The sequence below is a fragment of the Lytechinus pictus genome, chromosome 14, assembly GCF_037042905.1.
Source record: "Lytechinus pictus isolate F3 Inbred chromosome 14, Lp3.0, whole genome shotgun sequence".
NCBI classification, from domain to species: Eukaryota; Metazoa; Echinodermata; class Echinoidea; order Temnopleuroida; family Toxopneustidae; genus Lytechinus; species Lytechinus pictus.
The window spans coordinates 3,969,300-4,041,388 of record NC_087258.1 but is presented as its reverse complement, the minus strand read 5'-3'; the positions used below and the strand labels follow the sequence as shown (position 1 = coordinate 4,041,388).

The 72,089-nt window shown below is 37.2% G+C and overlaps 1 long non-coding RNA gene across 1 annotated transcript; it reads right to left on the bottom strand.

Moving 5' to 3' along the window:
- Positions 1-40,780: 40,780 nt before the first annotated feature.
- LOC135156630 (uncharacterized) lies at positions 40,781-70,106 on the bottom strand. The gene is made up of 6 exons (XR_010295686.1): positions 69,849-70,106; positions 65,947-66,052; positions 60,122-60,227; positions 54,299-54,404; positions 51,625-51,778; positions 40,781-44,224 (listed from the first exon to the last, which is right to left on the bottom strand). It is a non-coding gene; the product is annotated as an uncharacterized LOC135156630 (long non-coding RNA).
- Positions 70,107-72,089: the final 1,983 nt, after the last annotated feature.

Genomic DNA, 72,089 nt, shown 5'->3' with positions numbered 1-72,089 from the left:
TGACCCCCTCATTTGAACAAAAAATACAGAAAGTGTTCTGCAGGAGTTCTTTATAAAGATAAAACATTATGTTGCCTTGGTAATGCTTGAATTAAATTTAAAAAACAAATGTTGCAAAGATCCCGTTGCCATGGCAACAGCATATTTCCCTCTAGAAAGGTAAAAATATTGATAAAAATGTAGAATACGATCATCATACCATTTTCAATATTTTTAAGGAACTAATAAAAATATATGTTTGTGACTGCATTTATAAATATAACATCTTAAGCCATTGCCATGGCAACCAAATAACATCTAATTAAAAAAAATCAATGACAGGGATGACAGGGTTATGGATAGGTGAAAAATCCAATGAAAATAACTTTTATGCATAAGTTTTGACTTACTCAATTAATTTAGGGGAAACAGTATACAGTGAGTGTTCTTCATGAACTAATTAGAATGATAAACATTGATGTTACCTTAGTAACACTTGAATTCAACGATAAATATCAATGTTGCAAATGACCTGTTGCCATAGCAACGGCTCATTTACGCAAAAAAGTTCTAGTTTTGATTAGAAAAAGGACTTTGGACTCTGATTTTTCTTTCATTTCCCCTAATTTAATGGTAAGAATTGATATGTTTGGTGTTAACATACAAACAATATCTGAAGCCATTGTCATGGCAACCAAATTAATCTAATTTGAAAAAAAAAAATAACATGGTTGACAACACAATGGACAGGTGGAAAATACAATTAGAATTGACTTAATCTGTATGCTTAACTTTTGACCCCTCATTTGAACAAAAAGTACTTAAAATGTTCTGCAGGAGTTCTTTAAAAAGATATGAACTTATGTTGCCTTGGTAACACTTGGATTAAATTCTTTTTAAAATGTTACAAAGGGCTCGTTGCTTATTTCCCTCTAGAAAGGTAAAAATATTGATACGAATTTAGAATACAGGCATGTATGATCATCTTTCCATTTTCAATAATTTTAAGGTACTAATCGAGATATATATGTGACTAAATTTATAAATATAACATCTTAAGCCATTGCCATGGCAACCAGATAACATCTAATTAAAAAAAAAAACATGGATGACAAGGATATGGACAGGTGAAAAATACAATGAAAATTCACTTGATGTGCATCACTGTATGCATCAGGATTGACCTCAATTAATCTAGGGGAAACAATACAATGAGTGTTCTGCATGAACTATTTATCATTCTAAGAATGATAAACATTGAAGTTGCCTTGGTAATAATTGAATTCGATAAACATCAACGTTGCAAATGACCAGTTGCCATAGCAACTACTCATTTCCCCAAGAAAAGTACCAGTTTTGATCAGAAAATCTGTAGAATCTGATTTTTTCCTTTCATTTCCCCTAATTTTAGGGTAAGAATGAATATGTTTCCTGTTAACATTCAAATTATAGCTTAAGCCATTTTCATGGCAACCAAATAACATCTAATTTGAAAAAAATAACATGGTTGACATGATAATGGACAGGTGGAAAATGCAATCCATTAACTCAAGGTTTGACCCAGTCAATTAATTTTGAACAAAGATTACAGTGGTTCGCATTAGTTCATTAGAAGGATAAAATTTGAGGTTGCCTTGGTAATGCTTGAATTTAATGATAAATATCACTGTTACATATAGCCCGTTGCCATGGCAATGACTCCTTTTTTCCCGAATAAAGTACCAAATTTGATCGAAAAACAGTTTAGAATCTGCATTTTGTCATAAATTTCCCCTAATTTTAGAGTGCAAAGCATTATGTTTGCTGTTGATATACAAATAACTTGTGCCATTGCCATGACACCCAAATTACATCTAATTCCAGTGGCTTAATGTGGTTTCTATGCAATGGTTTTAAGGGTGAAGTAGTATATTGTGACTAGTTACAAGGACAGCCAGTGGTCTGATGTGTCCAAGACCCTGAGACAGCTTCCAAAAATGGAGTTTGAAATGGCTGTTGATATATAAATGGACATAGCTTATTTCATATCCGTCTGGGATATATGATTTGGTGTCTAGACCATGGTTTCAATGGTCAAGTAATACACTATGACAAGTTACACGGACAGTCAGTTGTCCAGTATATTTAAAAAATCCAAGATGGCTTTGAAAATAGAGTCTAAAATTGTTGTTGCTGCATTAAAAAAACGTAGATTGTTTAATAGCCTGGAATAAGTTTATGCCATGGTGAAATGTGTCAAACTATACATTAGGACATGTTACAAGAACACTCAGTGGTCAAGTATGTCAAAAATCCAAGGTGGCTTCAAAAAATGGATTATAGAATAGCCCTGTTACTAAAGAATTGACATATTTCGTGTAATATCTGCCAATGGCATATTATTTTGATATCTAAACCATGGTTTTAAAAGTCAGTAAATACATCATGACATGGAACAAGTTACAAGGACAGTGAGTAATCCAATATGTCTAAACATCTAAGATGGCTTCAAACAATCGGGGTTTAATTGGAGTCTGTTGCTTAAAAATTGACATAGTTCATTGAAAGTCAACCAAGGAAAAATGATTTTGGTATTCAAACTTTGGTTTAAAGTTTCGAAAAATACGTTTAGACTTGTTACAATGATATCCAGTTGTCCAAATTGCCTAAAAATCCAAGAGGGTGACCAAAATGGAATCTAAAATGACTTCTATCACTCAAAAATTATCAGAGTTCATACAACCTGTGAGAAACATCTTTGGTGTCTACACTGTGGTATGAAGGGTCCACTATTACATTAGGACAAGTAACAAGGATGGTTAGTTTTCAATTTTGTCCAAAATTCAAGGTAGATTCTCACAAGTGGATATCATATCCACTTCAACGTAGCAGTCGTCATTTTTTAACCCATTCATTGATGCCATCTTGGATTTTCAGGCAAAATGGACATCTATACATCATTGTAACCAGTCCCAACGTATCATTTGATCCTTGAAATTCTAATGTAGACACCAAAATAACATCCCCAGGAGTATTTTTTAATGTACTATATGTCCACTTTTAAGTAACATTAAAACCCCCATTTTTCAAACAATCTTTGAATTTTTGGACACAATATTGACACCTGACTGTCCATTCAACTTGACACAATGTACAGTATTAGTTGACCCCTGAAACACTAGTGTAGACACCAAAATCATACCCCCAATGTGCATTATTAATGAATTATATGTCCATTTCGAAGTAACAACAGTCAATTTAGACCCCATTTTGGAGGCCATCTTGGATTTTTTAACATACCAGTCCATTGGTTGTCCTTGTAACTTGTTCTAATGCATTAAACCATGGTTTTATGATGATGGTTTAGACATGAAAATCATATTCCCAAGACAGATATTGAACAAACTATGTCCTAATTTATTATTTCACTTTTGAAACTATGGTTTAGACACCAAAATCATATCTCACAGGTGAATATAAAAGGAGTTATTCCACTTTTAAGTATCAGCAGCCATTTTAGAATAGTTTTTGGAAGCCATATTGGATTTTCGAATACACCTGACTGTCATTGTAACTTGTACTAATATTGTTAGACTCTTGAAACCAATGATTTACTCTTGAAACCAATGATTTAGACACCAAAATATTATCCTCCAGGCCAATATGAAATGAGCTATGTCCGCTTTAGGTATAAGCAACCATTTTAGATTCAATTTTTTGAAGCCATCTTGGATTTTGGACATTCCAGACCACTGGCTTTCCCTGTAACTTGGTCCAATGTACTACTTGATCCTTAAAACCAATGAATAGAAACCAAATTAAAGCCATTTTATCAAGTAATGGATGAATTGTGGATTTTTAGCCTATGGCACCCACTGAGGGCACCATCTTGGAATACCCTTGCTTAAATTATTTTTAACCTTTCAACCAGTAAAGGTATTTTTTATTTTATTTGACGAGTCTACTTTTCATGTAAAATAACCAGTGAATAGATTACACTTGGCGATGAATAGATTCATATGTTACTTTAAAAATTATCACAGTATTACAAAATTTTCTTCTTCAAAATCAGCAGTGCAATTTTGAGGGGGCCAGATATGACATATCAAGCAAAATTTACTTTAAAATGTTCTCACCGGGCCAGCGACAGAGCAAAAATTTCCAAATTTTTCCTTTTTGGTATATTATTCGTAAAATAATCATATTTTATCCATCTCTCTTTCACTTTCTCTGTATTCTTTCTTGATAATGATTTTTTTCTTTTTTGGGAGGGGGGGGGGGGGGGAGACGGGTTGCAAATTCCCGGGAATTTTCTTGATGGAAACTTTCCATTGGAATAAACGTGACTTTTGTGGGATTTTTTTTTTAATTTTCGGCAATTTTCATGAATTTTTAAAGAAATTATTGGAATTTTCACAAAGTAACGATTTTCTGACATTTGTATGCAGGAATTAAAAGGTGTATCCTGGCAGATGATGCCTAATAGTGCTTTGCTATCATATTTCAAGCCAAGTATGCTAAACAGTCGAACAAGGAAGGATTTCATGATTTCATGATCTCCATGTAAAAGTTGATTTACTGTATTTACCTTGATTAGGATATCAAGACCATGTCTACTCCTCAAATAGACTTAAGATTTTGATTCATCAACCCCTATAATCCCCTTAGATATTGATATGATGAACAGCTTTAAAACACAAATCACCCCAAAACGCTTTCTTCAAAATGGCCGCCTGCGAATACTTTGAACGTAATTGTCCAGCATCAAAATTAGAGTTTCGGGAATTTATTTGAGCCCAAAAAAGTCTGATGTGATTTTTGTAGGTCTTATTTCGATGCCATGTATAATGAAATAAGATGGTGCTTATCATGTAGCATATTTATGTTCAGCAACCTCCTATAAGGGAAAAGGAAATAAATAAACATATTTTTATCAAAATTTGTACTTTTCTGGAGCCATTTGTAACATTGATATTCATCATTATGTTCAAGCATTACCAAAACAAAAGTAATTTTTGTCATCCTAATGAAATCATGCATAATAACTTTTGTTCAAAATTAAAAGAGTAGGTCAAACCTTACGCATATTCAGTTAATTTTATTGTATTTTCCTTCGGTCCATTATCTTGTCAGCTATGTTTTTTTTGTAAATGAAATGTTATGTTATTGCCATTTCAACGCCTTAAAATGTTATTTATACATTTAACAACAAACATGTACGTGTATGTTTGACACCCTAACCTTAGTGGAAATGAATGAAAAATAAGATTCTACTAGGTATTTTTTTTTTATCAAAGATGGTATTTTCTGGGGGAAAAACGATCCGTTACACATTTGCAAAAAAATGATATTAAATTCAACCATTACCAAGGCAGCATCAGTTTTTATCATGCTATTGTACTCATGCAGAACACTTACTGTAATTTTTGTTCAAAACTTAAAGGAGACTGAAACCTTTGGAACAAGATAGCTTGTGTGAAAACAGAAAAATCTAAGAAACAGATCAATGAAAGTTTGAGAAAAATCGGACAAATAATGAGAAAGTTATGAGCTTTTGAATATTGCGATCACTAATGCTATGGAGATCCTCACATTGGCAATGCGACAAAGATGCGTGATGTCACTCTTGAACAACTCTCCCCATTACTTTAGTATATATTTCACTTAAATTGCCTCTTTTATTACATCTATCAGTAGAACATGTATTCTTTCTATAGGAGGGCATGTAATACAGATTTTTAAAGAATACATCATGGATAAAGAGTTTGTATCACCATACGAAAAAGCAAAAAGACACATTTTCAGGGTCCATCAAAGGGAAAGTTGTTCATGTGTGACATCACACATCCTTGTAGCGTTGCCAATGGGAGGATCTCCATAGCATTAGAGATTGCAATATTCAAATGCTCATAACTTTCTTATTATTTGTCTGATTTTTCTCAAACTTTCTTTGTTCTTATTCTTTGATTTTTCTGTTTCGACACAAGCCTACTTGTTCCAAAGGTTTCATTCCCCTTTAATGACTGGTCAAACATTATGTAGCTTTTAAAAGTAAACCTTTATTTTACATCCCACCTGACCATTATCATTTCAACAGTAATTTTTTTTTGTATTTATAAATTACATCTTGATTGGTTGCCAAGGCAATGGCTGAAGATGTTATCTACATATTAACCGCAAACATATATTTTCTAACACCCTTAACTTAAGGGAAATGAAAGAAAAATAAGATTTTATCATGTTTTTATTTATCAAAGCTGCTGATACTTTTCTGGGGGAAATGAGCTGTTGCCATGGCAACAGAACATTTGAATTATTAATATTTATCATTTAATTCAAGAATTACCAAGGCAACATCAATTTATTATTCTAATGAACTCATGCAGAATACTTAAAGAATTTTTTGTTTAAAATTAAATGACTAGCCAAACCTTTCGCATATTGAGTTATATTTGTATTTTCCACCTGTCCATGATCTTGTCATCCAAATTATTATTTTTGTGTGAATTAGATATTATTTGGTTGCCATGGCAATAGCTTTAGATTTTATTTAAACAATTTGCATCAAACATATCTATGTTTAACACACTAAGATTGGGGGAAATGCAAGAAAAACCAGATTCTATAGTCCTTTTTTAATAAAAACTGGTACTAAATGATCCGTTGCTATGGCAACAGGCAATTTGCAACATTGATATTTATTGTTGAATTCAAGTATTACCAAGGCAACATCAATCTGTATCATTCCAATTAGTTCATGCAGAACACTCACTGTATTATTTCCCCTAAATTAATTGAGTAGGTCAAACCTTATGCATTTACATAAGTTAATTTTCATTGTACTTTTCACCTATCCATAACCTTGTCATCCCTGCTGTTGTTTTTTAAATTAGATGTTATCTGGTTGCCATGGCAATGGCTTAAGATGTTATATTTATAAATGTAGTCACAATCATATTTTGATTAGTTCCTTAAAAATATTGAAAATGGAATGATGATCATACATGTATTCTATATTTTTATCAATATTTTTACCTTTCTAGAGGGAAATAAACTGTTGCCATGGCAACGGGATCTTTGCAACATTCGTTTTTTTTTATTTAATTCAAGCATTACCAAGGCAACATAATGTTTTATCTTTATAAAGAACTCCTGCAGAACACATTCTGTATTTTTTGTTCAAATGAGGGGGTCAAAACTTAAGCATACAGATTAAGTCATTTCCAGTTGTATTTTCCACCTGTCCATTGTCTAGTTTACCATGTTATTTTTGTAAATTAGATGTTATTTGGTTGCCATGGCAATGGCTTGAGATGTAGTTTATACATTGAGCAACCAAAATATCGTTGTTTAACACTGTAAAATTAGGGGAAATTAAAGATAAATCCTATTCTACAACGTTTTTTTAATCAGTTTTTTTATTTTTCTAAATTTTATATATATTCATTTGGGAACTTGAAAATTATCATTTTGGTCATCTATGTCATGTTTATTTACCATTTACATGGGAATGTATGTCATTTTTGATAAATTAATCCGTTGCCATGGCAACGGCCGAAAATGGCATTTTAAAATTTACCTCCCACCTTTAAAATAAATCTTACGGCATATACTAATACTTGTGAAAGTTTCATGCTTTAGTCAAAATTTGCACAATTGTTGTGATTTTTGGAGCTAATCCGCTCTACTATAAGCACAATAAAGCTAGTAACATTCTGTTTTACAAAAATGTAGACATCTATATGCAGGATTTTTTTTTTAGATGGCACCAAGCAAAATGAAAACATGCCAAACAAAATTAATAAAGAAGGGTAATTCTTCTGCATCCATATGCGGACGATGTGTATTTATAAGCAATTTAAGCATGTGGTAAGGATAGCAGATAAATGACTATTCTGAACTTTATATTTGACTGTATATATAAAACATATTTGAAGGAGTTCATAATTATATCACTGTAAGAGCACAGACTAGTTCAAGCAACATGGTTTCTTTATGTAATACACTGCTCTAAAAATTAAACCAGATTTGAAAATCCTATCAAAATTAAAACTAAACTTATGTTGAAGTCAAAGTCACAAGAAAGTTAAAACTGGCATCAGTTACCCAGCTGGAAACTAAAGAAAAAGTTAAGTGAGAGCCTTAAAAGGCCATGAGGCAGAGCCAATTCCTTCATACTTTTCACAAGTGTAGACAGAGTTTCATCATCAGAATCGCAGTCACAGTTCTCAGAAGATGTTTTAGTTTGGTTACTTCAACAATTCAAAACCAGGGCACACTGTTAAAATCCAGTCACTACCAATTCAACTGTCATGTCACGAAATCAGATCACATCTGCGGTGCTCAGGGAATTATCAATGACCCACCTGACAAGCATGTTGGCTCCTGGATCCAACCTAAGTATGTAGAATGAAATAATATACAAATCAACTGTTTGTTTTCAAAGTGTTTTGTCAATCCAATATCGAATTTGTAGAATTGATAGCAGACTCAATATTTTAAATTGCCTTTTCCAAACAAAAACCTGACCAGTCAGTATGGTACTACAAGATTATTAAGAATATATTTTATACACTCTATTTACCACTGATATTTACAGCAAATATTCCAATTAAATGTTTTCAATTTATAAGAAAGTTTCAGCTGAAAATATGATCACATGTCAAATTTCAATGCTCTAGGGCAGTACACAATGCATTTGTCAGAATGGGAATAATGTTCTTTTACAACTTAGAAATACATTTATATCTGCTAAATGCTAACATATTCCCAAATTAATATTTTCTGGTTACTATAACTTTGCGTCAATATATTTTTATAACTTCATTATTTACTAGATTTGCAATTGAAATTAATTTTGGAAGTGAGTGCAAATGAATGGATGGCTGATACTGACAAGATGTCATGTTGGATTATAAAACTATGAAAATTCTCACCTGGAATTTTATTGTTAAATAGCGAGTGTACTGGTTCCAGGACTTCTCTCATTGTTCTCTGAAACATTGCTTACTGTATATACTGCATCTGAAAAGAAATGAAAATATCTTCATCATGATTATGATCAGAACCGAGGTGCAGTTTATTTATGTAGATTCTTTCATTTTCATGTCATAGAGATAAGGGCGAGGGAGTGGCCACCAAACAACAAATCATAAAGCTCTATCTACATTAGATGTAGACTGACTCTTGACTCGAGATGATTTATTTAAAACAGAAATCTCCAGTAATCCTCATTTTAACTAAGGACTCAACTTATTTGCACAAATGGGTTGGCCACTAACTTAACTGAATTAATTCATGATCTCAGCATTCTCACTGTCATTTATAGAAAGCCCCCCCCCTCCCCTGGGGAGGGGGGTATCTTTCCATTACATATGTTTGAAAGTACTACTGAATTTAGATGATGAGTTAACTAACACTACAGTAAGGAAGACAATATAATCTTTGTATTCATTTCAGATTTTTTTGTGGAAATTCATTGCAAATACTATGAAGACAAGTTAGAACATAACGAGTTAACATTGGACTCTTTTGGAGTCCAATGGCAATGCAATTCGTGTAAATTTATCTAGATCTAGGCCTAAACTAATGCCCCTATAGATTATTTTACCAAATCCTCAGCCTTCATTAAATCTATTTAGTCTTGATTAATGTTGGAAAAATATTCTAACCCTTATAGTTTGACTAAACTTAACATTCAAGTTCAATTGAGGACAAAAAATGACACGCAATACTCCATTCAATTTTCACTGACACGAAAATAAATATGTGGGGCAATGTATGGAAAGATTGGACGTTATTTTTTGGATTTTTGCGATCAGTGACGTTTAAAAGGGTTGAAATTACTCGAAATGACTTAAAGAGCTGCATTACATTTATTTCCTTTCCTACATTTACAAAAAACTCACCATTTCATGGTCTTCGGCTGTTCCAAACTGTAAAAATTTGCCTTCCGTCACTTCGTGAAAAAACTCTTGAGTGATAAAGCGTATTCGTTTATTTTCACGAATTGACGGCTGCTTATCCGTCACTTCGTAAAAACAAGAAATCCTTAATCTGGGTATTTTCGTGTGTGCACTGTTGTCATAGCAACGTAATTAGACATTTTTGTGATCTGAAACTTGTTGAGGTTCGAGATATGAATTAAAGATCTCCAAAAATGCAAAAAACTCAAAATTGAAAAAAAATGCGATTTTTCTCGTATCCGTCACTTCGTGAAAACAGGGACGAATTTTATCCATCCAGGATTAAAATCCTTCCGATTATCCCATAGATAAATGGCGCTAGCTAGCGACAGACAGCCTCGATATACCGGGCCCTGAGCTCTCCTCTATTCTAGAGGGATCTCGGCACGATTCTCTCCAACCAGGATTAAAATCCATCCGATTATCCCATAGATAAATGCCGCCAGATAGCGACAGACACCCTCAAAATACCTGGCCGCGAGCTCTCGTCTATTTTAGAGGGATCTCGGCACAATTTTCTCCATCCAGGATTAAAATCCATCCGATTATCCCATATATATACCGGGCCCCGAGCTCTCATCTATTCTAGATGAATCTCGGCACAATTCTCTCTATCCAGGATTAAAATCCATCCGATTATCCCATAGATAAATGGCGCCAGCTAGCGACAGACAGCCTCGATATACCGGGGCCCGAGCTCTTCTCTATTTTAGGGGGATCTCGGTACAATTTTCTCCATCCAGGATTAAAATCCATCCAATTATCCCATAGATATACCGGGCCTCGAGCTCTCCTCTATTCTAGAGGGATCTCGGCACAATTTTCTCCAACCAGGATTAAAATCCATCCGATTATCCCATGGATAAATGCCGCCAGATAGTGACCGACACCCTCAAAATACCTGGCCGCGAGCTCTCGTCTTTTTAAGAGGGATCTTAGTACAATTTACTCCATCCAGGATTAAAATCCTTCCGATTATCCCATAGATAAATGGCGCTAGCTAGCGACAGACAGCCTCGATATACCGGGCCCTGAGCTCTCCTCTATTCCTGAGGGATCTCGGCACGATTCTCTCCAACCAGGATTAAAATCCATCCGATTATCCTATGGATAATACCGCCAGATAGCGACAGACACCCTCAAAATACCTGTTCGTGGGCTCCCGTTTACTCTAGAGGGATCTCGGCACAATAATCTCTCCAACCAGGATTAAAATCCATCGGATTATCCCATAGATAAATGCCGCCAGATAGCGACAGACACCCTCAAAATACCTGGCCGCGAGCTCTCGTCTATTTTAGAGGGATCTCGGCACAATTTTCTCCATCCAGGATTAAAATCCATCCGATTATCCCATAGATATACCGGGCCCCGACCTCTCATCTATTCTAGATGAATCTCGGCACAATTCTCTCCAACCAGGATTAAAATCCATCCGATTATCCCATGGATAAATGCCGCCAGATAGCGACAGACACCCTCAAAATACCTGGTCGCGAGCTCTCGTCTATTTTAGAGGGATCTCGGTACAATTTTCTCCATCCAGGATTAAAATCATTCCGATTATCCCATAGATATACCGGGCCCCGAGCTCTCATCTATTCTAGATGAATCTCGGCACAATTCTCTCTATCCAGGATTAAAATCCATCCGATTATCCCATAGATAAATGGCGCCAGCTAGCGACAGACAGCCTCGATATACCGGGCCTCGAGCTCTCCTCTATTCTAGAGGGATCTCGGCACAATTTTCTCCAACCAGGATTAAAATCCATCCGATTATCCCATGGATAAATGCCGCCAGATAGTGACAGACACCCTCAAAATACCTGGCCACGAGCTCTCGTCTTTTTAAGAGGGATCTTAGTACAATTTTATCCATCCAGGATTAAAATCCTTCCGATTATCCCATAGATAAATGGCGCTAGCTAGCGACAGACAGCCTCGATATACCGGGCCCTGAGCTCTCCTCTATTCTAGAGGGATCTCGGCACGATTCTCTCCAACCAGGATTAAAATCCATCCGATTATCCCATAGATAAATGCCGCCAGATAGCGACAGACACCCTCAAAATACCTGGCCGCGAGCTCTCGTCTATTTTAGAGGGATCTCGGCACAATTTTCTCCATCCAGGATTAAAATCCATCCGATTATCCCATATATATACCGGGCCCCGAGCTCTCATCTATTCTAGATGAATCTCGGCACAATTCTCTCTATCCAGGATTAAAATCCATCCGATTATCCCATAGATAAATGGCGCCAGCTAGCGACAGACAGCCTCGATATACCGGGGCCCGAGCTCTTCTCTATTTTAGGGGGATCTCGGTACAATTTTCTCCATCCAGGATTAAAATCCATCCAATTATCCCATAGATATACCGGGCCTCGAGCTCTCCTCTATTCTAGAGGGATCTCGGCACAATTTTCTCCAACCAGGATTAAAATCCAACCGATTATCCCATGGATAAATGCCGCCAGATAGTGACCGACACCCTCAAAATACCTGGCCGCGAGCTCTCGTCTTTTTAAGAGGGATCTTAGTACAATTTACTCCATCCAGGATTAAAATCCTTCCGATTATCCCATAGATAAATGGCGCTAGCTAGCGACAGACAGCCTCGATATACCGGGCCCTGAGCTCTCCTCTATTCTAGAGGGATCTCGGCACGATTCTCTCCAACCAGGATTAAAATCCATCCGATTATCCTATGGATAATACCGCCAGATAGCGACAGACACCCTCAAAATACCTGTTCGTGGGCTCCCGTTTACTCTAGAGGGATCTCGGCACAATTCTCTCCAACCAGGATTAAAATCCATCGGATTATCCCATAGATAAATGCCGCCAGATAGCGACAGACACCCTCAAAATACCTGGCCGCGAGCTCTCGTCTATTTTAGAGGGATCTCGGCACAATTTTCTCCATCCAGGATTAAAATCCGTCCGATTATCCCATAGATATACCGGGCCCCGACCTCTCATCTATTCTAGATGAATCTCGGCACAATTCTCTCCAACCAGGATTAAAATCCATCCGATTATCGAGGCTGTCTGGCGCCATTTATCTATGGGATAATCGGATGGATTTTAATCCTGGATAGAGAGAATTGTGCCGAGATTCATCTAGAATAGATGAGAGCTCGGGGCCTGGCGCCATTTATCTATGGGATAATCGGATGGATTTTAATCCTGGATAGAGAATATTGTACCGAGATCCCTCTAAAATAGAGGAGAGCTCAGGGCCCGGTATATCGAGGCTGTCTGTCGCTAGCTAGCGCCATTTATCTATGGGATAATCGGAAGGATTTTAATCCTGGATGGAGTAAATTGTACTAAGATCCCTCTTAAAAAGACGAGAGCTCGCGGCCAGGTATTTTGAGGGTGTCGGTCACTATCTGGCGGCATTTATCCATGGGATAATCGGATGGATTTTAATCCTGGTTGGAGAAAATTGTGCCGAGATCCCTCTAGAATAGAGGAGAGCTCGAGGCCCGGTATATCTATGGGATAATTGGATGGATTTTAATCCTGGATGGAGAAAATTGTACCGAGATCCCCCTAAAATAGAGAAGAGCTCGGTCCCCAGTATATCGAGGCTGTCTGTCGCTAGCTGGCGCCATTTATCTATGGGATAATCGGATGGATTTTAATCCTGGATAGAGAGAATTGTGCCGAGATTCATCTAGAATAGATGAGAGCTCGGGGCCCGGTATATATATATGGGATAATCGGATGGATTTTAATCCTGGATGGAGAAAATTGTGCTGAGATCCCTCTAAAATAGACGAGAGCTCGCGGCCAGGTATTTTGAGGGTGTCTGTCGCTATCTGGCGGCATTTATCTATGGGAAAATCGGATGGATTTAATCCTGGTTGGAGAGAATCGTGCCGAGATCCCTCTAGAATAGAGGAGAGCTCAGGGCCCGGTATATCGAGGCTGTCTGTCGCTAGCTAGCGCCATTTATCTATGGGATAATCGGAAGGATTTTAATCCTGGATGGATAAAATTGTACTAAGATCCCTCTTAAAAAGCGAGCCAGGTATTTTGAGGGTGTCTGTCACTATCTGGCGGCATTTATCCATGGGATAATCGGATGGATTTTAATCCTGGTTGGAGAAAATTGTGCCGAGATCCCTCTAGAATAGAGGAGAGCTCGAGGCCCGGTATATCTATGGGATAATTGGATGGATTTTAATCCTGGATGGAGAAAATTGTACCGAGATCCCCCTAAAATAGAGAAGAGCTCGGGGCCCGGTATATCGAGGCTGTCTGTCGCTAGCTGGCGCCATTTATCTATGGGATAATCGGATGGATTTTAATTGGTCGCGAGCTCGCGTCTATTTTAGAGGGATCTCGGAACAATTTTCTCCATCCAGGATTAAAATCCATCCGATTATCCCATGGATAAATGCCGCCAGATAGCGACAGACACCCTCAAAATATCTCGCCGCGAGCTCTCGTCTATTTTAGAGGGATCTCGGCACAATTCTATCCAACCAGGATTAAAATCCATCCGATTATCCCATGGATAAATGCCACCAGATAGCGACAGACACCCTCAAAATATCTGGCCGCGAGCTCTCGTCTATTTTAGAGGGATCTCGGTACAATTTTCTCCATCCAGGATTAAAATCCATCCGATTATCCCACAGATAAATGGCGCCAGCTAGCGACAGACAGCCTCCGTATACCGGACCCCGAGCTCTTCTCTATTTTAGAGGGATCTCAGCACAATTCTCTCCATCCATTGTTAAAATCCATCCGATTATCCCATGGATAAATGCCGCCAGATAGCGACAGACACCCTCAAAATACCTGGTCGCGAGCTCTCGTCTATTTTAGAGGGATCTCGGTACAATTTTCTCCATCCAGGATTAAAATCATTCCGATTATCCCATAGATATACCGGGCCCGGAGCTCTCCTCTCCTCTAGAGGGATCTCGGTACAATTCTCTCTATCCAGGATTAAAATCCATCCGATTATCCCATGGATATACCGGGCCCCGAGCTCTCCTCTATTCTAGAGGGGTCTCGGCACAATTCTCTCCAACCAGGATTAAAATCCATCCGATTATCCTATGGATAAATGCCGCCAGATAGCGACAGACACCCTCAAAATACCTGTTCGTGGGCTCATGTTTACTCTAGAGGGATCTCGGCACAATTCTCTCCAACCAGGATTAAAATCCATCGGATTATCCCATAGATAAATGCCGCCAGATATCGACAGACACCTTCAAAATACCTGGCCGCGAGCTCTCGTCTATTTTAGAGGGATCTCGGCACAATTTTCTTCATCCGGGATTAAAATCCATCCGATTATCCCATATATATACCGGGCCCCCAGTTCTCATCTATTCTAGATGAATCTCGGCACAATTCTTTCCAACCAGGATTAAAATCGATCCGATTATCCCATGGATAAATGCCGCCAGATAGCGACAGACACCCTCAAAATACCTGGGCGCGAGGTCTCTTCTATTTTAGAGGGATCTCGGTACAATATTCTCTATCCAAGAATTAAAATCCATCCGATTATCCTACAGATAAATGGTGCCATCTAGCGACAGACAGCCTCCGTATACCGGACCCCGAGCTATTCTCTATTTTAGAGGGATCTCGGCACAATTCTCTCCATCCATTGTTAAAATCCATCCGATTATCCCATGGATAAATGCCGCCAGATAGCGACAGACACCCTCAAAATACCTGGTCGCGAGCTCTCGTCTATTTTAGAGGGATCTCGGTACAATTTTCTCCATCCAGGATTAAAATCCATCCGATTATCCCATAGATATACCGGGCCCGAAGCTCTCCTCTACTCTAGAGGGATCTCGGCACAATCCTCTCCAACCAGGATTAAAATCCATCGGATTGTCCCATAGATAAATGGCGCCAGCTAGCGACAGACAGCCTCGATATACCGGGCCCCGAGCTCTCGTCTATTTTAGAGGGATCTCGGTACAATTTTCTCCATCCAGGATTAAAATCCATCCGATTATCCCATAGATATACCGGGCCCGAAGCTCTCCTCTACTCTAGAGGGATCTCGGCACAATCCTCTCCAACCAGGATTAAAATCCATCCGATTATCCCATGGATAAATGCCGCCAGATAGAGACAGACACCCTCAAAATTCCTGGCCGCGAGCTCTCGTCTATTTTAGGGATCTCGGTACAATTTTCTCCATCCAGGATTAAAATCCATCCGATTATCCCATAGACAAGGCCCTATATAAACAAGGTTGCGACAACAGGGGTCAAAGGTCAAATTTGAAGGATCTCGAATAGTTCCAACCGGGCCTTTTTGTCGACTGCTACCATTGGAAATGCGTGCAAAATTTTGAATCATTTTTTATAATTATATCGGAAATCGACGTTAGAAATTCATTTTTACACTGCACATCCATATCAATATATTAGCGACCACCTAAATTTATCAAATTTGTACAATCTTATAACAAAATCCGTGAAATATCGTTGATTTGAAAAATGGCAACCGAGTTCGTCGCAAGCCGCAAATGCTCACTGCTGCTGGTAGCGAGCGGGACGCTGCACTAATTTTCCCCGGAACTGTCGGGCTGGATGTAAGATTCTGCTGGCCCCCCACGGGTCGTTTGGAGAGCGAGAGGTGAGTATGTACCGGAATGTCATGTGGTGCCATAAATACTAGTTTCATGTCCTAAATTCTTATTGTAGAATTTGCGCCGTTGTAAATTTAGCTGAATTTGACTTTTTTTACCAGAGCACTCAAAAACATGAATGATTTGAGCATATCTTTGTGCTTGTCTTAGTTTGAGTTTGACTGAGTGGGCCCTTAATTTATTTATTTTTTATTTTATTTCTGATATTTAACATGTTTAAATAGGCCACAGGGCGGCACATATAATCAACTTGGTGGTTTTCCATGTGGCCCTATTAACAAAAAGTACAGCAAAAAATGTTACTAGATCTATTAATAATGCCAAATAGATCTAACGTTAGATCTAGATCTACATGCAGTGAGTTGAAATAAACATGACAGAATGTACAGGCAAAAAATGTATGCAAACATGTTATAAGAAAGATTATTGGTATCCTTAATTGGGAATTATGTTCATTTAATATTAAAATCAACTATGACAATTTGAATCAAGCTTGTGAATTTAGATTTTTGAAGATGAAACATATATTGCCTATTAATTGATGGAAAGTGAGATAAGTGCTGTGCAGAATGCAGATATTCAATTCTACTAACCTTATTTTTAATAAGAACAAAATTAATTTCAAGAATTCAATTCATTTTGGGGGCTTGGGGCCAATGCATAAATGAATTTACAACCAGGACTGTACCAAATAGTGAAGTGCTTTATCCAGTTTAGATCAAGAGAACATAAAAAAAGAAAGTAAATATTTATTCATTTCAATCACCACACAGCACAAGGTTTACAGGATAACGTTAGGTTACTTATATAAAATTTTACATTGGATAAGTGGTCTTGTCAGTTGTCACCAGAATAAGGCTAGTGCTAGTTTCCCCTTATATTCCTATCGCTACAGAATTTTTCATAGCGTTCTTAATATTTCTACCCTTTATGCCCTGTAAAAACATACCATGGTGTTCTTTGGATTTTATACCATTTCAGTGCCTTACATACATGTACCTCGTTGCTCTCGAGATCAACATGCTTTATTTTATAGTTGCCACCGTGATGTAAAACTATTCCAAAGGAAAGTGAAATACCCAAGTAGGCCTAGTACAGTACTAGACCAAAAGCTTTAGTATCTGTATTTGGTTGTTTTGCTGAACTGTGTTGGTTTCTCTCACTTAGTAAAATGTCAGAAATTGTTAAATAAATCCCTAGAAATGGTTATTCCTGTCTAGCCTAGTACCAATTTGGCTATAAACTCTTTGTTGTGTACTGGGTGAGTTCAATTCTCACGAGGCATATTCGAACATCATTGACCACCAAGTCTATGATAACCCTAAATGCTTTCATGGTGTCAGTACATGGACAAATGAGTTTAGTAATCCAGTTGGTTTGCATGTAGCTTCCTTTTTTTTTTAAATATTACTTTCATTTCTGCACTGCCAATACTTTGCACATTTTCTAGACCAAAAATCTTCAATCTCTGTACCATCTCAGATGTTGTTCTGGAAGTTTCCATGGCAAAAAAGAATAGTGTAGCAAAAAACATCTGAGATAGTGTAGTAGGTTTCATGGTCATCATGTATCTTTCTTGGGCAAATGTTGGTCCTGAAAAGGACCACCCAATCTTGACGTTGCGACAAGTGTGTTCTTGTCGTCCTACTCATGCCTTGTGTACTGAAAGCCCTCTCGCTCAGACAGCAAGTATTGTATGTGCTAGTCCTTACGTGGAGCCACACTTAGAACAAGTTTCATTCGGTCTGTGCCTGCAGACTAAACTAATGTGGCCATGGCACCTCCTCACCCATCTAATGCGCCATATAAGTTCATATTGGCATTAAAATGTATTTGCTTTATAAAACAACCTCTTTACAACTATCTAAATTAACGCATGATCCAACTATATTATCATTACATGTACACTAAATATGAAATAAAAGAAACAATAGGTAGAGAGTGAGAGATTGACCCTCATTTTATGCTGTTGCCACCAATGAAAGTTCTTAATTTAAATTTGGAACTTCATGAGAGTCAAACTCATCCAACATTGCACAAAATGCGGTCAGAAGACAGGCGGAATGATACATGATGAAAGATTTAAAGGAGAACATTTCAAGGAAATAAGAAAGATTGACTGCACAATGTAGCCCTACATGTATGTAATATAATCACATCTTATTACAATCATGATGAAAATCAAACAATCATACTTACACAGCTTACTGGCTTATCCAGTAGTTCCTCTCATCCAAAACAGATCAATCGGCAGCAATTACATGTAGGGCCTATTTTATTTTCCACAATCAAATTGAAAAAAAAATCTACATTTAGATCTAACTTAGATAAGTTTGGTGCATCAATGATTATCTTGTCAACTAAGCACTTATTATCATTGGCTTTTGTAATTACTTAGTTATCACACCATACATATCAACAGAGTAGAGGTCTACATGTGCATGTATGCTAAATTACGCCTTTAAAGTTTTTTTGAAAAACTACAAAGAATTGATTTTAATTCCAAACCATTTCAAATTACTTGGCCTAGTCGAAGAAATTTTTGGTCTAGATACCCAACCTGTCCGGACATGCAACTAGTGGTATGATAGGGGCACTTGTCCAATACTAAAAGGTTGTGATAACATCCATGTGGTCTTAAACCACTTTTAAAAAATGCAGTGCTAAGCTAACACCACTTTTATCACAAGGTTGTGATAACCTTGGCCACGGTTAGTAACCTGTGTGGTGAACAAGATTGTCAATTTTCTCTTGATCTAGACTGGATGAATACTTGATATTTTGGAACAGTCATTTTTGACCATACAGTGAATTCATCATCATAAAAAAATACCTTGGCACAAAACTAAATTGAATTCTTGAAATTTATAATTTTTTTTCTAATTAAAAAGAGATTAAAAAGAGAGTCTGTGGAGATGAAGATCTGCATCAGTCACAGAGGGCCTCACAAAAATATGCTCAAAATTAAAAGTTTTTGAGTGCTCTTGTGAATAAAAAAAAAAGATTTCTAAGTCTAGAATGAAAACAAATAACTGAATGGATCTGTCTTTTTGAGTGTGCATTGTACATGAATGTTGCATAGACTCAAGACAGAAAGAGTGGTTGGAGAGTGCAAGAGGATGGGGTGCTTCCACTCTTCCCGCAATTCGAGAAACTTTTACTTTTTCCAGGAAATTCAGGGAAATCCAAAAAATTACAAGGGGGGCAAAGTTTAAAGAAGAGAAGCAAAATTTAAAATTGTAATGTAGAAATGCAGAAGTGTGCCCCCCCCCTTTGAACGTGAAGTCCCTTTTATTTTTGCATGTCTATTTTTTCCTCAGGAAAATGTGCCTCCCCTTTTGGAAAATCCTGGATCCACCCATGATTACAATTAAATGACAATTTACCGTAGCAACTTTAAAATATTCATGTAATATTTTACAAAGATTTAGATCTAACAATTTGTAACATTATTTAGATCTTCCTCCGGATCCAGACATAGGCTCCGTCGTCGGAGCTCAAAATTTTCTGCGCTCGTCATTTCGTAATTTTGTTCCTATTTTTCAAGAGTACATGATGAACAAAAATGTTTTATTTTTGATTTTGGTCACTTCTTGGACCAAATTTAGGCTCACTGTATTAATTATTATTGCCAGATTTTCATTAAAAATCAAAATGGAAAATTCCAGGAATTGTCTATGAATTTCAGAAAATTTGGGATTCATTTTCAGGAAATTTGTTTTGGATCTGTGGAACATCGATGAGGGGTTTGGTGTCCGGACACTGAAAAATGAAGCCTTGTATTTGTAGAAGTTTAGGCTTGCTGTTGTTTATCTCACTGACTTGTTTTTTTTTTTTTTATCTCACTTCTCAGCAAAATAAAGCAAAAAATATAGCTTGGATAATGCTTATCATTATCATTATTTGTTCTTTATAATATTTTCTTACATTCTGAGCTAAAAAAAAATCAAAGACATTGCTAGTATTTTTTGTAAACTTTTCAAAATTAAAGGAGATGTCGTGAGTCCGGACACCCAACCCGTCAGGAAACACAACCACAGCGTATATCGGGCTACTGAGCCAGCCGCACTGCCGGCTACAGTTGCCAGTCCCATACCGTATCTTTACTGTCATGTTTACGCCTTGGAACTATTAAAAATTAGTAAAAAAGCATGTTAAAATTCAAAATTATTGCAAACCAATCATATCAAAATGAAGCACATAAAATTATCTTTAAAAACTATCATTTTGTTTTTATTAATAACAATTTCAATTACCTGAAATTTGCTGTCGAAAAATCTCCCCCATTGACTTTGTACACAAACTTCGGTGAGTTTGGAACTATTCAAAAGCTCCATGAGCAAATGACGGCAACTTCCGGTGTCGCAACCTTGTTTATATAGGGCCTTGCCCATAGATAAATGGCGCCAGCTAGCGACAGACAGCCTCGATATACCGGGCCCCGAGCTCTCGTCTATTTTAGAGGGATCTCGGTACAATTTTCTCCATCCAGGATTAAAATCCATCCGATTATCTCATAGATATACCGGGCCCCGAGCTCTTCTCTATTCTAGAGGGATCTCGGCCCAATTGTCTCTAACCAGGATTAAAATCCATCCGATTATCCCATGGATAAATGCCGCCAGATAGCGACAGACACCCTAAAAATACCTGTTCGCGGGCTCTCGTTTACTCTAGAGGGATCTCGGCACAATTCCCTCCAACCAGGATTAAAATCCATCCGATTATCTCATAGATAAATGCCGCCAGATAGCGACAGACACCCTCAAAATACCTGGCCGCGAGCGCTCGTCTATTTTAGAGGGATCTCGGCACAATTTTCTCCATCCAGGATTAAAATCCATCCGATTATCCCATAGATATACCGGGCCCCGAGATCTCATCTATTCTAGAGGAATCTCGGCACAATTATCTCCAACCAGGATTAAAATCCATCCGATTATCCCATGGATAAATGCCGCCAGATAGCGACAGACACCCTCAAAATACCTGGCCGCGAGCTCTCGTCTATTTAAGAGGGATCTCAGTACAATTTTCTCCATCCAGGATTAAAATCTTTCCGATTATCCCATAGATAAATGGCGCCAGCTAGCGACAGACAACCTCGATATACCGGGCCCCGAGCTCTCCTCTATTTTAGAGGGATCTCGGTACAATTTTCTCCATCCAGGATTAAAATCCATCCAATTATATCATAGATATACGGGGCCCCGAGCTCTCCTCTATTCTAGAGGGATCTCGGCACGATTCTCTCCAACCAGGATTAAGATCCATCCGATTATCCCGTAGATAAATGCGCCAGCTAGCGACAGAGAGCCTCGATATACCGGGCCCCGAGCTCTTCTCTATTTTAGGGGGATCTCGGTACAATTTTCTCCATCCAGGATTAAAATCCATCCAATTATCCCATAGATATACCGGGCCTCGAGCTCTCCTCTATTCTAGAGTGATCTCGGCACAATTTTCTCCAACCAGGATTAAAATCCATCCGATTATCCCATGGATAAATGCCGCCAGATAGTGACAGACACCCTCAAAATACCTGGCCGCGAGCTCTCGTCTTTTTAAGAGGGATCTTAGTACAATTTACTCCATCCAGGATTAAAATCCTTCCGATTATCCCATAGATAAATGGCGCCAGCTAGCGACAGACAGCCTCGATATACCGGGCCCCGAGCTCTCGTCTATTTTAGAGGGATCTCGGTACAATTTTCTCCATCCAGGATTAAAATCCATCCGATTATCCCATAGATAAATGGCGCCAGCTAGCGACAGACAGCCTCGATATACCGGGCCCCGAGCTCTCGTCTATTTTAGAGGGTTCTCGGTACAATTTTCTCCATCCAGGATTAAAATCCATCCGATTATCCCATAGATAAATGCCGCCAGATAGCGACAGACACCCTCAAAATACCTGGATGCGAGCTCTCTTCTATTTTAGAGGGATCTCGGTACAATATTCTCCATCCAGGATTAAAATCCATCCGATTATCCTACAGATAAATGGTGCCATCTAGCGACAGACAGCCTCCGTATACCGGACCCCGAGCTATTCTCTATTTTAGAGGGATCTCGGCACAATTCTCTCCATCCATTGATAAAATCCATCCGATTATCCCATGGATAAATGCCGCCAGATAGCGACAGACACCCTCAAAATACCTGGTCGCGAGCTCTCGTCTATTTTAGAGGGATCTCGGTACAATTTTCTCCATCCAGGATTAAAATCCATCCGATTATCCCATAGATATACCGGGCCCGAAGCTCTCCTCTACTCTAGAGGGATCTCGGCACAATCCTCTCCAACCAGGATTAAAATCCATCGGATTGTCCCATAGATAAATGGCGCCAGCTAGCGACAGACAGCCTCGATATACCGGGCCCCGAGCTCTCGTCTATTTTAGAGGGTTCTCGGTACAATTTTCTCCATCCAGGATTAAAATCCATCCGATTATCCCATAGATATACCAGGCCCTGAGCTCTCCTCTATGCTAGAAGGATCTCGGCACAATTCTCTCCGACCAGGATTAAAATCCATCCGATTATCCCATGGATAAAAGCCGCCAGATAGCGACAGACACCCTCAAAATACCTGTTCGCGGGCTCTCGTTTACTCTAGAGGGATCTCGGCACAATTTTCTCCAACCAGGATTAAAATCCATCCGATTATCTCATGGATAAATGCCGCCAGATAGCGACAGACACCCTCAAAATACCTGGATGCGAGCTCTCTTCTATTTTAGAGGGATCTCGGTACAATATTCTCCATCCAGGATTAAAATCCATCCGATTATCCTACAGATAAATGGTGCCATCTAGCGACAGACAGCCTCCGTATACCGGACCCCGAGCTATTCTCTATTTTAGAGGGATCTCGGCACAATTCTCTCCATCCATTGGTAAAATCCATCCGATTATCCCATGGATAAATGCCGCCAGATAGCGACAGACACCCTCAAAATACCTGGTCGCGAGCTCTCGTCTATTTTAGAGGGATCTCGGTACAATTTTCTCCATCCAGGATTAAAATCCATCCGATTATCCCATAGATATACCGGGCCCGAAGCTCTCCTCTACTCTAGAGGGATCTCGGCACAATCCTCTCCAACCAGGATTAAAATCCATCGGATTGTCCCATAGATAAATGGCGCCAGCTAGCGACAGACAGCCTCGATATACCGGGCCCCGAGCTCTCGTCTATTTTAGAGGGATCTCGGTACAATTTTTTCCATCCAGGATTAAAATCCATCCGATTATCCCATAGATATACCGGGCCCTGAGCTCTCCTCTATTCTAGAGGGATTTCGGCACATTTTTCCCCAACCAGGATTAAAATCCATCCGATTATCCCATGGATCAATGCCGCCAGATAGAGACAGACACCCTCAAAATTCCTGGCCGCGAGCTCTCGTCTATTTTAGGGATCTCGGTACAATTTCCTCCATCCAGGATTAAAATCCATCCGATTATCCCATGGATAAATGCCGCCAGATAGCGACAGACTCCCTCAAAATATCTCGCCGCGAGCTCTCGTCTATTTTAGAGGGATCTCGGCACAATTCTATCCAACCAGGATTAAAATCCATCCGATTATCCCATGGATAAATGCCGCCAGATAGCGACAGACACCCTCAAAATATCTGGCCGCGAGCTCTCGTCTATTTTAGAGGGATCTCGGTACAATTTTCTCCATCCAGGATTAAAATCCATCCGATTATCCCACAGATAAATGGCGCCAGCTAGCGACAGACAGCCTCCGTATACCGGACCCCGAGCTCTTTTCTATTTTAGAGGGATCTCAGCACAATTCTCTCCATCCATTGTTAAAATCCATCCGATTATCCCATGGATAAATGCCGCCAGATAGCGACAGACACCCTCAAAATACCTGGTCGCGAGCTCTCGTCTATTTTAGAGGGATCTCGGTACAATTGTCTCCATCCAGGATTAAAATCATTCCGATTATCCCATAGATATACCGGGCCCGGAGATTTCCTCTCCTCTAGAGGGATCTCGGCACAATTCTCTCTATCCAGGATTAAAATCCATCCGATTATCCCATGGATATACCGGGCCCCGAGCTCTCCTCTATTCTAGAGGGGTCTCGGCACAATTCTCTCCAACCAGGATTAAAATCCATCCGATTATCCTATGGATAAATGCCGCCAGATAGCGACAGACACCCTCAAAATACCTGTTCGTGGGGTCATGTTTACTCTAGAGGGATCTCGGCACAATTCTCTCCAACCAGGATTAAAATCCATCGGATTATCCCATAGATAAATGCCGCCAGATATCGACAGACACCTTCAAAATACCTGGCCGCGAGCTCTCGTCTATTTTAGAGGGATCTCGGCACAATTTTCTTCATCCGGGATTAAAATCCATCCGATTATCCCATATATATACCGGGCCCCCAGTTCTCATCTATTCTAGATGAATCTCGGCACAATTCTCTCCAACCAGGATTAAAATCGATCCGATTATCCCATGGATAAATGCCGCCAGATAGCGACAGACACCCTCAAAATACCTGGGCGCGAGGTCTCTTCTATTTTAGAGGGATCTCGGTACAATATTCTCTATCCAAGGATTAAAATCCATCCGATTATCCTACAGATAAATGGTGCCATCTAGCGACAGACAGCCTCCGTATACCGGACCCCGAGCTATTCTCTATTTTAGAGGGATCTCGGCACAATTCTCTCCATCCATTGTTAAAATCCATCCGATTATCCCATGGATAAATGCCGCCAGATAGCGACAGACACCCTCAAAATACCTGGGCGCGAGCTCTCGTCTATTTTAGAGGGATCTCGGTACAATTTTCTCCATCCAGGATTAAAATCCATCCGATTATCCCATAGATATACCGGGCCCGAAGCTCTCCTCTACTCTAGAGGGATCTCGGCACAATCCTCTCCAACCAGGATTAAAATCCATCGGATTGTCCCATAGATAAATGGCGCCAGCTAGCGACAGACAGCCTCGATATACCGGGCCCCGAGCTCTCGTCTATTTTAGAGGGATCTCGGTACAATTTTTTCCATCTAGGATTAAAATCCATCCGATTATCCCATAGATATAAAGGGCCCTGAGCTCTCCTCTATTCTAGAGGGATTTCGGCACAATTTTCCCCAACCAGGATTAAAATCCATCCGATTATCCCATGGATAAATGCCGCCAGATAGAGACAGACACCCTCAAAATTCCTGGCCGCGAGCTCTCGTCTATTTTAGGGATCTCGGTACAATTTCCTTCATCCAGGATTAAAATCCATCCGATTATCTCATAGATAAATGGCGCCAGCTAGCGACAGACAGCCTCGATATACCGGGCCCCGAGCTCTCGTCTATTTTAGAGGGATCTCGGTACAATTTTCTCCATCCAGGATTAAAATCCATCTGATTATCTCATAGATATACCGGGCCCCGAGCTCTCCTCTATTCTAGAGGGATCTCGGCCCAATTGTCTCTAACCAGGATTAAAATCCATCCGATTATCCCATGGATAAATGCCGCCAGATAGCGACAGACACCCTAAAAATACCTGTTCGCGGGCTCTCGTTTACTCTAGAGGGATCTCGGCACAATTCCCTCCAACCAGGATTAAAATCCATCCGATTATCCCATAGATAAATGCCGCCAGATAGCGACAGACACCCTCAAAATACCTGGCCGCGAGCTCTCGTCTATTTAAGAGGGATCTCAGTACAATTTTCTCCATCCAGGATTAAAATCTTTCCGATTATCCCATAGATAAATGGCGCCAGCTAGCGACAGACAACCTCGATATACCGGGCCCCGAGCTCTCCTCTATTTTAGAGGGATCTCGGTACAATTTTCTCCATCCAGGATTAAAATCCATCCAATTATATCATAGATATACGGGGCCCCGAGCTCTCCTCTATTCTAGAGGGATCTCGGCACGATTCTCTCCAACCAGGATTAAGATCCATCCGATTATCCCGTAGATAAATGCGCCAGCTAGCGACAGAGAGCCTCGATATACCGGGCCCCGAGCTCTTCTCTATTTTAGGGGGATCTCGGTACAATTTTCTCCATCCAGGATTAAAATCCATCCAATTATCCCATAGATATACCGGGCCTCGAGCTCTCCTCTATTCTAGAGTGATCTCGGCACAATTTTCTCCAACCTGGATTAAAATCCATCCGATTATCCCATGGATAAATGCCGCCAGATAGTGACAGACACCCTCAAAATACCTGGCCGCGAGCTCTCGTCTTTTTAAGAGGGATCTTAGTACAATTTACTCCATCCAGGATTAAAATCCTTCCGATTATCCCATAGATAAATGGCGCCAGCTAGCGACAGACAGCCTCGATATACCGGGCCCCGAGCTCTCGTCTATTTTAGAGGGATCTCGGTACAATTTTCTCCATCCAGGATTAAAATCCATCCGATTATCCCATAGATAAATGGCGCCAGCTAGCGACAGACAGCCTCGATATACCGGGCCCCGAGCTCTCGTCTATTTTAGAGGGTTCTCGGTACAATTTTCTCCATCCAGGATTAAAATCCATCCGATTATCTCATGGATAAATGCCGCCAGATAGCGACAGACACCCTCAAAATACCTGGGTGCGAGCTCTCTTCTATTTTAGAGGGATCTCGGTACAATATTCTCCATCCAGGATTAAAATCAATCCGATTATCCTACAGATAAATGGTGCCATCTAGCGACAGACAGCCTCCGTATACCGGACCCCGAGCTATTCTCTATTTTAGAGGGATCTCGGCACAATTCTCTCCATCCATTGTTAAAATCCATCCGATTATCCCATAGATAAATGGCGCCAGCTAGCGACAGACAGCCTCGATATACCGGGCCCCGAGCTCTCGTCTATTTTTAGAGGGTTCTCGGTACAATTTTCTCCATCCAGGATTAAAATCCATCCGATTATCCCATAAATATACCAGGCCTCGAGCTCTCCTCTATGCTAGAAGGATCTCGGCACAATTCTCTCCGACCAGGATTAAAATCCATCCGATTATCCCATGGATAAAAGCCGCCAGATAGCGACAGACACCCTCAAAATACCTGTTCGCGGGCTCTCGTTTACTCTAGAGGGATCTCGGCACAATTTTCTCCAACCAGGATTAAAATCCATCCGATTATCTCATGGATAAATGCCGCCAGATAGCGACAGACACCCTCAAAATACCTGGGTGCGAGCTCTCTTCTATTTTAGAGGGATCTCGGTACAATATTCTCCATCCAGGATTAAAATCCATCCGATTATCCTACAGATAAATGGTGCCATCAAGCGACAGACAGCCTCTGTATACCGGACCCTGAGCTATTCTCTATTTTAGAGGGATCTCGGCACAATTCTCTCCATCCATTGTTAAAATCCATCCGATTATCCCATGGATAAATGCCGCCAGATAGCGACAGACACCCTCAAAATACCTGGTCGCGAGCTCTCGTCTATTTTAGAGGGATCTCGGTACAATTTTCTCCATCCAGGATTAAAATCCATCCGATTATCCCATAGATATACCGGGCCCGAAGCTCTCCTCTACTCTAGAGGGATCTCGGCACAATCCTCTCCAACCAGGATTAAAATCCATCGGATTGTCCCATAGATAAATGGCGCCAGCTAGCGACAGACAGCCTCGATATACCGGGCCCCGAGCTCTCGTCTATTTTAGAGGGATCTCGGCACAATCCTCTCCATCCAGGATTAAAATCCATCCGATTATCCTACAGATAAATGGTGCCATCTAGCGACAGACAGCCTCCGTATACCGGACCCCGAGCTATTCTCTATTTTAGAGGGATCTCGGCACAATTCTCTCCAACCAGGATTAAAATCCATCCGATTATCCCATGGATAAATGCCGCCAGATAGCGACAGACACCCTCAAAATACCTGTTCGCGGGCTCTCGTTTACTCTAGAGGGATCTCGGCACAATTTTCTCCAACCAGGATTAAAATCCATCCGATTATCTCATGGATAAATGCCGCCAGATAGCGACAGACACCCTCAAAATACCTGGTCGCGAGCTCTCGTCTATTTTAGAGGGATCTCGGTACAATTTTCTCCATCCAGGATTAAAATCCATCCGATTATCCCATAGATATACCGGGCCCGAAGCTCTCCTCTACTCTAGAGGGATCTCGGCACAATCCTCTCCAACCAGGATTAAAATCCATCGGATTGTCCCATAGATAAATGGCGCCAGCTAGCGACAGACAGCCTCGATATACCGGGCCCCGAGCTCTCGTCTATTTTAGAGGGATCTCGGCACAATCCTCTCCATCCAGGATTAAAATCCATCCGATTATCCTACAGATAAATGGTGCCATCTAGCGACAGACAGCCTCCGTATACCGGACCCCGAGCTATTCTCTATTTTAGAGGGATCTCGGCACAATTCTCTCCAACCAGGATTAAAATCCATCCGATTATCCCATGGATAAATGCCGCCAGATAGAGACAGACACCCTCAAAATTCCTGGCCGCGAGCTCTCGTCTATTTTAGGGATCTCGGTACAATTTACTCCATCCAGGATTAAAATCCATCCGATTATCCCATAGATAAATGGTGCCAGCTAGCGACAGACAGCCTCGATATACCGGGCCCCGAGCTCTCGTCTATTTTAGAGGGATCTCGGTACAATTTTCTCCATCCAGGATTAAAATCCATCCGATTATCTCATAGATATACCGGGCCCCGAGCTCTCCTCTATTCTAGAGGGATCTCGGCCCAATTGTCTCTAACCAGGATTAAAATCCATCCGATTATCCCATGGATAAATGCCGCCAGATAGCGACAGACACCCTCAAAATACCTGTTCGCGGGCTCTCGTTTACTCTAGAGGGATCTCGGCACAATTCCCTCCAACCAGGATTAAAATCCATCCGATTATCCCATAGATAAATGGCGCCAGATAGCGACAGACAACCTCGATATACCGGGCCCCGAGCTCTCCTCTATTTTAGAGGGATCTCGGTACAATTTTCTCCATCCAGGATTAAAATCCATCCAATTATTTCATAGATATACGGGGCCCCGAGCTCTCCTCTATTCTAGAGGGATCTCGGCACGATTCTCTCCAACCAGGATTAAGATCCATCCGATTATCCCGTAGATAAATGCGCCAGCTAGCGACAGAGAGCCTCGATATACCGGGCCCCGAGCTCTTCTCTATTTTAGGGGGATCTCGGTACAATCGATTATCCCATGGATAAATGCCGCCAGATAGTGACAGACACCCTCAAAATACCTGGCCGCGAGCTCTCGTCTTTTTAAGAGGGATCTTAGTACAATTTACTCCATCCAGGATTAAAATCCATCCGATTATCCCACAGATAAATGGCGCCAGCTAGCGACAGACAGCCTTCATATACCGGACCCCGAGCTCTCGTCTATTTTAGAGGGATCTCGGCACAATTCTTTCTAACCAGGATTAAAATCCATCCGATTATCCCATGGATATATGCCGCCAGATAGCGACAGACACCCTCAAAATATCTGGCCGCGAGCTCTCGTCTATTTTAAAGGGATCTCGGTACAATTTTCTCCATCCAGGATTAAAATCCATCCGATTATCCCACAGATAAATGGCGCCAGCTAGCGACAGACAGCCTTCATATACCGGACCCCGAGCTCTCCTCTATTCTAGAGGGATCTCGGCACAATTTTCTCCATCCAGGATTATAATCCATCCGATTATCCCATAGATAAATGGCGCCAGCTAGCGACAGACAGCCTCGATATACTGGGCCCCGAGCTCTTGTCTATTTTAGAGGGATCTCGGTACAATTTTTGTCCATCCAGGATTAAAATCCATCCGATTATCCCATGGATAAATGCCGCCAGATAGCGACAGACTCCCTCAAAATACCTGGGTGCGGGCTCTCGTTTATTCTAGAGGGATCTCGGCACAATCCTCTCCAACCAGGATTAAAATCCATCCGATTATCCCATAGATAAATGGCGCCAGCTAGCAACAGACAGCCTCCATATACCGGACCCCGAGCTCTCCTCTATTCTAGAAGGATCTCGGCACAATTCTCTCCATCCATTGTTAAAATCCATCCGATTATCCCATGGATAAATGCCGCCAGATAGCGACACACACCCTCAAAATACCTGGTCGCGAGCTCTCGTTTACTCTAGAGGGATCTCGGCACAATTCTCTCCAACCAGGATTAAAATCCATCCGATTATCCTATGGATAATACCGCCAGATAGCGACAGACACCCTCAAAATACCTGTTCGTGGGCTCCCGTTTACTCTAGAGGGATCTCGGCACAATTCTCTCCAACCAGGATTAAAATCCATCGGATTATCCCATAGATAAATGCCGCCAGATAGCGACAGACACCCTCAAAATACCTGGCCGCGAGCTCTCGTCTATTTTAGAGGGATCTCGGCACAATTTTCTCCATCCAGGATTAAAGTCCATCCGATTATCCCATAGATATACCGGGCCCCGACCTCTCATCTATTCTAGATGAATCTCTTCACAATTCTCTCCAACCAGGATTAAAATCCATCCGATTATCCCATGGATAAATGCCACCAGATAGCGACAGACACCCTCAAAATACCTGGGTGCGAGCTCTCTTCTATTTTAGAGGGATCTCGGTACAATATTCTCTATCCAGGATTAAAATCCATCCGATTATCCCATAGATAAATGGCGCCGGGCCCCGAGCTCTCATCTATTCTAGATGAATCTCGGCACAATTCTCTCTATCCAGGATTAAAATCGATCCGATTATCCCATAGATAAATGGCGCCAGATAGTGACAGACACCCTCAAAATACCTGGCTCGCTTTTTAAGAGGGATCTTAGTACAATTTTATCCATCCAGGATTAAAATCCTTCCGATTATCCCATAGATAAATGGCGCTAGCTAGCGACAGACAGCCTCGATATACCGGGCCCTGAGCTCTCCTCTATTCTAGAGGGATCTCGGCACGATTCTCTCCAACCAGGATTAAATCCATCCGATTTTCCCATAGATAAATGCCGCCAGATAGCGACAGACACCCTCAAAATACCTGGCCGCGAGCTCTCGTCTATTTTAGAGGGATCTCAGCACAATTTTCTCCATCCAGGATTAAAATCCATCCGATTATCCCATATATATATACCGGGCCCCGAGCTCTCATCTATTCTAGATGAATCTCGGCACAATTCTCTCTATCCAGGATTAAAATCCATCCGATTATCCCGTAGATAAATGGCGCCAGCTAGCGACAGACAGCCTCGATATACTGGGGACCGAGCTCTTCTCTATTTTAGGGGGATCTCGGTACAATTTTCTCCATCCAGGATTAAAATCCATCCAATTATCCCATAGATATACCGGGCCTCGAGCTCTCCTCTATTCTAGAGGGATCTCGGCACAATTTTCTCCAACCAGGATTAAAATCCATCTGATTATCCTATGGATAAATGCCGCCAGATAGCGACAGACACCCTCAAAATACCTGTTCGTGGGCTCCCGTTTACTCTAGAGGGATCTCGGCACAATTCTCTCCAACCAGGATTAAAATCCATCCGATTATCCCATGGATAAACACCGCCAGATAGTGACAGACACCCTCAAAATACCTGGCTCGCTTTTTAAGAGGGATCTTAGTACAATTTTCTCCAACCAGGATTAAAATCCATCCGATTATCCCATGGATAAATGCCGCCAGATAGTGACCGACACCCTCAAAATACCTGGCCGCGAGCTCTCGTCTTTTTAAGAGGGATCTTAGTACAATTTACTCCATCCAGGATTAAAATCCTTCCGATTATCCCATAGATAAATGGCGCTAGCTAGCGACAGACAGCCTCGATATACCGGGCCCTGAGCTCTCCTCTATTTTAGAGGGATCTCGGTACAATATTCTCTATCCAGGATTAAAATCCATCCGATTATCCCATAGATAAATGGCGCCAGGCCCCGAGCTCTCATCTATTCTAGATGAATCTCGGCACAATTCTCTCTATCCAGGATTAAAATCCATCCGATTATCCCATAGATAAATGGCGCCAGACAGCCTCGATATACCGGGCCTTGAGCTCTCCTCTATTCTAGAGGGATCTCGGCACAATTTTTGTCCAACCAGGATTAAAATCCATCCGATTATCCTATGGATAAATGCCGCCAGATAGTGACAGACACCCTCAAAATACCTGGCCGCGAGCTCTCGTCTTTTTAAGAGGGATCTTAGTACAATTTTATCCATCCAGGATTAAAATCCTTCCGATTATCCCATAGATAAATGGCGCTAGCTAGCGACAGACAGCCTCGATATACCGGGCCCTGAGCTCTTCTCTATTTTAGGGGGATCTCGGTACAATTTTCTCCATCCAGGATTAAAATCCATCCAATTATCCCATAGATATACCGGGCCTCGAGCTCTCCTCTATTCTAGAGGGATCTCGGCACAATTTTCTCCAACCAGGATTAAAATCCATCCGATTATCCCATGGATAAATGCCGCCAGATAGTGACAGACACCCTCAAAATACCTGGCTCGCTTTTTAAGAGGGATCTTAGTACAATTTTATCCATCCAGGATTAAAATCCTTCCGATTATCCCATAGATAAATGGCGCTAGCTAGCGACAGACAGCCTCGATATACCGGGCCCTGAGCTCTCCTCTATTCTAGAGGGATCTCGGCACGATTCTCTCCAACCAGGATTAAATCCATCCGATTTTCCCATAGATAAATGCCGCCAGATAGCGACAGACACCCTTAAAATACCTGGCCGCGAGCTCTCGTCTATTTTAGAGGGATCTCAGCACAATTTTCTCCATCCAGGATTAAAATCCATCCGATTATCCCATATATATATACCGGGCCCCGAGCTCTCATCTATTCTAGATGAATCTCGGCACAATTCTCTCTATCCAGGATTAAAATCCATCCGATTATCCCATAGATAAATGGCGCCAGCTAGCGACAGACAGCCTCGATATACTGGGGACCGAGCTCTTCTCTATTTTAGGGGGATCTCGGTACAATTTTCTCCATCCAGGATTAAAATCCATCCAATTATCCCATAGATATACCGGGCCTCGAGCTCTCCTCTATTCTAGAGGGATCTCGGCACAATTTTCTCCAACCAGGATTAAAATCCATCTCATTATCCCATGGATAAATGCCGCCAGATAGTGACAGACACCCTCAAAATACCTGGCCGCGAGCTCTCGTCTTTTTAAGAGGGATCTTAGTACAATTTACTCCATCCAGGATTAAAATCCTTCCGATTATCCCATAGATAAATGGCGCTAGCTAGCGACAGACAGCCTCGATATACCGGGCCCTGAGCTCTCCTCTATTTTAGAGGGATCTCGGTACAATATTCTCTATCCAGGATTAAAATCCATCCGATTATCCCATAGATAAATGGCGCCAGGCCCCGAGCTCTCATCTATTCTAGATGAATCTCGGCACAATTCTCTCTATCCAGGATTAAAATCCATCCGATTATCCCATAGATAAATGGCGCCAGACAGCCTCGATATACCGGGCCTTGAGCTCTCCTCTATTCTAGAGGGATCTCGGCACAATTTTTGTCCAACCAGGATTAAAATCCATCCGATTATCCTATGGATAAATGCCGCCAGATAGTGACAGACACCCTCAAAATACCTGGCCGCGAGCTCTCGTCTTTTTAAGAGGGATCTTAGTACAATTTTATCCATCCAGGATTAAAATCCTTCCGATTATCCCATAGATAAATGGCGCTAGCTAGCGACAGACAGCCTCGATATACCGGGCCCTGAGCTCTCCTCTATTCTAGAGGGATCTCGGCACGATTCTCTCCAACCAGGATTAAAATCCATCCGATTATCCCATAGATAAATGCCGCCAGATAGCGACAGACACCCTCAAAATACCTGGCCGCGAGCTCTCGTCTATTTTAGAGGGATCTCGGCACAATTTTCTCCATCCAGGATTAAAATCCATCCGATTATCCCATATATATACCGGGCCCCGAGCTCTCATCTATTCTAGATGAATCTCGGCACAATTCTCTCTATCCAGGATTAAAATCCATCCGATTATCCCATAGATAAATGGCGCCAGCTAGCGACAGACAGCCTCGATAAACCGGGCCCCGAGCTCTTCTCTATTTTAGGGGGATCTCGGTACAATTTTCTCCATCCAGGATTAAAATCCATCCAATTATCCCATAGATATACCGGGCCTCGAGCTCTCCTCTATTCTAGAGGGATCTCGGCACAATTTTCTCCAACCAGGATTAAAATCCATCCGATTATCCCATGGATAAATGCCGCCAGATAGTGACCGACACCCTCAAAATACCTGGCCGCGAGCTCTCGTCTTTTTAAGAGGGATCTTAGTACAATTTACTCCATCCAGGATTAAAATCCTTCCGATTATCCCATAGATAAATGGCGCTAGCTAGCGACAGACAGCCTCGATATACCGGGCCCTGAGCTCTCCTCTATTCTAGATCACGTGACACCCCCTTGGTTACCCACCCTTCTCCTCCTCATCACCCCTATCATCCCATGAGCTCAGGCCTACCCTACTATGCCATAAATAATAAATCCCCCTAAAACCCAGGAGGTGATATATATGGTATATATAGGTAATATACAGTATTATACTTCTGTGGTTACCCCCCCCCTGCCCCCTAATCTGATCACGTGACACCCCCTTGGTTACCCACCCTTCTCCTCCTCATCACCCCTATCATCCCATGAGCTCAGGCCTACCCTACTATGCCATAAATAATAAATCCCCCTAAAACCCAGGAGGTGATATATATGGTATATATAGGTAATATATACAGTATTATACTTCTGTGGTTACCCCCCCCCCTGCCCCCTAATCTGATCACGTGACACCCCCTTGGTTACCCACCCTTCTCCTCCTCATCACCCCTATCATCCCATGAGCTCAGGCCTACCCTACTATGCCATAAATAATAAATCCCCCTAAAACCCAGGAGGTGATATATATGGTATATATAGGTAATATATACAGTATTATACTTCTGTGGTTACCCCCCCCTGCCCCCTAATCTGATCACGTGACACCCCCTTGGTTACCCACCCTTCTCCTCCTCATCACCCCTATCATCCCATGAGCTCAGGCCTACCCTACTATGCCATAAATAATAAATCCCTCTAAAACCCAGGAGGTGATATATATGGTATATATAGGTAATATATACAGTATTATACTTCTGTGGTTACCCCCCCCCTGCCCCCTAATCTGATCACGTGACACCCCCTTGGTTACCCACCCTTCTCCTCCTCATCACCCCTATCATCCCATGAGCTCAGGCCTAGGTCTACTTGCCGGGTGTAGCATAAAAGCCTAAAGGTAATTTTGACCCCAACAAATGAAGAGGTCCCATATGCTTATGAAAAGGATTTTCTATTCAACAAATATTTTAATAAAACTTAATTTATAAATCGCATAATAATAATACAAACGTGTTCTCTATGCGCCGTAAATAAATCATTATCATGAAACAAATCATTAAGATATATTTCATTTAAAATCACAGATAAACCATCATGAATCTGCTATTCGTTTTGCCAACCAGAATATCCTGTGGCGAAAACAATCTAAAGCGGGGGCCGAAAGCAGCTCCCCCTTCGTCCGAAGCTAGTTTCTTTAAAAAAAAAAAAAAAAAAAAATATGCCTTGGAACGGAAATTTAGGTGTAAAAATGTGGGTCCCACGTGCGGCACATGCCCAATATACATGTACATCATCAATTATATGGAGTGCCCCCCGCCCCCTCCCCCGGGGGAGAAGACAATAACAAAACAGTGAAAAACACTCAAAAAAATACACCAATGCATAAGCAAGCAAACAGATTCCTAAGAATGCACCGGGTTCGTGTGGTTATCACATAAGGAAGGTTGCTGTTGTTATTGTTGTTGTTGTTGTTGTTGTTTAACATAGACATTGAGGACTAAAATTTAAACCTGTTACTGCCCACTGGACTTGGTGGTTTTCATAACAATATCTCAAACCCGCAAACCCACAATATGCAACTAAAGTTAATATTTTCTTCATTCATTGCATCTCCTTATTTTTTATTAGTCGGTAGTTGATATTGTGACTTTGTGAGACATCAACACAATGTTTACCTCTTATTTTAACTGCAGCTGGGGTCATTATTTTAGACTCCCAAACAATTAATATTGCGGCACAGAGTGTACGAGCTATATAAGCTACTGTGATATCTCATGGTATAAATATGATAAAATATAACACCTAGAGCCATGAAAATCGATTTTTGCAGTGCTTCATTGTTTCGCTCGCTCGCTCGCGCATTTTTCGTATAATATTCACGGAGGGATGATGCTCAAAACCTTTGTTTGATAATGTTTAAATTATTCTTAATGTCATTATCAACATAATTAGTACTATACTTATTGTTTGTTACTATGGCAGCCTTCACAGAGATATCCCTTTACGAGATACATCTGAGGCATTTGCTCGCTCGTGCAAAGTTTGTATGGAGAATATTTTGTATTTTAATATCCGTAAGCTGTATCGTTTTGAATGCTGTGTTAATATTATGACAATGGATATGGCAATAGTTCATTGATATTTTGGAATCACTATGATCATCATCACAATTATCAACATTATAATGTTAATATGACAGCCTTGATACAAATACAGCTTTCATGTAGACATAATTATTTCTGAGGCGCGCGCTCGCTTCGCTCGCTCGCACATATTTTGTATAGAGTAGCCGTCGATGCATATAAATTAGTCATTATAACTACCACTAATACTAACTTTATTGCCCTTAACTAAGAGTCTTCATATAAATATAACTTTCTGAGACATTCAAACTATGATATAATTCTGAGGCGCTCAATTGCGCATGAATATAATTTGAAGCAACTTTGAGAGTTAATATATGTCATCATAATTATAGTAAATTCTTCATTCATGCCAAATTTCAGGATGTTTAGAACTGGCTGCAAATGAGATGTACTAACTTTAAACCCCATACATGCCTATAGGAATTGCCATAATTAGGTTACTAGTGCTAGTTTCTCATTTACCCTTCAATATTTCTTATCGAATAATAGACTTGGATGTAATATTACTATTAAGCAGAGAACATGAAAGGGATGAAAGACGTAATAAACTAAGATTTCAAAATGATTTAAACTGGAACCTAAAAATCTGTGTCGCATTGTTTAACAAAATCTTATAATGCATGGTATATGCTACCAGTGTCTCTGGTATAGTATACAAATGAAGCCCTGGAAAAAATTGCACTCCAAATGCATAATTTAGTGCCTTAAAAAAGCGAAAATCTGTGAGCTACACGATTTACCATTGTATTTTCCTCCATAGACTTTAGTGTTAGAATTAAACTGAGTACTCAGAAAAATGTTCATGTGATATTTATCCATAAACATCTTGATAGTGAATGAATAATTTTTTAAACTTTTGTATTCTAAGATGTTTATTTATCCATCTGAACATCATTATATAGCTCAGACATCAATTTCTATAATTTTTAAAATCAAACTTCCACAATGTTAAACAGTGTCTTTAACCCAGTGTTTTTAATTGTTTCTATTCCATCATTTCAAACCATCACATCTCTATCACGCTCTCCCATCCGGCTTCAAACATCAATCACAGCCACATACTTTGTGTGGGCGGGATACACAATTTGTGTATGACAATTAACAGGCAACTGGGGACAGTAGGGGTGCACGTTAAATTTTTTGTTGTTTGTTTGCTTTTTGTATGGAAAGATATTGCATTTTGCAACCACTTGCACTATGTCCCACTCCGAAGATTGGAGACCGTCCGCGGTTTGTGTGTAATCCACAATCTGAATGTAGAGTTTCATGTTTATGTCCCCGTTTGCCGATGCTTACAAGCACACACACACATACGTGTAAATCGTGTAAAACGGGGAGCCACTCTGCATACTATGCAATCGTGGAGATTTTTATTCAAGGTCTTATACATAATATTTTATATGAAAACAATTAATGAAGGCTTCAAAATTTGAAATCAATGTTGATCTTCATGAAAAAATGTGATATTATAAATTTGAATCTTTACATTGAAAACGGGTATATTTCAGTTACATAGTGACATTGATTTCATAGCATAAGAGTGTGGAGATTGTTGTAATCGATCATGTAATCGATAAAAATTCAGGCGTGTATAAATGAGTGCATACTAACTGTGGAGCTCTATGGTATTCATATGTTTGGATAGATGTTTACTAACTGTGGAGATCCACAGTACTCATGTTTGAATAGGTGCATACTAATTGGAGATCTACAGTATATGTTTCAATAGGTGCATATCATAACTGTGGAGATCTATGATATTCATCTGTGAATAGGTGTTTACTATTAAACTTAGTAGATCTACAATACGCATATATTTGAATAGTAGTAAACTAACTGTGGAGATCTACAGTATTCATACTTATGTTATGAATAGGTAAATACTAACTGTGGAGGTCTACAGTATTATGTATGAATAGGTGTATACTAACTGTGGAGATGTACAGTACTTACATGTATGGATAGGTGTATACTAACTGTGGAGATCTACAGTACTCTTAAGTATGAATATGTGTATACTAACTTTAGAGATGTACAGTACTTATAATATGTATGAATAGGTGTATACTAATTGTGGAGATCTACAGTACTTATATGTATGGATAGGTGTATACTAATTGTGGAGATCTACAGTACTTATATGTATGGATAGGTGTATACTAACTGTGGAGATGTACAGTACTTATATGTATGGATAGGTGTATACTAACTGTGGAGATCTACAGTACTCTCAAGTATGAATATGTGTATACTAACTGTGGAGATCTACAGTACTTATATGTATGGATAGGTGTATACTAACTGTGGAGATCTACAGTACTCACATGTGTGGATAGGTGCCTACTAACTGTGGAGATCTCCAGTACTCATAATAAAATGTTATGAATAGGCGTATACTAACTATGGATATCTCCAGTAACTATGATTATGTTATGAATAGGTGTATACTCACTGGGGATCTTCTTTAAAACTGTATCTGCAGTATTCATGTTAAATGGATGCATAGTTTATTAAACTGGAGATATACAGTAACTCTATATCTACAGTCCTTATGTTTAAAGGGGAATCCAATGCAAAAGAAAAGTTGTTATAGAGGAAAAAGTAAAAACAGACAAGCAGATAGGTGAAAATTTGAATAAAATCGGACAAAAAATAAGAAAGTTATGAATTTTCAAAAGTTGTAAAAAGTTGTAATCACTATACCCATGGACACTTCAAATTGGCCGCTTTAATGATGTCACTGTGATGTAAGGTAGGGACTGCCCTTCCATTTGCTCTATAAAAAAAATTGCTAAAATTCATTTTTTTTTCAAAAGTTTTTACTTCAAATCAAATTTTTCTTTTATGTGGACACAACACAATGTGCCGGGATTGTTATATTTTGATTACTGCCCCAGGAGATTAGGCACTTATGGGAAAACCACAAATTCCTGATAATCAAGTACACAGCCAATGGGAAAGTTGTCCCTACCACTTGTCATAGTTTACTTCCACAGTTGCCAATTTGAAATTACATAGTCTTAGTGATCTCATTTTTAAAACAGGAAAAACTTTCTTATTCCTGCTCCAAATTCTTTCAGACTTTCACCATTCTGTTTTTCTTATTTTTCTTCTCTCTCCCACATCACTTTATCACCATGGTTGGATTCCCCTTGATATAGGTGTATACTAACTCTTAAGATGTACAGTCCTTATTTGTTCGAATGAGTGTGTACTTACTGTGCGGACCTTCAATAGAAATACATCAAAAGTGTCAAGTTCTAGGCATGAGTTTATGCTTAGAGGGATATCTACAATAAAGATCTTAGCAGGACTCTTGGATTTCAGCTAAGGATATCTACATTAGAAAAAAACATGTTATGTGTTTGAATAGATAGTTATTTGTCCCTCTTAAGCCTAAAAGAAATATATTTTTCACTCATCACATACCATCTTATAATACTTTCAACATATTTTTGTACATTCTATATCTTCTTCTAGCTTTGGCCTTGAAACCAACTCTCATAATCTTCCCCCATCAAATTATATCTTTCTATTATCACTATCAACATTTTCTCCACTTCTAAGAAAAATATGTTGATACAAATAAATGAATGACGCATTGTCTTATAGAAATAAATCAACTTTATTCTATAACAAAACAATAACTAGAAACAAGAATCAATTTCACATTTCTCAACTTTTTTGCATGGATTTTAGGACAGATAAATTTGAGAGATATTGATTGAACACCTTTTTTACTTTCCTAAATTTCTATTTCAATGTTTGATTTTCACACTCTATAAAAAAATAAATATGTTTCATGTTTTCTATTTGTCATCAAATCACCTTTTTTGGGGGTGGGGGTACCTATTTAGGAACACATGCAGTAAAAGCATAGTAGATGTAACAACAATTGAACACAAAATGTAAAGATTTCAAAACACAAGATTCACTAGTACTCTGCTGGCGGCATACATGTAACCGTGTCATACTAAAGTAAAGCATTCTTAACATTAAAAAGATGACATAACATAGCATAATTCACAGTTTTCCTGTCGATCTCCACAGCTATATTGCATTTAATCATGTCAAGACCGTATATTTCTTAATGCCGATCTCTAATTTTGGCATTCAGTATTCAAACATACGATGTAGTCAATTAGAGATCTGCTTTACAAACTGTCATCGTATGTTTGAATAATGTAAATGAAAATTATGATCTGAAATTAACAGTCTTCTTATAGTAAATCTAAACATTTCCGATTAAACATTATACGATACACTGAATGCATCGAAAAAACATAGATTTGCACATATGGGACCATGGGGCTTTAAATTGACCTGTTCTCTAATAATTGAGGTTCTCAGTATTTGTTTCAGACGTAACCATTATATTACTATGCATTTGTCTGGATTCTAAGAAAATCCAGTAGCATCAGAACAGTTTGATGCCATTAATAGTTTGTGTCAGGCCATTTGGACAAACATAATGTGCTCCCTACATTTTAAGGTTAATTGTCTCTCAAATTTGCTTTTTATTCATAATTCATAGTCCACTCTCAATTCAAGGTAGGAAAATTTTATCAAGTTTGCAGAATGAGACTTTCACAAAAGAGGCTTTTATTGAAATGAACATCATGTCCTTTACTCATAGTGCGAGTTACCGAAATAAAATTATTCAAGAATCCCAACATGTTTGTCCTTTGTTTTTATTTTTTTATCACAATAGATGGTGTACGTCTATTATGCCCATGTGCATGGTGTGGAAAAAGTAATTTGTAGATCCTTATTATTACAAAATTATGGAAACATTTATCCTTAAATGTAACCATTATTTGTATCAAAATTTACCATGGAACTATCCATATCGAGTTCTTATTCAAACAGCAAGTTCAGCTCCCAAACCAGTTGATTTCAATTAAAAACAACAAAAGAAAATATTACACAGTTGCTAGTTATCATGAAAATAAGTTTGGAGAAATATGTGAGGAAATCAGTTTCTTGAAAAAAGAAATGGAAACATATTTATCATAATTATACAAATCAAATGGTGAGAAGTGTAACTGTTTGGCAGCACAATCCATGAAAAGGTTGCTAAGATGTCATTTGTGATCAATCATATACATGTATTCATGTCATACAAACTTTTCCAACATTCTTTTTAATTTATGATATTTCTCAACATCTTTCAAAAATAAATATGCCTCCATGATTTTCATGTCATCAAATCAACTAGTGTGGGTAAACCAATTTAGGGGCATATACAGTAAAATCATAGTACACATAGAGAATACCTGAACATGAAAAATGTTATCACTTAAAGATTTCAAAACACTAGATTCACAATTATTCTACCAACAGCATATACATGTATGTAACATATCAAGTTATCTCTTATTTAAGAAGTATGTTCAGCTTCCAAACTAGTTGATTTCAAAACAACGAAACAAAACATAACAGAAGTAATAGATAAACAGATTTGAATATCGCTAAAGACATATTAGCAACCTGGACATGTTATTACATCAATATGTATTTTTCTAAAACATGTCAAATGCGGTAATTTTTATAAATCTGCAAATACATAACCAATATATGTGCATAGACAGATGCAAACTCATCAACAAACTTTTCTTGACGCTGAATTTATTTTCATGTATAAGGAATATACATCACAATTGCAAGTTATCATGAATATAAGTTTGGAGAAATATGTGAGGAAATCAGCATGGAGTAATCTAAAGTGTTATTTAACTTGCACTATTTCTTTAGAGGATAATATTTGAATCCCATATTTTGAATATTGTATGACAAGGAACCTCTAATATAAAGAGGAAAATAATTTTTGGTGGTATGACAAGGAACCTCTAGCGTAAAGAGCAAAATAATTTTTGTTGGTTGGTACACAAATGACATAACATAGAGTCCTTTAGTTTTGTGAGATACAATTGTACATCGAAACATGCTCAATCTAGACAGTAAAGGTATTATGTTACTTTTTCAACAATCTTTGGCAAATTTAAAATTTCAAAGCCTTAGTGAAAAACATTTGGCTTTGTACCTTAATAATACTCATAGAAACAACTGACACCAAAACGAAGCAAATACTGTTTTAAAGTGCAAAACTAATTTTTGAGAAATTTTTTTCTCTGAACACGATACCATATTTGCGATTCAATGAATTTTTTTTTTCTGTCCTTTTACAATACTTCAAATATGAGCTTGATTTCCTCACATATTTCTCCAAACTTATATTCATTACTTGCATCCATGCATATACATGTATATATTGTTATGTACTTGTAGATTTATCAAAATTATATAATTTTTCATGTTTTAGAAATAGAGTACGTATTGATGTTATAACATTTTTTTTCAATATATTTGGGTGAGAACAATGAGAATATTATATTTTTTGAAAAAGGAATGGATATACATAATAATGTATTCAGTAATGCACATGTATATAGGGAGTCTACCAACGACATCTGTGGTAGTTGCCTGTCCTGGTTGCTAATAGGTCTGTAGAGATATTCAAATCTGTTCTATTCTGGTATGTTTTGTTATTTTTAATTGAAATCAACTGGTTTGGAAGCTGAACATATTATTTTACATATATACTGCTGGTAGAGTAATGGTGAATCTATATTAAGGTATTCAGGTATTCTTATTTAAGAAGCAAGTTCAGCTTCCAAACCAGTTGATTTCAATTACAAATAACAAAACAAAATATAAGAGAAGTAACAGATAAACAGATTTGAATATCTCTAAAGACATATATTAGCAACCTGGAGAGGCAACTATTTTTTGCAGTCTTTCTGCCTGCTGTCTGCATCAAATTACTCTCTGGTAATTTAGGGACGATTGGTGGGGGAAATACAAAGTTCCTTTCAACCCCATAATCATACAAGATTTCTTCGTTTGCATTGATGTCTCTGCTTGCAAAAAGAAGGAGCTGAGGTTCTCCAAGTATATTTTCACACACTCTAACTTTTCCATTTGTCTCTTTTTTTCTCCCATGGTTAACAAGTCTGCCCAGTCTTGGTCCTGTGGTAGGTTCAATTGAGGCATCACAACTGTCAAGTAAAGAAGAAAGTATGAGAAATAAATAGCACAACAACAAATTTTTATTTCCAAAACAGTCTATGTAAGTGATAATTCAACTAACAATCATTACATACATTACAGTGAGACGATACAATAACTGTATGAACACTGTAATGTAATGAAAGGATGTATTTGATTTGGAAATTACTCATTTGTTATTTCCATGGATATAACAAGGAAAATGATACAGAAAAGAAAGAAAATATGGGCAGATGCATTTACATGTATACCATACTACATTGAAAGAAAAATGCCAGTTGTGGAAATGATTTGAGTGAGGGTAGGGTTTCACACACCAATGCTTGTTAAGTGGTGCACTTTCAGAACATGGAAAATACTTGTTTAGGGTGCTTTTCGAAACCCCATGGTATCCACTCATCATTGGAAGTGCCCCCCCCCCCCCCACATCGGCTGGGGGAGGTCCCCGTTCTTTGTCCATTTGTTGTAGGTCCATGGTTGAAAGCCGGTGGTCGTTATAGACAGGTTCTTTAATACATAATCCAATATCCAAGGGAGACAAGAAAATAGGTCTTTATGGGCAGGTGGTCTTTATAGACAGGTGGTCGCTAAAGCAGGTTTGACTGTAACACAATTTGCAATGGATCTGTACACAAATTCACGTATTTGAGCAATTTTTGGTCGACATGCACTTACGAAATATTGCTTAATTTCGGAGCCGCGTACCCGCGGGCATTGCAAACTTGATCTCAAAAGTTGTGCTCGACTTGAAAAAAAAATCATAGAACGGCACGGTGCCAGCTTTTTGTGTTATGGTATGGACGAGTCACGTTTCAAATTTGAATCGTGACTCGTATACAGGGGGGCTGGAGATTTAATTTGGCTTGATGTGACTAGTATGATATTCCAATACTTTTCACAATTTATTTCAATTTATTAATTGTAAATTAATAATTAAGACAATCTTGAAAATTGGCCTTCAACACACAAAAAAAAACTTGTAGAGGAACATATCATGACATGAATTTCTGCTAAATGGATCTTGAAGTATTGCCATAAAATTTGTGTCATTTGAAAGCTGAGTATATGCCAGGGTTGATAGTATAAGCTTATAGGTATTTCAATTTGAGACACTGCATTTGATATTATAAATTAAACGAGGGTATAGTTGAGGGGTGGTGGATGGTGGATAAGAACCCCCCCCCCGGGGGGGGGGGGTGGTAACTTCCATTGACAAGTGGAAACCATGCGTGTCAAAAACACCAAAATACTGAAAGAGGGTACATATTACACTAGGAAAGCTCTGTGTTTACAGTCCAATTTGCGAGGGTATGAAAAGAAAAAAAATGCACCAACATTACTCGTTTATGGTCCAATTTGAGGGGGATTGGGAGATGGGGTAAACTACAGGAATAAACTTCAACACAATGCAAGTAAAGGCGTTAAAGCTGACATGATTACGTTCATGGCAAGCCATTGTAATTACTACACTATACTCCGGGAGGGGGGGGGCACTCAGTATATTTTGTAAATTTCACACACCAATACTTGTTAAGGGGTGCACTTTCAAAACATGGAAAATACTTTTCAAAACCCCATGGATGCGCATGGTATCCACTTGTTGATGCAAGTGCCCCCCCCCCCCGGCCATGTCACTCGGGGATTGTTGTATTGTTAATGCATAACTTTGGTTTTCAAGGGGCTAGACCTTTGATTTTAGTCTCATTTTACAGCTTCATATAATGGGTATAACAATACACCTAGATCTATACACATCAAAGAATCATTAATTAATCAATATTTGTTAGAAATTAAAGTAAAAACTGATAAAAAATGTCTGTTTTGGGATATTAAAAAATTTACATAAATTTGCATATCTAAATGACCTTGAATTGATTTAAGTTATATATCTTCTGAAAGGGAATTTCATAAGCAATACAAACATGGTACTAATCAATGGTATGGGCAAAGAGAAAAAAATATGGATGTTTGAAATAGTTAATATTATTGGGGTACCAGGTCATAAAAAGTAAAAGATTTTCACTTAAAAGATGTGAGCAGTTCACCCTACCTCATTTTCAATGTCATTTTTGAATTTTCATGAAATTTCCTTTCAGAAAGAATATACTTTTGTATGGTAGGATAGATATTTTAAAGTTATGACCATTTGTATATCTACATGTAGATACCAACTAGGACAGGAGGAAATAACTTAACTTTAACAAAAACACATTTGATTGTCAGGTGATTAGGTATTGAGCACAAATCTAGAAAAAAGTCAAAATCTGAGCTGACATTTTATATAATGATCAGTAACTCCAAATTGCTACTTTTATGAAAATCACATCAAAAGTTGTGCAAAACTTGAAAGAAAATAGTTGTGAACATTTTTATTAGAAACGTAGAGGAGTGCAACAGTCGTCCTATATGGGTAGCCTGTGGACATTTACACTAAAACTGATCAACATTCGTCATAATTGTGGTAATCAACAGTAAACAAACGGTCAAAGTGTACTCTGTTGTTCATGTCTGGATACCAACTACGGAGATATTCAACCTATTTCAACATTCCCTAGATGTTTAAGTTGATACCATTTTTTTTTTTTTGTTGTTTACAGTATAATTATGTTTCAATGAGTTTATATCAACTTTGGATATCGTCAGTGCAGAACTATATATTCCTCATACATGTATATATTTTAATCACTGCATGGAGATATTCAGTTAAACTATTTCAAAATCTCCCATGTGTTTCAATGATGGATGTTACATGCAACTGCAGATACACATGATACAACATTACTCATATTATTAGTGTGGAGATTGATCTACAGAATACACTCTAATAATCCTCAAACATGTATGTACATGACAAGTGGGTATCAACTGTGGAGATCTACATCATGTACCATAAAACTATAACAGCAGCCCTCATGTTTAACTCGGTGCACACCAAATGTGGAGATCTACAGTTAAAATAGATCGATATTACTTTTAATGGAGTGGGTACTAATTGTGGAGATCTACAGTACGTACAATAAAACTTTTCTGAGTTACATTTATTTACAACAAAACAGATGATAATGTTCTTAATAACATTGATGTCCCTTTTTAGTGGAAGGATTGGTGATACTAAACAGATGAACAGACCCAGGGGGCCACTTCCCTTGACGAGTGAATACCACATGCCTCCAAGGGGTTTCGAAAAGCACATACCCTAAATGAGTATTTTCCATGTTCTGAAAATGCACCCCTTATAGTACTGGCATGTGAAACCCTCCCTATAAGAAATATTGGTGTGTGAAACCCTAGCTTAACTAGTATTAGAAACAAAATGGTACCCTTAACAAGTATTCCCTTTATTTGACCCCCTGAACAGCCCCAGCAATCCCTTTTCTAGTACGTGTATGCACATGTACAATTACATCAGAGAAGCAAACCAACAAACTGACGAGTTTATAAGTTTAGTCCCAGAGATTACCCCATCTCCCAAACCCCCTCAAATCGGACCCTAAACACGTAGTGTTGGTGCATTTTGTCTTTTTCTACCCTCTCAAATTGGACCGTGCACACTCGAAGCTTTCCTAGTGAAATATATACCCTTTTTTCAGTATTTTAGTGTTTTTGACACTCTTATTATGTTACGCACGTAACGTGCCCTATCTTGAAAAAGATTCCCTTTTTTTTACATGTTTTTGGGGACACGCATTGTATCCACTCGTCAATAGAAGTGCCCCCCCCCCCCCCCAGGTGAACAGACACGATGAATGCGACTGTGTCTCCTGTATGCCAAGCTGCCTTAATTCTGTTAATGGCTCAAACTGTTCTTTAAATATATTGATAACCTGAATAAAAAAACATAAATCACATGCAGCTAGTTGACCTGTTGGAGATTCCACCTCACATCTTATAACTTCGAAGTCTGATCACTTTATCCTATATAAGCTCCTATATGGCGAGCTTAAACAAACTAGCTACGAATTTCATAATACGACCTGTTGACTTTGACATTTATTGTCAACAAAACTCTAATCTGTTTGTCTCACTAAGGTGATGCATACAACATGTAGTTCCAAGTTGAAGTAAATGGCTAAACTTGTTCAAGAGTGTTCATGCAAAAACCTGAAATTTCATTGTAATTGACCTTAAAGGTCAAGTCCACCCCAGAAAAAAAGTTGATTTGAATAAATAGAGAAAAATCAATCAAGAATAATGCTGAAAACTTCATCAAAATTGGATGAAAAATAAGAAAGTTATGACATTTTAAAGCTTCGCCTTTTTTCACAAAACAGTTCTATGCTCAAATCAGTGATATGCAATTGAGAGTGTCTATGAGGTCACTCACTATTTCCTTTGTTTTTTATTGTTTGAATTACACAAATTTTGAATTTTTACAGGTTTGACCATTAGAATCCTGTTGTTTAAACCACAAAATGTTAAAACAATCGAATTCCACATTTTCAGGGAGGAATGAAACTTTGTTTCAACATGGCAAAATGGAAAATTCAAATATTTCATATTTCATATAATAAAATACAAAAGATATAGTGAGTGGGTGATGTCATCAGTCCCCTCATTTGCATACTGTCAAGGATGTGCCATATAACTGTTTTGTGAAACTTAGCGAAACTTTAAAACATCATAACTTTTTTATTTTTAGATCTGATTTTGAAAAAAAAATTTCAGTGTTATGCTAGTTTAATTTTTATCTTTCTATTCAAATCATCTTTTTGTTGGGGTGGAATTGTCCTTTAAAGAGATAAATGAAAGTGCAAGTATAGTTGCAATTAACACTGATTTCATGAGAAAGTCTGTAACCAAGGTTAATCGTCACTATATCATTAAAGATCTAGATTGGTACATTAAAAAAAAAAAACTTTGTGAAATCTTGACATCTAAGCTGAAAAACAATCACACTGGGGGATGCCAACACAGATAAGCACATGTGGACAGTGTATTATTATTATTGCTTGGGAAAAGACCTGACAAATCCTTGAAATGGTGTGCTTATTTTGCTATTTTTTTCAGCAATTACACAATTTCTTGTTGAATCCTTTGGCACATAGTTGATTATTTTATTGGATTCTGTAAAACTCATTTTTAAATCATTACTACAAATGGCATACATGAGTACCAAGTTTGAAGTTAAAAACACCAACCAGAACAAAAAAGTTAAATTGACAAATCAAAAGTTTACAAAGCTGCAAAGTACGGCAATGCAAATTTCATGCATATTTACTGCTTGCCAACTGAGTATTTTGCTCTGGAAAAAAAATTAAATCAGTGGGCTTCGAAAATAGGCTTTATTGTGCTTCTCACTGGCCTGCTGATCTGTGAGGTCACACTGTGTAAAGAATAGTTTTTACATGTGTTTGTATGCAGAAAAGATCAATTATTTTCCTGGGTTTTTTTTTAGATCATGAATTTATCATTGATTTTAACAATTTGCAGAAGATTGAATGACACTGAAAAGATTTTGTGCTTAGATGGATGAAAATTAACATCTCTTGACCATACTTGTTGTGGTTTCTTTGAATTGGCTCTTATTTGGTCAAGATTGCCATGTCAGACGAAACTGATACACACACACAATCTGAATGCAGATACAGGTAGAAAGCTGTGACAAGAACAAGATATATGAAAAATATTTCCCAGAGCTGTAGGTTTCATAAAATTATGCAGGAAATATTTCTGAATTAGAAAAAAAATCAAATGTATAATCTACAAAACAGTATGACAAAACAGTTTTCAGGCCGGTGCACGAAAAGCACAATAAAGACTATTTTTCATTGTGTAATTTATAGCTTTTATTAATTGGTGAATAATTTGTCAATTTCACTTTTTGCTCCTTTTGGAGTCTTGAATAGAACAAAGGTTTCTTGGGATAGGCAAAAACATATAATCATTTCACTGATTTTCATGATTTAATCTAATCTAATGAGTTCATTAGTACTCAGGGATCTGAAGGTTTCTTTTTTTTTTCTGGTTTATTAATGTATGCAGATTGTAATAATTACTACATATAACTTCACAATAAAATATGTTCAGGAGCTATTGGAACATCCTGGGATGAATGTTATAGATAGCTTCTACATTCTTACTTGCAGTATACATTTACAGCAGGACAGTGGTCCTGTTTTCTAGTGAAAATCATTTTGACAGACTGTTAAATGCCAAACAATGATAGCTGATGAGCTTTTGCTGGGAGATTCAGGCTTAGAAAAGGATAACAAATTTAATTTCCATCTTGAATGGAACACAGAAAATAAATACAACAAATTACTCACCATGTTCAGGTTCACGCCCCAATATGCCCCCTCCCCTCCCCCTCCCCCGGAAAAACTTCCAACGTAGGGTTAAATAATAATACTAAATAATAAATAAATAAATTTTCAGAAAAAAGTTAACATTCATGAATAAGAAGAACAACAATAAGAAGCACTATAAGAACAATAAGTAAAACAACACAAACAAAAGCAAAACAACGGAAGGAAGGAGGAAAAGGAATATTCTCTAATGAAGGGAGGGATAGATGAATTGTAGAAGGAGAAATAGAAGTTATAGAGGGGGGAGGAGAAGTAGAAGTTACAGAGCGAGGAGGAGAAATAGAAGTTATAGAGGGGGGAGGAGAAGTAGAAGTCATAGAGGGGGAGGAGAAGTAGAAGTCACAGAGGGGGGGAGTAGTAGAAGTTATAGAGCGAGGAGGAGAAATAGAAATCATAGAGGGAGGAGGAGAAACAGAATTAGAGGGATATTCAGAAAAAATAGAGGAACGAGTTATACGTATAGAAGATAGAGAGGGGAAAGGGGTAGATTGAGGAGTAGAAACAGAAATTAAAGATGAAGTTGTAGGGCTGGGAGGAGGAGGGCTTGGAGGACCAGAGTTTGATATTCTATGACTCATTTTTTCAAGCTGTGAAAAACAGAATAAGAAGGATTAAATTATGACATTAACCTAACATGTCACATAACATACACATATACCTACTATGTCACATAACATACCCATATACTAATTACTATTCGTTCCTTTCAAGGGGAAAAACACAGTTGTGACCAGACTGTAAATCCTTCCATTCTCTTTTAGGTCAGTGATTTGCATAATGAAGGTTTATTCTCATCATAAATTATCATGCCAGTTTTTTTTTTTTTTTTTCTCTCTCTCTCTTTGTTTCTAATACATATGAAGCCTGCATGGTAGTTTTTGTGGCTTTGAGTAAGATACAAACGTGACAAATAGGGAAGCGATATTGTACAGAATAAAGTCCAATGAGCAATATGATGCATATAGGGTAATTTTACAATCTTACCTGACTATTTACATCTTATACTAAGAGCCATATAACAACAGCATATGCATGTCATATGTTAGCGAGCATTAAAGAAAGGAATATTTAAAAAAAATATTTACCACATATTCTTCCCTTTCCAATTGAAGAAAAAGCGGAAGCCTGTTTGTTCGACTTCCTCCCTTGCTTCTGCCTCTAGGCCATCTATAATCTATCCCTTATACCACAGCAAGAACTCCCCTGCCTTGAAGACCCTTGTAGAGAAAACAGCTCTTCCTGCCAAAATAATGGACAACTTAGAGGTCAACCACGATCCATTAAAAAGAGAGAAAAATTGTAGAGACAAGAAAAAATACTATTGCACCTCCTGGTCCTATGGCTCCTCTCTATTAACTTCAGTTAAGGAAATGGATGTAATTACTCTTCATATGTCAGAATACAAAAAGCCTATTTAGTGCCAGTTGACAATGACCTTTGACCTTTTACCTACACCCCGCAAATCTCACCAGATCCTCTGTCTAGATAATATATACTGTCATCAAGCGTACATCAAGTAGTTTTCGAGATATTGCAATAATGAGACAAATACCAGTAATTTCAGAGATTGACCCTTTTGACCATCGACTTACATACCCCTAAGACTACTCAGGTGGTCAACTTACGCACACTTCATATCTCAAGTGGATCTTGAGATACTGCAATAAACGAGAAAGCAAAATGGACGGACAGTCAACAAGAAAACAAAAAGGCTACAGCACCATGATCTTCTGTTGGTGGAGGGATACAAATGAAAATGTATCTAGACCCCCTTTTGCATTCAGTTGCACTGGTTGAAGTCTATATTTTAAAAATAAAACTTTACCTGCCCCTCTTCCAAATTCAATAAAGTGTAAATTTACCAAACAGGAGAAACGCCTCTGGCATTCTTGCCTGCATTACGCAATTCAATATAGCAGCATTGCTGACTTTGAAAGCAATTGCATGTACAATGAATAATTTTTCAAAAAGAGAGGAGAGACAAAACAACATTTATTTGATGAATAAATCCTAAGTTTGTTGACCTCAAATGACCTTTGCCGGCCCAGTGAAATCAAATTACATATTTGTTCATTTGCTGATACCTGATAACCATTACATGAAAGTTTTATGGAATAGGGAATCATACTTGCAAAATTATCTTAAAATTTCAAAATCTTAACCTTGGTTAATGAATAACATGGTCAAAGTACTTGGCCCTGGATATGATGGTCAGTGATATTTGATTACTCTTTTCTCCAAGTTTCATGAAATAGGCCCTTATACTTTTGAGGTTATGTCAGACCCCAAAATGATCAATTTCATTGACCCTTAATGACCTTTGACCTTGATGATGTAACCTGAAACTTATGCAAGATTATTAGTGATACTTGATTACCATTATGTCCAAGTTTCAAGAAATAGGCCCTCATACAACAAAGTTATGAATGACATTTCAAAAACTTAACCACAGTAAAAGTTCATTGCCCCTGAATGACCTTTGACCTTGACCATGTTACCTAGATCTCATGAAGGATGATCAGTGATTACCCTTATGTCCAATTCTTATGTTCAAATTCAGGTAATGCACTTCCTAAAGTTATGATGACATTTCAAAAACTTAACCTGCTATGCAGGAGAAGCATGCTTAATCCGTAATGTACAAAGTAAACATTTGTATCATCCCTAGAAGAGAATTCATGGCAGTCACATTTGTAATACTCCACTAAATTAATGCAGTGATTAAAAAAATTACATAAATTGTAAATGCAAACAATATCATACATGTCACTTACAGAACTAAAATGTGCATACATTAGGGAAAAAATGATTGTGGCAGGTCTAATGAAATGTGTATGTTGTTTCTTTCCTTAATTCTTTTGGGGTATGTTTATAGAAAAGGTTTACTAAATGATCATTTTAGAGCTAAACTGCCAACCAATCAATTTATTGTAATAAGTGAACTTAAAGGGGCACTCCAACCCCAAAATAAAATGATTTTAACAAACAGAGTAAAATTAAACAAGCATAACACAAAAAATTTAATTGAAATCGGATGGAAAATAAGGAAGTTATAGAGTTTTAAAGTTATGCATTATTCCTGTGAAACAGTTGTATGCACATCATCATGAATATGCAATGGTGAGCTGATGATGTAATATCTCCACTTCTTCTTTTGTATTTTATTTCATGAAAATATAATTATTCCATTTTTCTGCTCCAAGAATATAAAAATGGGAATGAAACCTCGTTTAATATGTACAATCATTACTGCTGTAAATTATTTTTGTTACAAGGGAGATATTTTTTACATACATGTATGGCATAAATGAAATTATTAAGATTTCATATTTTAAAATACATAAGGAAAGGTGGGGATGTGATATCATCAGCAAACTTATTGCATATTCATGCTCATGTAAATATAATTGTTTCACCGAAAAAATGAAAAACTTACAAATTCAATAACTTCCTTATTTTTCGTCCGATTTTGATGGAATTTTTAGCCTTTTGCTTGTTTAATTTTAGTCTATTTATTCAAATCATAAAATTTTTGGGCCGGAGTTCCCCTTTAAGTACAGTTATAAAGTACAGATTTGCTGAATTTATATAATGGTACATCAACAAAATGTAATTGTAGTAGTATTATATCTTATCAATATTTCAGCTTAAATCCTTATAATTATAAATGGGCATATTCACCTATTCCCTCACTATTATTTTTTTTTTTGAGGGGAGGGGGGATAAATCAATGTGAAATAGTTACATTCATTTTGTTACCTTTCTCTTGCAAATGCTTCACAATGAAACCTGGGGGGTCTTCATCAAAGAATCTGTCATCAGCTTTGCTTTTTCTCGAAGATTTTCGAGTCTTTATTGTATATTCCTGAAAAAGATGAAAATTTTACTGTGTGAATGAAAGAAAGAAATAACAAACATGTATCATTTCGCTTTGATTTATTTAAATACATGCAAGAATTTGAAGAGTATTTTGCAGAAGTTGTATCCAACAAGCAGGAAGGGGGTAAATAAATAGGAAAAGTCAAAAGTAATTTCTAAAAAAATGTACTGATTGTATTTCAAATGACCCTTATACTATTTGTATGTACAACCTGTATCTAAATACATTTAGAAGTTATCCAGCTCTCTGAGGGGCAGGGCAGGGTCTCATTGAAAAAATAGAACATGCAAAGTTACAAAATGTCAGATATGACCTTAAAATCAAGGTAGGGGTAACCTCTGTCATTGATGATTACTCATGCACCAACATTCCTCATGAAGCAACATTGATTCAGGAAAGAATTAGAACTTTATGTAACCACACACACAATATACAAATGCAAATTGTGCCAATTATAGGGATTTGATGCAATATGTTATTGCTGTAAATCACAATCAAATACATGTAGCCAAAAATAATTGTTTGGTTGGTGCATTACATATGAATGCATGTATTTTTAATGTATTGGTCTATGAATTACACAATTTAACATTAAACATTGGAAATATTAACACTTTATATTGATAAACATAAAATTTATCTCCACAATCAGTATTTATATTAGATGTTTAAATTGCAGATCTGAACAATTGGTCTAACACTGGGAGTATTGATACATTTTTAGTGTAGATCTCCACAGGTGGGATCTACATGTTTAAACATGGGGAAATATTAATAGTTTTATTGCAGATCTCCCCAGTTGGTATTACATGTATAACACTTGGAATATTGATGCATTTTTTATGGTAGATCTTCAGTTGGTACAACACTGGGAGTAGTATACATTTTTTTAGTGCGGATCTCCATAGTTGGGATCTAAATACTTAAACATGGGAAATATACAACTATTATCACTTTTTATTAATAAAATTTATCTCCACAATCGGTATCTATATGTTTAAAATTGAGAATATTGAGTTTTATTGTAGATCTCCACATACAGTTGACATAGCACTAGGAGTATTCACACATTCTTATTGTAGCTCTCCACAGTTGGGATCTAAATATTTAAACATGCGGAATATCAATAATTTTATTGTAGATTTCCACAGTAAGTATAACAATGGTAATTCTGATACATTTTTAGTGCAGATCATCACATATGGGATCTACATACTTAAATATGGGGAATATAAGCAGTTTTATTGTAGATCTTTAGAGTTAGATATCAGTTGGAAAGGTTCATTGGAAATCACTGTTAATTGAAATAGATGTACCTCTTACTATAAAATGAAATGCAATATTATGAAGTGGCAAAACTCCACTCTCATGGAATAAAATGACCTACCAAACTTAACTCATGGTTGACCTTGACCTTAACTCATTGTTGTGATAAAAAACGTTTTACGTTTTTAAAAAAAAAAATGTTTTTTTATTGTTTTAAAACTATTTAAATCATTTTAAATGTTTTTTTTTTTAAACAGATACGCTTTCAGCAAATTTTTACCAAGTCATTTACACTGAAATTCAAGCCTATATTACAGTATATTCTCACATGCCTATTCAGAGCAATTTTCAACCAATGATCAAAGAGTCACATTTAATAATAATAATAAAAAAAATGAAATGTAATTTATTTCTATAAAATTGGCAGTAGTTTTTTTTTACTAGTGTGATTATAAGGCTAGGACAACTAACTGGGTATTAGTTTTGGAGCTTCAAAAATCAGCATAAGCATACGGGGGGGGGGGGGGGCTGGGGGTGCAGTACCCGAGCATAATTTGTCAATCACTAATGTTAGGGAAATTTCACTAAATATTTTGGCAAAACTTACTTGATTTTCAAGTAAACTTCTTCTTTTCTTCTTTTTTTTTTTTTTTTTTTTTTTTGCTCATCTCATTTGCCAAAAATTATAAGGACCCAATTGTCAAAAAATGACTGGCAGAATATTAAAATTTCAGGCAAAATCCTCAGTGTCGCACATGATATATCAGAAAAAATCCTTCAGCCCTCCCTCCTCGAAAAAAAATGAGCCCATACACCCATGAATATGAATGTCCGTACATATGTGTACAAATTTTGTTTGCAGCTCCTATCTACATCCAATGTTGACTAGCAATATGTTTGTTGCTACTGTTCATGGATGTGTTTGTTTTTGTCTCTTATGCACTCTATGACATGAGACATGTGAACATTCACAATACACCTATAGTATGTGAAAAAAACAGTATTACCATATTTTCTAAAAGGCACATGGCTTGCGCTTAATAATGTCTTTTATACTCTTAACCTATTAATAAACAATATTACATAAACTTCACTGAGGTATAAATAAATAATAAATGGTGAGCAAACAGGAACGGCCTATTTTAGAGTGGGGGGGGGGGTGGTGGCACCACCAATTTTTGGCACCAAATCTGTTTCCATACACTGCAAAAACAAGGGTGTTAATCCAACACCAGCCTGGAATCTATATCTGTCCACACCAGAGAGGTGTTCAAACAACACCAGTTTATAATCAATCCGGTGTTGTTTTAACACTTGCTGGTGTTGTTTCAACACCTTTCTAGAGTTAGCCCCAAACAAAACTGGTGTTGTTTTAACACTTTTCTTGTGTGGACAGATATAAATTCCGGGCTGGTGTTGGATTAACACCCTGGTTTTTGCAGTGTAGGACAGAGCAGGATAATTGGTTTAATGCGAGTGAGCTGAAAAATTTTGCTGTACAATTACCGAGGTGTAATCTTGCCACTGCAATAAACCCATGGCCTATGAAATATTGAAGTATTTGGTCTAAATTCAATTTTCATGCGAATATTTGTATACATATATAATAAAGGGGGAAGTTAGTGGAGAAAAGGGATAAAGAAGGAATTTGTTCAAGTACATATTGTACATACAGATTCATCTTTATACAGAACAGCAGAAAAATGAATTTGAAAGTATGAAAAAAAAGACAATTTACATGTACACAAAAATTTAGTACATGTGTCTAAGGGGTGTTTTAAAGGGCAAGTCCACCCCAACAGAAAGTTGATTTGAATAAAAAGAGAAAAATCAAACAAGCATAATGCTGAAAATTTCATCAAAATCGGATGTAAAATAAGAAAGTTATGACATTTTAAAGTTTTGCTTAATTTCACAAAACAGTTATATGCACATCCTGGTCAGTATGCGAGTTATACGTATAGAAGAAAAATTGTAAAGAGACAAGAAAAAATACTATTGCACCTCCTGGTCCTATGGCTCCTCTCTATTAACTTCAGTTAAGGAAATGGATGTAATTACTCTTCATATGTCAGAATACAAAAAGCCTATTTAGTGCCAGTTGACAATGACCTTTGACCTTTTACCTACACCCCGCAAATCTCACCAGATCCTCTGTCTAGATAATATATACTGTCATCAAGCGTACATCAAGTAGTTTTCGAGATATTGCAATAATGAGACAAATACCAGTAATTTCAGAGATTGACCCTTTTGACCATCGACTTACATACCCCTAAGACTACTCAGGTGGTCAACTTACGCACACTTCATATCTCAAGTGGATCTTGAGATACTGCAATAAACGAGAAAGCAAAATGGACGGACAGTCAACAAGAAAACAAAAAGGCTACAGCACCATGATCTTCTGTTGGTGGAGGGATACAAATGAAAATGTATCTAGACCCCCTTTTGCATTCAGTTGCACTGGTTGAAGTCTATATTTTAAAAATAAAACTTTACCTGCCCCTCTTCCAAATTCAATAAAGTGTAAATTTACCAAACAGGAGAAACGCCTCTGGCATTCTTGCCTGCATTACGCAATTCAATATAGCAGCATTGCTGACTTTGAAAGCAATTGCATGTACAATGAATAATTTTTCAAAAAGAGAGGAGAGACAAAACAACATTTATTTGATGAATAAATCCTAAGTTTGTTGACCTCAAATGACCTTTGCCGGCCCAGTGAAATCAAATTACATATTTGTTCATTTGCTGATACCTGATAACCATTACATGAAAGTTTTATGGAATAGGGAATCATACTTGCAAAATTATCTTAAAATTTCAAAATCTTAACCTTGGTTAATGAATAACATGGTCAAAGTACTTGGCCCTGGATATGATGGTCAGTGATATTTGATTACTCTTTTCTCCAAGTTTCATGAAATAGGCCCTTATACTTTTGAGGTTATGTCAGACCCCAAAATGATCAATTTCATTGACCCTTAATGACCTTTGACCTTGATGATGTAACCTGAAACTTATGCAAGATTATTAGTGATACTTGATTACCATTATGTCCAAGTTTCAAGAAATAGGCCCTCATACAACAAAGTTATGAATGACATTTCAAAAACTTAACCACAGTAAAAGTTCATTGCCCCTGAATGACCTTTGACCTTGACCATGTTACCTAGATCTCATGAAGGATGATCAGTGATTACCCTTATGTCCAATTCTTATGTTCAAATTCAGGTAATGCACTTCCTAAAGTTATGATGACATTTCAAAAACTTAACCTGCTATGCAGGAGAAGCATGCTTAATCCGTAATGTACAAAGTAAACATTTGTATCATCCCTAGAAGAGAATTCATGGCAGTCACATTTGTAATACTCCACTAAATTAATGCAGTGATTAAAAAAATTACATAAATTGTAAATGCAAACAATATCATACATGTCACTTACAGAACTAAAATGTGCATACATTAGGGAAAAAATGATTGTGGCAGGTCTAATGAAATGTGTATGTTGTTTCTTTCCTTAATTCTTTTGGGGTATGTTTATAGAAAAGGTTTACTAAATGATCATTTTAGAGCTAAACTGCCAACCAATCAATTTATTGTAATAAGTGAACTTAAAGGGGCACTCCAACCCCAAAATAAAATGATTTTAACAAACAGAGTAAAATTAAACAAGCATAACACAAAAAATTTAATTGAAATCGGATGGAAAATAAGGAAGTTATAGAGTTTTAAAGTTATGCATTATTCCTGTGAAACAGTTGTATGCACATCATCATGAATATGCAATGGTGAGCTGATGATGTAATATCTCCACTTCTTCTTTTGTATTTTATTTCATGAAAATATAATTATTCCATTTTTCTGCTCCAAGAATATAAAAATGGGAATGAAACCTCGTTTAATATGTACAATCATTACTGCTGTAAATTATTTTTGTTACAAGGGAGATATTTTTTACATACATGTATGGCATAAATGAAATTATTAAGATTTCATATTTTAAAATACATAAGGAAAGGTGGGGATGTGATATCATCAGCAAACTTATTGCATATTCATGCTCATGTAAATATAATTGTTTCACCGAAAAAATGAAAAACTTACAAATTCAATAACTTCCTTATTTTTCGTCCGATTTTGATGGAATTTTTAGCCTTTTGCTTGTTTAATTTTAGTCTATTTATTCAAATCATAAAATTTTTGGGCCGGAGTTCCCCTTTAAGTACAGTTATAAAGTACAGATTTGCTGAATTTATATAATGGTACATCAACAAAATGTAATTGTAGTAGTATTATATCTTATCAATATTTCAGCTTAAATCCTTATAATTATAAATGGGCATATTCACCTATTCCCTCACTATTATTTTTTTTTTTGAGGGGAGGGGGGATAAATCAATGTGAAATAGTTACATTCATTTTGTTACCTTTCTCTTGCAAATGCTTCACAATGAAACCTGGGGGGTCTTCATCAAAGAATCTGTCATCAGCTTTGCTTTTTCTCGAAGATTTTCGAGTCTTTATTGTATATTCCTGAAAAAGATGAAAATTTTACTGTGTGAATGAAAGAAAGAAATAACAAACATGTATCATTTCGCTTTGATTTATTTAAATACATGCAAGAATTTGAAGAGTATTTTGCAGAAGTTGTATCCAACAAGCAGGAAGGGGGTAAATAAATAGGAAAAGTCAAAAGTAATTTCTAAAAAAATGTACTGATTGTATTTCAAATGACCCTTATACTATTTGTATGTACAACCTGTATCTAAATACATTTAGAAGTTATCCAGCTCTCTGAGGGGCAGGGCAGGGTCTCATTGAAAAAATAGAACATGCAAAGTTACAAAATGTCAGATATGACCTTAAAATCAAGGTAGGGGTAACCTCTGTCATTGATGATTACTCATGCACCAACATTCCTCATGAAGCAACATTGATTCAGGAAAGAATTAGAACTTTATGTAACCACACACACAATATACAAATGCAAATTGTGCCAATTATAGGGATTTGATGCAATATGTTATTGCTGTAAATCACAATCAAATACATGTAGCCAAAAATAATTGTTTGGTTGGTGCATTACATATGAATGCATGTATTTTTAATGTATTGGTCTATGAATTACACAATTTAACATTAAACATTGGAAATATTAACACTTTATATTGATAAACATAAAATTTATCTCCACAATCAGTATTTATATTAGATGTTTAAATTGCAGATCTGAACAATTGGTCTAACACTGGGAGTATTGATACATTTTTAGTGTAGATCTCCACAGGTGGGATCTACATGTTTAAACATGGGGAAATATTAATAGTTTTATTGCAGATCTCCCCAGTTGGTATTACATGTATAACACTTGGAATATTGATGCATTTTTTATGGTAGATCTTCAGTTGGTACAACACTGGGAGTAGTATACATTTTTTTAGTGCGGATCTCCATAGTTGGGATCTAAATACTTAAACATGGGAAATATACAACTATTATCACTTTTTATTAATAAAATTTATCTCCACAATCGGTATCTATATGTTTAAAATTGAGAATATTGAGTTTTATTGTAGATCTCCACATACAGTTGACATAGCACTAGGAGTATTCACACATTCTTATTGTAGCTCTCCACAGTTGGGATCTAAATATTTAAACATGCGGAATATCAATAATTTTATTGTAGATTTCCACAGTAAGTATAACAATGGTAATTCTGATACATTTTTAGTGCAGATCATCACATATGGGATCTACATACTTAAATATGGGGAATATAAGCAGTTTTATTGTAGATCTTTAGAGTTAGATATCAGTTGGAAAGGTTCATTGGAAATCACTGTTAATTGAAATAGATGTACCTCTTACTATAAAATGAAATGCAATATTATGAAGTGGCAAAACTCCACTCTCATGGAATAAAATGACCTACCAAACTTAACTCATGGTTGACCTTGACCTTAACTCATTGTTGTGATAAAAAACGTTTTACGTTTTTAAAAAAAAAAATGTTTTTTTATTGTTTTAAAACTATTTAAATCATTTTAAATGGTTTTTTTTTAAAACAGATACGCTTTCAGCAAATTTTTACCAAGTCATTTACACTGAAATTCAAGCCTATATTACAGTATATTCTCACATGCCTATTCAGAGCAATTTTCAACCAATGATCAAAGAGTCACATTTAATAATAATAATAAAAAAAATGAAATGTAATTTATTTCCATAAAATTGGCAGTAGTTTTTTTTTACTAGTGTGATTATAAGGCTAGGACAACTAACTGGGTATTAGTTTTGGAGCTTCAAAAATCAGCATAAGCATACGGGGGGGGGGGGGGGGCTGGGGGTGCAGTACCCGAGCATAATTTGTCAATCACTAATGTTAGGGAAATTTCACTAAATATTTTGGCAAAACTTACTTGATTTTCAAGTAAACTTCTTCTTTTCTTCTTTTTTTTTTTTTTTTTTTTTTTTGCTCATCTCATTTGCCAAAAATTATAAGGACCCAATTGTCAAAAAATGACTGGCAGAATATTAAAATTTCAGGCAAAATCCTCAGTGTCGCACATGATATATCAGAAAAAATCCTTCAGCCCTCCCTCCTCGAAAAAAAATGAGCCCATACACCCATGAATATGAATGTCCGTACATATGTGTACAAATTTTGTTTGCAGCTCCTATCTACATCCAATGTTGACTAGCAATATGTTTGTTGCTACTGTTCATGGATGTGTTTGTTTTTGTCTCTTATGCACTCTATGACATGAGACATGTGAACATTCACAATACACCTATAGTATGTGAAAAAAACAGTATTACCATATTTTCTAAAAGGCACATGGCTTGCGCTTAATAATGTCTTTTATACTCTTAACCTATTAATAAACAATATTACATAAACTTCACTGAGGTATAAATAAATAATAAATGGTGAGCAAACAGGAACGGCCTATTTTAGAGTGGGGGGGGGGGGGTGGTGGCACCACCAATTTTTGGCACCAAATCTGTTTCCATACACTGCAAAAACAAGGGTGTTAATCCAACACCAGCCTGGAATCTATATCTGTCCACACCAGAGAGGTGTTCAAACAACACCAGTTTATAATCAATCCGGTGTTGTTTTAACACTTGCTGGTGTTGTTTCAACACCTTTCTAGAGTTAGCCCCAAACAAAACTGGTGTTGTTTTAACACTTTTCTTGTGTGGACAGATATAAATTCCGGGCTGGTGTTGGATTAACACCCTGGTTTTTGCAGTGTAGGACAGAGCAGGATAATTGGTTTAATGCGAGTGAGCTGAAAAATTTTGCTGTACAATTACCGAGGTGTAATCTTGCCACTGCAATAAACCCATGGCCTATGAAATATTGAAGTATTTGGTCTAAATTCAATTTTCATGCGAATATTTGTATACATATATAATAAAGGGGGAAGTTAGTGGAGAAAAGGGATAAAGAAGGAATTTGTTCAAGTACATATTGTACATACAGATTCATCTTTATACAGAACAGCAGAAAAATGAATTTGAAAGTATGAAAAAAAAGACAATTTACATGTACACAAAAATTTAGTACATGTGTCTAAGGGGTGTTTTAAAGGGCAAGTCCACCCCAACAGAAAGTTGATTTGAATAAAAAGAGAAAAATCAAACAAGCATAATGCTGAAAATTTCATCAAAATCGGATGTAAAATAAGAAAGTTATGACATTTTAAAGTTTTGCTTAATTTCACAAAACAGTTATATGCACATCCTGGTCAGTATGCGAGTTATACGTATAGAAGAAAAATTGTAAAGAGACAAGAAAAAATACTATTGCACCTCCTGGTCCTATGGCTCCTCTCTATTAACTTCAGTTAAGGAAATGGATGTAATTATTCTTCATATGTCAGAATACAAAAAGCCTATTTAGTGCCAGTTGACAATGACCTTTGACCTTTTACCTACACCCCGCAAATCTCACCAGATCCTCTGTCTAGATAATATATACTGTCATCAAGCGTACATCAAGTAGTTTTCGAGATATTGCAATAATGAGACAAATACCAGTAATTTCAGAGATTGACCCTTTTGACCATCGACTTACATACCCCTAAGACTACTCAGGTGGTCAACTTACGCACACTTCATATCTCAAGTGGATCTTGAGATACTGCAATAAACGAGAAAGCAAAATGGACGGACAGTCAACAAGAAAACAAAAAGGCTACAGCACCATGATCTTCTGTTGGTGGAGGGATACAAATGAAAATGTATCTAGACCCCCTTTTGCATTCAGTTGCACTGGTTGAAGTCTATATTTTAAAAATAAAACTTTACCTGCCCCTCTTCCAAATTCAATAAAGTGTAAATTTACCAAACAGGAGAAACGCCTCTGGCATTCTTGCCTGCATTACGCAATTCAATATAGCAGCATTGCTGACTTTGAAAGCAATTGCATGTACAATGAATAATTTTTCAAAAAGAGAGGAGAGACAAAACAACATTTATTTGATGAATAAATCCTAAGTTTGTTGACCTCAAATGACCTTTGCCGGCCCAGTGAAATCAAATTACATATTTGTTCATTTGCTGATACCTGATAACCATTACATGAAAGTTTTATGGAATAGGGAATCATACTTGCAAAATTATCTTAAAATTTCAAAATCTTAACCTTGGTTAATGAATAACATGGTCAAAGTACTTGGCCCTGGATATGATGGTCAGTGATATTTGATTACTCTTTTCTCCAAGTTTCATGAAATAGGCCCTTATACTTTTGAGGTTATGTCAGACCCCAAAATGATCAATTTCATTGACCCTTAATGACCTTTGACCTTGATGATGTAACCTGAAACTTATGCAAGATTATTAGTGATACTTGATTACCATTATGTCCAAGTTTCAAGAAATAGGCCCTCATACAACAAAGTTATGAATGACATTTCAAAAACTTAACCACAGTAAAAGTTCATTGCCCCTGAATGACCTTTGACCTTGACCATGTTACCTAGATCTCATGAAGGATGATCAGTGATTACCCTTATGTCCAATTCTTATGTTCAAATTCAGGTAATGCACTTCCTAAAGTTATGATGACATTTCAAAAACTTAACCTGCTATGCAGGAGAAGCATGCTTAATCCGTAATGTACAAAGTAAACATTTGTATCATCCCTAGAAGAGAATTCATGGCAGTCACATTTGTAATACTCCACTAAATTAATGCAGTGATTAAAAAAATTACATAAATTGTAAATGCAAACAATATCATACATGTCACTTACAGAACTAAAATGTGCATACATTAGGGAAAAAATGATTGTGGCAGGTCTAATGAAATGTGTATGTTGTTTCTTTCCTTAATTCTTTTGGGGTATGTTTATAGAAAAGGTTTACTAAATGATCATTTTAGAGCTAAACTGCCAACCAATCAATTTATTGTAATAAGTGAACTTAAAGGGGCACTCCAACCCCAAAATAAAATGATTTTAACAAACAGAGTAAAATTAAACAAGCATAACACAAAAAATTTAATTGAAATCGGATGGAAAATAAGGAAGTTATAGAGTTTTAAAGTTATGCATTATTCCTGTGAAACAGTTGTATGCACATCATCATGAATATGCAATGGTGAGCTGATGATGTAATATCTCCACTTCTTCTTTTGTATTTTATTTCATGAAAATATAATTATTCCATTTTTCTGCTCCAAGAATATAAAAATGGGAATGAAACCTCGTTTAATATGTACAATCATTACTGCTGTAAATTATTTTTGTTACAAGGGAGATATTTTTTACATACATGTATGGCATAAATGAAATTATTAAGATTTCATATTTTAAAATACATAAGGAAAGGTGGGGATGTGATATCATCAGCAAACTTATTGCATATTCATGCTCATGTAAATATAATTGTTTCACCGAAAAATGAAAAACTTACAAATTCAATAACTTCCTTATTTTTCGTCCGATTTTGATGGAATTTTTAGCCTTTTGCTTGTTTAATTTTAGTCTATTTATTCAAATCATAAAATTTTTGGGCCGGAGTTCCCCTTTAAGTACAGTTATAAAGTACAGATTTGCTGAATTTATATAATGGTACATCAACAAAATGTAATTGTAGTAGTATTATATCTTATCAATATTTCAGCTTAAATCCTTATAATTATAAATGGGCATATTCACCTATTCCCTCACTATTTTTTTTTTTTTTGAGGGGAGGGGGGATAAATCAATGTGAAATAGTTACATTCATTTTGTTACCTTTCTCTTGCAAATGCTTCACAATGAAACCTGGGGGGTCTTCATCAAAGAATCTGTCATCAGCTTTGCTTTTTCTCGAAGATTTTCGAGTCTTTATTGTATATTCCTGAAAAAGATGAAAATTTTACTGTGTGAATGAAAGAAAGAAATAACAAACATGTATCATTTCGCTCTGATTTATTTAAATACATGCAAGAATTTGAAGAGTATTTTGCAGAAGTTGTATCCAACAAGCAGGAAGGGGGTAAATAAATAGGAAAAGTCAAAAGTAATTTCTAAAAAAATGTACTGATTGTATTTCAAATGACCCTTATACTATTTGTATGTACAACCTGTATCTAAATACATTTAGAAGTTATCCAGCTCTCTGAGGGGCAGGGCAGGGTCTCATTGAAAAAATAGAACATGCAAAGTTACAAAATGTCAGATATGACCTTAAAATCAAGGTAGGGGTAACCTCTGTCATTGATGATTACTCATGCACCAACATTCCTCATGAAGCAACATTGATTCAGGAAAGAATTAGAACTTTATGTAACCACACACACAATATACAAATGCAAATTGTGCCAATTATAGGGATTTGATGCAATATGTTATTGCTGTAAATCACAATCAAATACATGTAGCCAAAAATAATTGTTTGGTTGGTGCATTACATATGAATGCATGTATTTTTAATGTATTGGTCTATGAATTACACAATTTAACATTAAACATTGGAAATATTAACACTTTATATTGATAAACATAAAATTTATCTCCACAATCAGTATTTATATTAGATGTTTAAATTGCAGATCTGAACAATTGGTCTAACACTGGGAGTATTGATACATTTTTAGTGTAGATCTCCACAGGTGGGATCTACATGTTTAAACATGGGGAAATATTAATAGTTTTATTGCAGATCTCCCCAGTTGGTATTACATGTATAACACTTGGAATATTGATGCATTTTTTATGGTAGATCTTCAGTTGGTACAACACTGGGAGTAGTATACATTTTTTTAGTGCGGATCTCCATAGTTGGGATCTAAATACTTAAACATGGGAAATATACAACTATTATCACTTTTTATTAATAAAATTTATCTCCACAATCGGTATCTATATGTTTAAAATTGAGAATATTGAGTTTTATTGTAGATCTCCACATACAGTTGACATAGCACTAGGAGTATTCACACATTCTTATTGTAGCTCTCCACAGTTGGGATCTAAATATTTAAACATGCGGAATATCAATAATTTTATTGTAGATTTCCACAGTAAGTATAACAATGGTAATTCTGATACATTTTTAGTGCAGATCATCACATATGGGATCTACATACTTAAATATGGGGAATATAAGCAGTTTTATTGTAGATCTTTAGAGTTAGATATCAGTTGGAAAGGTTCATTGGAAATCACTGTTAATTGAAATAGATGTACCTCTTACTATAAAATGAAATGCAATATTATGAAGTGGCAAAACTCCACTCTCATGGAATAAAATGACCTACCAAACTTAACTCATGGTTGACCTTGACCTTAACTCATTGTTGTGATAAAAAACGTTTTACGTTTTTAAAAAAAAAAATGTTTTTTTATTGTTTTAAAACTATTTAAATCATTTTAAATGGTTTTTTTTTAAAACAGATACGCTTTCAGCAAATTTTTACCAAGTCATTTACACTGAAATTCAAGCCTATATTACAGTATATTCTCACATGCCTATTCAGAGCAATTTTCAACCAATGATCAAAGAGTCACATTTAATAATAATAATAAAAAAAATGAAATGTAATTTATTTCCATAAAATTGGCAGTAGTTTTTTTTTACTAGTGTGATTATAAGGCTAGGACAACTAACTGGGTATTAGTTTTGGAGCTTCAAAAATCAGCATAAGCATACGGGGGGGGGGGGGGCTGGGGGTGCAGTACCCGAGCATAATTTGTCAATCACTAATGTTAGGGAAATTTCACTAAATATTTTGGCAAAACTTACTTGATTTTCAAGTAAACTTCTTCTTTTCTTCTTTTTTTTTTTTTTTTTTTTTTTTGCTCATCTCATTTGCCAAAAATTATAAGGACCCAATTGTCAAAAAATGACTGGCAGAATATTAAAATTTCAGGCAAAATCCTCAGTGTCGCACATGATATATCAGAAAAAATCCTTCAGCCCTCCCTCCTCGAAAAAAAATGAGCCCATACACCCATGAATATGAATGTCCGTACATATGTGTACAAATTTTGTTTGCAGCTCCTATCTACATCCAATGTTGACTAGCAATATGTTTGTTGCTACTGTTCATGGATGTGTTTGTTTTTGTCTCTTATGCACTCTATGACATGAGACATGTGAACATTCACAATACACCTATAGTATGTGAAAAAAACAGTATTACCATATTTTCTAAAAGGCACATGGCTTGCGCTTAATAATGTCTTTTATACTCTTAACCTATTAATAAACAATATTACATAAACTTCACTGAGGTATAAATAAATAATAAATGGTGAGCAAACAGGAACGGCCTATTTTAGAGTGGGGGGGGGGGGTGGTGGCACCACCAATTTTTGGCACCAAATCTGTTTCCATACACTGCAAAAACAAGGGTGTTAATCCAACACCAGCCTGGAATCTATATCTGTCCACACCAGAGAGGTGTTCAAACAACACCAGTTTATAATCAATCCGGTGTTGTTTTAACACTTGCTGGTGTTGTTTCAACACCTTTCTAGAGTTAGCCCCAAACAAAACTGGTGTTGTTTTAACACTTTTCTTGTGTGGACAGATATAAATTCCGGGCTGGTGTTGGATTAACACCCTGGTTTTTGCAGTGTAGGACAGAGCAGGATAATTGGTTTAATGCGAGTGAGCTGAAAAATTTTGCTGTACAATTACCGAGGTGTAATCTTGCCACTGCAATAAACCCATGGCCTATGAAATATTGAAGTATTTGGTCTAAATTCAATTTTCATGCGAATATTTGTATACATATATAATAAAGGGGGAAGTTAGTGGAGAAAAGGGATAAAGAAGGAATTTGTTCAAGTACATATTGTACATACAGATTCATCTTTATACAGAACAGCAGAAAAATGAATTTGAAAGTATGAAAAAAAAGACAATTTACATGTACACAAAAATTTAGTACATGTGTCTAAGGGGTGTTTTAAAGGGCAAGTCCACCCCAACAGAAAGTTGATTTGAATAAAAAGAGAAAAATCAAACAAGCATAATGCTGAAAATTTCATCAAAATCGGATGTAAAATAAGAAAGTTATGACATTTTAAAGTTTTGCTTAATTTCACAAAACAGTTATATGCACATCCTGGTCAGTATGCAAATGAGGGGACCGATGAGGTCATCCACTCGCTATTTCTTTTGTATTTTATTATATGAAATATGAAATATCTTAATTTTTGCTATATTACAATATTTTAAAAGGTTCGATTCCTCCATGAACATGTGGGCATCCATTTTTTACAACATATTGCAAATCAATAAAGAGCTCCTTTAGTGACAAAACTAAAAAAATCAAAATATTCTATATTTCATATAATAAAATACAAAAGAAATAGTGAGTGGGTGACGTCACCAGTCCATAGTGACCAGGATGTTCATATAACTGTTTTGTGAAATTTAGCGAAACTTTGAAATGTCATAACTTTCTTATTTTACATCCGATTTTGATGAAATTTTCAGCATTATGCTTGTTTGATTTTTCTCTTTTTATTCAAATCAACTTTCTGTTGGGGTGGACTTGACCTTTAAATCATGTTTTGTTTTTTTTTTGTAAAAAAATACAGGTGTTTTAAAACATGTTTTAAAATGCGTTTTTAAAACACATCAGGGTTTTTTTGCGCCAACCCTGCCTAGACTGGCTAACTTTCAATAAGCAGAAACTTACCTTTTGACTCATGCTATTTATCTGCTACATGTATCATCCACTATCATCAGTTATTTCTCAGCATCTGCAGTAAATAAGGAAAAAAGCCAACCAAACAAAAATGAAACAAAATATGAATCTACATGAAGCATTTATTGTAGATCATAGATGAATAATCATGTGGGGGTTCTTTGTCTTCTTGTTTTTTTTTTTTTTTTAAGATGACCAATTGAACATTATATATCAGTTAGAATTTCAAATTGTTTAAATGGCAAGTCCACCCCAGAGAAAAAGTTGATTTGAATCAATAGAGAAAATTCAAACAAGAATAATGTTGAAAATTTCATTAAAATTGGATGTAAAATAAGAATATTTTGGTATTTTATAATTTCACTTATTTTTCACAAAACAGTTATATGCACAACTCAGCTATATGCAAATGAGAGTTGGTGATGTCACTCACTCACTATTTATTTTGTTTTTTTTTATTGTTTGAATTATACAATATTTCAATTTTAACAGATTTGACGGTTACAGCCCGATAGACCGCGGGTCCGATAGACCGCGGGTCCGATAGACCGCGGGTCCGATAGTCCGCGGGTCCGATAGACCGCGGGTCCGATAGACCGCGGGTCCGATAGTCCGCGGGTCCGATAGACCGCGGGTCCGATAGTCCGCGGGTCCGATACTCCGCGGGTCCGATATTCCGCGGTGTGTGTAAAATTATGATCAGGATATAGTGAGATCCAATGTCATCAAGAGGTCAAAAGGCCAATGATACGAGTCCATGGGGTTCTATAACGATGACCCAACGGACGATCGCCCCCTGACATCTACTTCAAGGAAAATATTATCCCCATATTTTTATCGTCAGGGATTGTTACCCCCCCCGGAAATTAACCCTATAGACGCCATACGGAGCCTCTAAAATGCCATCGACTTGACGACATGGCGAGATACTTTACCTTGCCTTGTCGACTAAATAAGCTTATTATGTCCGCATGGCGCGATACGTTATCCTGCCAAGTCAGTCCACTTATAAAAAGTTATATGTCAACATGGCGAGATATTTTATCTTGCCAAGTCGACTTAAATAAGTTACATGTCAACATGGCGATATATCGGGACTTGTACACTTCATATCTCGCCATGTGGACATATCGATTTGACAAGATAGAATATATCGCTATGTCGAAATAATAAGCGTATTAATTACTTAGGCGGTGGAAGCGGGGGGGGGGGGATCTTTCCCCCCTAAATTTGAGGTGGGGGACGGTCCCTCCTAGATTTTTAGTTGAGAACCTTTTTTTGGTTGTCAATTTGTTTTCTACGCCCCCCCCCTAAATTGAGGTGGACCCCCACTAAAATCTTTTTGTCCCCCCCCCCCCTAATTTTGGTTGATAACCTTTTTTTTCTTTTCAAAAAATTTTGGTGATCCCTCCTATAAATTATGGTTGATTTGCTTGTTAAATTTTTTACCTGTGTCCATCCCAAAATTTCAGGTGGACCCCCCTAAAAAAAATTTCTTCCGCCGATAATGATTAATTAAGACATGGCAAGATAAAGTACCACGCCATGTCGTCACGTTGATGGCATTTATAAGGCTCCGTACTAGGGGTAATTATCCGGGGTAATTGTCTGGAGGGTAAATTTCCGGGGGAGGGGGGTAACAGTCCCCGGCGGTAAAAATATGGGGATAATATTTTCCTTGAAGTAGTTGTCAGGGGGTGATTGCCTTTTTTCATCTGTTCTTTAAAAAAAAAAACCCATGAAATGTAATATAAATGGGAGCGCGAAGCACGAGCGATTTTTTATTATTATTATTATTTTTTTTTTTTGGGGGGGGGGTTCAATTTGGTTTAACTTCTAACCAGAGTAGGCCCTACTCGAATATTGTGTGAACGGGAGCTGTTTCTGTACTGTTGTTTTAGAATACCCTTCAATAATATTAATGATAACCTCTTGGGAATAATGCAATCTCGAAGCAATCGACTAATTCTCCTAATCAGCGGCGTATCTATTCAGCATGGGTGCACGGGGGGGGGGGGTGGCGACGGCACCAAGTTAAAAAAAATAAATGAAGTGGGAGGAGGTAGACGTTAAAGACAATCTGAGATTTCATTCTTAAAAACACATTGAGGTATCTCACAAGGCCTAAATAAATAATGAGAACGCGAAGCGCGATCTGATTTTTTTTTAAATAGATTTTTCAAGTATTATATCCTGAAAGCCTAAGTCAGGGGCGGACCCAGCTTCCGCCAA